Source organism: Lissotriton vulgaris, chromosome 2_1 (genome assembly GCF_964263255.1).
Source record: "Lissotriton vulgaris chromosome 2_1, aLisVul1.2, whole genome shotgun sequence".
Taxonomy (NCBI): domain Eukaryota; kingdom Metazoa; phylum Chordata; class Amphibia; order Caudata; family Salamandridae; genus Lissotriton; species Lissotriton vulgaris.
Window position 1 is genome coordinate 65277866 of NC_141687.1, and position 60948 is coordinate 65338813.

Sequence of the window (60948 nt, forward strand, 5' to 3'; positions counted from 1 at the left end):
ATTTTCCCTTAGAGACCTCCTTTGTAAGCTTAGGAGGACAGCATGCCTTTCTGTTGGCACCTTTCTTATAAAGCTTTTTATATAATTTCCAATACACCTCCAATTTTTCACAGTAAGCAATACTGGCTGCAAATTAATTTCTAATGCTCCAATTGCCAGCCAATCATATCTCTTGCGAGACTCAAAAACCTACTGAAGTGATTTACACCAAATCAATCCCATAAGAACAATCTGTGGACCAAGCTCTAGCTTCATACTGAATTTGGTGCAATTCCGTTCAGAAGTTCTTGCTCAAATCTGTCTTTAAAAAGTCAGTGGAAAATGCATGTAGATTTTATGTTTCAGGACCCATCCTTTTTCTAGGTCCTTGTTGGAAGGATCACCCAGAAACTTTCCATAAAGGATCTGAGGTAGATGAATTGTTGGAACATTTTGTGGAGAGTCGTCAAACAGGGCAAAAGTTATCAGCAAACCAAATAAAAACCAGTCTGTAGAAAAGCAGATCTAAGTTTAACTACCTACTGATGAGCGCTAGTAGGTAATGTATATATATTACCCAGAGGCGGTCGCCACTAGGTAGTGATAGTTATGTAGCTATTCCATAGAAACACAGTTTTTTGTTTTGCTAGTAAATGTGGCACAGTTTGAAGAATTGCCCCAAAACTTTTTAGAAAGGTGCTGCTTTTTCACTGTTGTATACATGGAATGTTTCAGGGTGATCTGTCAAGCGGGCACCGAGAAAAAAGGGGGGGCCCAAAACACAAAATCCCCATGCATTTTCAAGGAACTTCTTAAAGATGGGCGACAGCAAAAAATGCTTAATGAAATTACACCAAAATTGCCAGAAAGCTAGATCTTGGTCAGCAGATTGTGTTTTTTTGTGATTTGGTGTAAATCTGTTCATTAGATTTTGAGAAATTAAGATTCAAAAATGTATATCCGGATGGTTGGTGCCCTGATATGCTCTGATTGGCCAACTCAAAGGGTACTAGTCAATCCTGGTTGGTTGGTTTCAACCTGAACAAAATGTTTGGGCAGCCATTACAAGACTTTGTTCTGTAAATGTATTAAAAAACAAATGAAAGGGGGCAGAGTGAGGCTATGCAGAGCCCAAAAAGTCAAGTGGGGGGTTGCCAATGGGGCTCACCCATTATTGGTTGTTCACAACCTGTATAACATGCTGGCACAGCCGTTACAGGACTGTGGGGCATGGCCCCCATTGAAATGCAATGTAGTAAATGGCATGTTTTAATGGCCACAAAACGGAGCACGTATAAAGGGTGATAACAGATTTTAGTTACAATATAAATCATCTGTTTGTGGCACCATACTAATTTTAGCAATTGTGACGTGTTCTAAGGTGGTTTTGCCCTCTGAAAAATGCTGACCTTCTGCTGTGATTTCATGAATCATGTTTGAGAGAAAATTGTTTTCTCAAGATTTTCTCATAGAGGTTATGGAAGGTGCTCCAGAGCTAAATGTGAGCATAATTTCTGTAAATTTGCACTGTCTTTCTTAGCCATGTGAGAATAAAGTCTGACATTCTCATTAAAACGTATTTCCATCAGGACTAACCTGTCAGTTGATTCCCTGCGTTCTACTGCCAGTGTTGCCATATTTTGAGACCTATCCCAAGCCCAAAGCAGTGCAAGTTCAAGCCCAAATTCAGCCCAATGTAGGCTAATATCAGCCCAAAAACAAGCCCTAAGTTCCAACTCTCAAAAAATGCAATAGCAATCTTCAGGAAACACTGTAACCAGTATTCTAATTTCAGTTCAATATGTGTATAATGGTAGGAGTTTCAATGGGCTCCTATACATTTCGGCAATCATGTCCCAATTCTACTAATAATTGCTAATTTTAAAGATTACTCCTTTATATGACCTAATTGGCTCTTCTATCACAAATCTGAACCTGAACCTGGCACTGATGAATGAACTTTACAGGAGCAGACTACAACCCATCTTAATTAGGCCCAAGTGTGGGAATGGCACAACAAGTACTGTGGCTCCTAAAACATTATATTTAAACCATATGTTTAAAGGATCTCACAGGATTACCACCACACAATCACACACATATAAAGAAACCACCATGTGGTGAAAGAAATTCTAGTACATCTGTTTTGGCAAGCTGGAAGGGTCATGACAGTATGACAAGAGGCCGCTCATTTGAGTTAAAATGTAAGAAGGCCAGAAAGGAGATAGTCACCTACTCTTATGAGCCCCCTGCCCTCCACTCCAAAGTCCTTCACCATGACATATCACACTTGCACTAAATGTAATACAGGACCATTGTCGGTGCCTTTGTATTGCAGCACAGACTAGACTAAAGCTCCCAGTGGTGGAAAGAAGCAGGTGGGTTTGTTTGGGGACCAAATGAAAGCAAGGCATTTGGAGCAGAAAGGAAAAAGACTCCTTTTCCAAAACCTTTAGAGATACCCTCCCCAACATCTCTAAACTAACGCTCCCCCAAGTTTACTGACACCAACATCACTCTAATTGCCCCTTTCCATTCTATACCCATTCATCATTAGTACTGTCCCACTCACATTTTACCACTGACCTGAGCGGTCTCATTAGGCTGCACAGATCCCTTACACCTATTACCCACTCTAGGCTTTAAGTGGGACAGGTCCTAAAACACATTTTGAAATGTGTCCCTAAGGGGGCGTATGTTCATATCCTTAAATTTGAAGGCAAAGTCATGGATTTATTTTTCAGTAACACATGTAAAAAACCATAAGGAAATTCATTTCAGTGAAGCAGCCCCTGTATACACTTTGCCTTCATTTTCAATACATCCTACATTTCCTAAGAGTATTTGCTTTTATTTTTTTAGATGTGTATCTGTAGTTTTATTTTCATGCAACATATGACTCTTGTATAGTGCACATTATGAACTCAGTCACCTCCAGATGTCTAGGTGAGTTCAGATTGTGGGTCGGTATTTATGACGGGGCACGACTTAGTCCTGCAACTACATGCAGTAAATAAGAAACAAGTATCAGTGGAATTAAATCAGAAAAATGGTACTCAATGGAGTATGTCTAAAACAGACAAAGACAGACAGTCATATAAGGGTGAAATGAAAAGTTACAACACTGCAATAAAGAATGCAAAAAAGACCTACTTCTCCAATCGAGTGGTTATGAATATAGGCTCGTCCAAAGAATTATTTAAAATTGTGAAAAAGCTTTGCAATCCAGCCAGTATGTCGCAAACCCCGACTCCGTCGCATGAGGGCTGCGAGGCGAATTAGTAGGTTTTTTGTGGACAAGATTGAGGGGATGTATACCTCATTCTATGATAAGCAGCCACGGGATGATTTAAAACAGGAGGTTTTCAATTCCAAACCAAACACACTGGTCCACCTTGATAGTTTCGGTCCATTTACCGAGCAAGAGGTGGAAAAAAACATGATGGAAGTTAAATCAGGATCCCCATTAGACCCCTGTCCCCATTATATTTTCTCTCGGATTGCCCCAATTATTTGCCCCCTTGTTACCCAAGTCCTCAATGAATCATTGTGTACTGCTGTATTTCCAGAGATCTGGAAGAATGCTACAGTAATTCCCTTGTTGGAAAAGGCAGGTACCGACGTCCATAATCCAGGTAGCTACCGTCCCATATCTCAACTGTCTAAAGTAATGGAGAAATTAGTGAACAGACAGTTGACGCAGTATCTTGAAGCCAATGAACTTCTGGATATTTCCCAGACAGGCTTCAGAACTGATAGCAGAATTGAGACAACACTCCTAGCAGTATTGGACAACATAAGATGTGTGGCAGATCAGGGCAAAGCTGTTGCACTGATACTATTGGACCTGTACGCAGCGTTCGGTACTGTTTCACACAATCTTCTGCTAAAAACACTATTCACCAAGGGCATATATTCCAAAGCTCTACATATGGCTCCAAAGAAACCCAGTTTAGAAAACAGCTAAAAACATGGATTTTCAGCCTCCCAGATGAATATGTTATGCCCGCCATCTAATTCCGCCTCACTAATTACATCTGATTTCTCACTTTCCAGCTTGCGCCAGGATGCTCCTTTCGGAGCGATAGTTGCGCTCTCCAAATACCCAATACCAATACCAATACCAATTAATTTCTGACCAACCGAACGCAAACCATACAGCTGGGGTCTTTCCCTTCCACTTCATTTACCATCAAATATGGTGTACAACAGGGTGCGTTGCTGAGCCCCACTCTTTTCAGTATTTATGTGTCTTCTTTGGCAGGGGTATGTGGAAAGTGGGGCATCAGTATATGCTCTTATGCAGATGATATCCAGCTGATGGTTGCTTTATATGGACAACATGACACTAGGACCAGGCTTACCAGCTGCCTTACAAAAATGGCAGTATGGATGTCGGACCACTCTCTGAAATTAAATGCAGACAAGTTGGAAATGTTATTGTTTGGGGGTGCTCATCAAGTTTGGAACACAACTTGGTGGCCCTCTACCCTGGGTAAACCTCCGTCTCCCAAACAGGTGGCAAAAAATGTGTGGATAGTGCGCTCACCATGCAGAATCATGTACATGCACAAGTTTTACTATCCTAAAAATGCTAAAGAGAGCATTCCAGTGGATTCCGCTGGAGTGTAGAAAGACCCTGGTGCAGACACTGCTTATTAGCAGGCTGGATTATGGGAATTCTCTTTTTGTCAGTAGGAAGATGAACCCCAATAATTGGGTTCGAAACGCCGTCGACCACCCCACAACATGAACCCCTCATAACATGTATAAATCTTCTATGGAGTTCTATTGTATTGTTGTCAATGCGATGTCTTTTTAAAAATTCACTAATACTATTTCACGCCACGCTTTCCTTCACTTATTATGTGAGCACCCCAAAATAGTTTTTTTTTCAAATAAGACTCTGTCATCTCTTGACCTACATGACCCTTTACAGACTCTGCTCCTTGCTCCTGTTTGAATTAATTTCATTTATAAAAAACAGTGCCCCTCTCTGGGTCACCCCTTTTTGCTTTTGGACCTTTCAGGCCACACTTGAACCATTGTTCTTTAAATATTCCTTACCACCCCAGGTTCACATATCAGGGTAGCCTTGTCTCCCAAAACCCCTTTTTGGCGGTATGGCGGACTACCTGCTTTCCCGACTCCAGTTAGTCCAGAATGCGGCTGCTAAGGCAGTATGCAATGTGAAGCGGTATAGCTCAGCCTCGGAATGCACGAATACCCTACACTGGCTACCTATGAGACAGAGGGCCATGTTTAAATTACTGTGTCATGCACATAAGGTCCTGCATCATGCCGGACCGAAAATTCTCCAGGGCAGAGTCAAGTTCTATCTTCCCAATTGGAATTTGCGATCATGCCATCAGGCCAGGGCAACCACTAAGCGCATTAAAAAGTCTAGACTAGGGGGCTGCTCTTTTTCCTATTTGGCGGCAAAATCTTGGAACGAACTTCCATCTGAGCTTCGACTTATCATTTGCCACCTGTTATTCAGGAAAAAACTGAAAATAGACCTATTTCCCAAAGCTTGATAAGTTATAGAATTCCCCTCAATACTGTATTTCGCACCTGTAAAGGACTGTCCGTCAGCGCCGTGATATCCATCCGGATGAATGTTGTGCTTTATAAATAAATACAATAAAATAAATAAATAAAGCAGTATGAGTTCTTCACAGTACCTGCTAGGGTGCCATTGAGGGGTTTAGACTACATCCAACCTCTTCCCTCTCTGCAAAGCACACAGTAACATGTAGATTGCACCAGTTAAAAAGTACTGAAGAGGCCAGAAAAGAGATTCACTTATTCTGAGCATTTCCCTTCCCTGCCCTCCACTCCAAAGTTATTCAGCAGGGTCACATAAAGGTTATACAGCACCTGTGTCGTTTCCTTCATGTTGTGACACAAACTATACTAAAGCTCCTATGCTTGGCAAGAGGCCGATGGGTTTGTTCTGGGTCTAAATGAAGGAAAGGCTTGTGGAGCAGAAAGGAAAAGATACATCTTCTCAGAACCTTCTCCCCAACTTTTCAACTTTGACGCTCCCTCAACTAACACTGTCATCCCTCCTCTTGTCCCATCCCACTTCATCATTAGCACCGTCCCACCATCGCTGACCTGGGCAATTTCACGAGGCTGTGCAGCTACTTTATGGACTTTAAGGGTGAGAGGTCCTAAAACTGCCTTTGAAATGGATCCACATATTCATGTTCTTAACTTTAAAGGCAAAGCATTGATTGATTTCTCATCGAAGACTGAAAAAACCCTAAAATAATCCTTGTCAGCAAAGCAGTCCCTGTTTACATTTCACATGCTTTACTCCACCGCTATGAATATTCGTTTTTCCAGATGTATATCTGTTTTTTTTCATGCAAAATGTGAGTTGTATAGGTTATATTAAGAACTGAGTCACCCTTTGGTGTCTGGTTGATTTCAGATTATGGGTGGACATTATGATATGCACGGATAAGAGCCCGAAGGCTGAAGGCACAGTGAGTTTCTCACTGTGCATGCTAGTGGGTCTTTAAGGTGGTCAGACTAAATGAACATGCAATCACAGGCCTCTCTTCCGAGGGCACAGAGTGATGGTCACATATATGCCAATTGCAAATGAAAGAAGTACTGCACGTGTGCATCAGGAAGCTGGGTCATGGCCAGTTTCACATGCCCATCTGGGTGACGTGAGGCCAGGGCTCTAGACCCTTTTATTGCTACATCTTTCTGAAATCATCTATTTGCATCTATTTTCCAGTTTTCACTCTCTCCTTATGCCCATATTCACTTTAATCAGTGCAGGAATGAGGAGAATCAGGCATATTTTTGATTAAACTGGATCAGGGCCAGCATCAGTGCAATACCTTGAATTTATACCTGGATAACTTGTCTGCTTCACTTTCATAGCAGCAATCTGTAGAGTGTTAGCAGGGTTCTATGTCTGTGTGAGTAATTACACTACTAATGTGAATACACATACCAATTTACTTTATTATTTAATTTCTTTTACAGCGCTATTTCTCCTATTGTAGGGTGTCAGAGCGCTTTATATTACACAAACATATTATCCAGATACAATGAATCAAGCAAGTGTGTAAATCGATGTATAAGGTTTTTTTAGAAAAGGCAATGAGGGGTAGGATGTTTAGGAGTCACAATTCATCCATAACTGATAGCAGTTAAATGTGACGAGCACCTGGTCTGGAGAAACAAAGTCGGGAACAAAAACATAAAACAGTGGTTGCCTGTGCTAATAAGACTTATATATCAAGCAAAATTGCATTCGCAAACGCAAAAATTCAAAGAATTTCGGCGTTTGCGAATGTAATTTTGCCAAATGTTATGTATTAAGGCAAAATAAGGAATCGCAAAATTTGCGATTTCTTATTTTGCTATTGCATTTAAGGAATCGCAAATTTTGTGATTCTTTAAATGCAATGTAAGAAGCACCAAAAAGTGCAATTTAGTCTTAAGGAATCGCAAATTACCACCAATTTCAAGTTTGTAGTAATTTGCGATTTCTTCCACAAATGCACTTTTTGGCATTTGTAAAGGTGTCATGTGGCGCACATATGCGCACACATGTAAATTTCAGGGGTGCATCAGGGTGTCCTTATGACACCCTTGCACCCTTGAAATTATTCTCAATTTGCGATTGTCAAATTGTGAATCGCAAATTGAGAATAACTTCCCATTCATTCCTATAGGCCTCCTGGCCCATCGAAATTAATGGGAAAGTATTCCTTAATTGCGATTCCCAATTTGCTAATCGCAATTAAGGAATATTAAGAAATCGCAAAAAAATTGCAATTTTTACATACATCACTTTTTGCAATTCTCAAATAGCGATTTCTAAAAAATCGCTATTTGAGAATCGCAAATCAGGATGTTGATACATATGGACCCTAGTTGCTACCCAAAACAACTCTTTGACACAAGCAGCAACTAGCTTTAGTGATCTACGAACAGTACAAATCTGCATGTACCAAGTAGGGTTGCCGCCTGGTCTGATTTTTACGACATGACCAGTATTTTAAGTTTGCAGCCAATATGCGATTGCCAAAAGCCAGAATATTTTCCCGTCATCTATGCATACTTTAAACAATAAATATTACAAATAAGCACTTTAAAATGTGTTGCAGAGCTGCCTTAACGCTTTGCTACTGATAATTAGTATATATAAATATGGAAAAGCCATGTTGAAAATGAGTACAGTGGATTTTATGTAAAGTTCTAGTTAACTGTCGCGCCTGGGCCCTACAGATTCTTAAAACATGAAAATATTTTATTGGGAAAAGTGGCAACTCTAGAAGTTGTGTATTGCGCCAGCCACATTAACCTTCTGTGCTACTTTATTGCAGGTAAACCTGTGACTAGAGAAACATTGATCTCTCGAGTAAGATGATTACCCATCAGTTATATTACTTTTGTTTTTGGCCCCTGGACAATACTGGTCAGACACAGGCTCCCAGGCTCAGCAGAGCAGACAGCCAATGCACAATGCCAGACCACAGGCCAGACCTAGCAAAAATAAATGATAACAGAGCTGTCCCTCTTCACCACATGGGTCCAGACACTCCAGCAGCATGAAGCAGGGCCATCACAGATACAACTGTTGCGCTATAAATGATCGATTCCAGTGGCAAAATGCATACAGGGGCCCCTGATGATTGTTTTTTCTGGTGTTGGCACCGCATCCAACAAGTTTGCACACAAACAGGCAAATAAAGCCCAAAGTTTTGAAAACTGCCAGAAGAGAGTTTTCATGCACAAATGGGAAAAATATCACTCATTCCTGAGAGAAATAGCCCAATCTGGCAACAGTGTCTACGGCAGCCTCTGAGAGTATTCTAAAGAATAACTAGAGCACTAACAGTCTTACTTGTGACAAAACTGTGGCACACCTAGAGCCATCTTGAGTGAATCAAACTGGGTTCATTTTGTCATAGAAATGATGGTTAATGCTGTAGAAAGCAAAATTAGGACATGTTGTAAATGAGTTCTCAAATATCTTCCTCTTCTATTTCATTGCAACATTCTGACATGCAGATGGTAACCTGCACTTTCAACACCAGCAGCAGATTGGCAGTAAAATCCCTGGTGATCAGCAGTTTTACCACAGTGTCCTAAGGAGCAATTAGATTAACATTCAAAATTTATGTCAAAAGTCTGTCACACCTGAACGGCATCTTGGTGGAACAGAAGTGGGAAACTGAAAGCATTTCCTACTGAGGATACTGCAGTAAATGAGGAAATAGGAGAGCTTCATAACAAAAATGTTTCCCAAGATGACCATCAGAGACATAAGTGTTGAAATCTAGCACAATATCAGCCCAATGACAGAAGTAAGCAAAACACAATTTATTTGTTGTTGTTGCAGTTTTACATAGCACGGACATGACCTGAAGGTATTGAAGAGTTTACATGAGCATCCGTTGCAATACACAAGGGCACGTTCACTTTGGTTGTAGGCATGGGAGAATAATCGATTTGCCAAGAATCACAGGACGTTGAGATGGAGCCGAAACATGATCCTGGTTCATCAGTTGGAAAGTCAGCAGCTATGTCCATGAAGCCACTTCCTCTCTCCTAAGGGCAACACATAGTTAAGTGGTCAACTGGATAAAAGAGCATAAATATAGCAAATAATTTAAAAGTGCTTTATCACTATTAGGGCACTCAGAAAATCTGTCCTCATGTTTGTTTTTAGAACACCAACCATAATTTCTATAGGAAAAAGACCTCCTCAATATTTATAATTTCTAAACGAACTGCCTTAGGAAATACAGTTTGATTACATCAAGATGACTTCAGGCGTTCTACACTTTTGTAATAAATATAGAATCTTAACAATCTAGTTGTTCTTTAGAACACTATGGGGATCAGAGGTCAGGGGAATGGACTTGGACAATTGAGGGGAGGCAGGAAGGAGCAGAAGCACAACGGACCGTGGAGGGGAGGAAAAAGAGGCGAACAAACCAACCCTGCAGGACAGGCAATAGAGGCTGTTACAATACAACAGACCATTAAAGGCAGAAGGGAGAAGCAGTGGCAGTACAACCATATAATACAATGCAAGGCATGTGTGAGGGTTAGTGGCAGCACAAAGGCCATGGTAGGCAAGAGAGCGGGGCAGGACTATGCACAAAGAACCATTGGGGGCTGAAGGGAGTGGTATCGGCTGGACACAGACAAGAGAGTGCAGAGGAAGTAGGCAGGGGTTTCAGAACAGACCACATCAGTTGGGCAAGAGGAGATGCTGCAGCACAACAGAGCTTGGAGGGCAGTAGGGGGTAGCTCCAGAATAGACCCTGGAGAAAAGGAGGGAGGGAATATGGGCAGGTTGGAAGGGACAGGGATCAGTGACAGCCCTCTGACCATGCTGGGCAAGCAGGAAGGTTAGTGGTAGCTCAACAGAACACTCATAGTAGAAAGGAGGAATAGAGGCAGGTCCATGGAACATGGTGGACAAAAGGTAGGGAGCAGGGGCATGCACAATTACATCGGAGGGCAGGGGAAAGGAGGGGAAGGACAAGCTCAACACGGAGACTAAGCAAGGTCAATGATAGGGGCATAAACTCTTGCAACGGAGGGCAGGAGGAGTGGGCAGGGACATCAAGCTAACTGGTGGGCTGTGGCGGCACATCAGACCAGGCAGGGCAGGAGGGAGGGGACTGGTGCATGGACTCTGGCAATAGAGGGTAGGGAGGAGGTGTATGGGGCAGCAAGCTAACTGTGCAGGGCAGGTGGAAAGAGCAGAACAACGGCCTCAAAGGGCTGGACAAGGGGGAAGGGGTGTGGACTTGGACAAGAAAGGGCAAGAGGAGGGGGATGCAATCTTGGACAGGGTCAGCACAACAGAAAATGCCATGGCTGACCCTGCATTCAGCCCACCGCCATGCATTACAGTGGACATCTTACTTTATGTCTTTAAAAATCTAGAAATTCTCTGAAAAAACGAAAGGTTAATGTGACGTTATAGTTAGTAGTTGTAAGAATATCTAACTTTACATTAAAAAACTTTTGAAATTCACTGAAAAAACAAAGGTTAAAGGGATGTTATAGTTAGGTGAAAATGCCACAAAAAACATATAATTTGAAACTAACAAAACCACAGACATTCACATTTATAGTTACACACTCATGCACCACTCACAGATGTACTCAGACACTCTCACAGCCACTCAAAGATCAATTCAAACACTCATGCACCCTCTCACAGACTCACTCAAGCACATACACCCACTCGCAGACCTACTCAGACTCTTATGCACCCACTTACAGGACCACTCATACTCTCACACACCCACTGACAGACCCAGTCAGACACTCATGCACCCACTCATACACCAGATGAAACACATATGCAGCCACTCCCAGACCTACTCACATACCGATCCAGACACTCACACACTCACTCACACACCCACTGAGACACTTACGAACTCACTCGCCAATCACTCTTAAAAGTTACAGCTAGGAAATAAAATTAAAAAACCTTAGAAATTCACTGAAAAAACAAGGTGAAAGGGATGTTATAGTTAGGAAATCACATTAAAAAACAGTAGACTTTCACTAAAAAATAAAGGTTACAGTGATATTGTAGTTAGAAAATACATTAAAAAACCTTTGAAATTCACAGAAAAAAACAAAGGTTACAGGAACGTTGTAGTTAGGCTCATAATTCACTCATACAAAACTGGTGACTTTCAGCAGTTATAGTTACCTGAGCTAATTATAACTTATGCCCCAGCAATGCACTGCTTATGACCTCACATATTACATTATATATATATATATATATATACACACACACACACACATATATATATATATATTACCTACTGGCGATAGCCAGTAGGTATATATAGTTAGGATTTTTTCTCTATGGAACTTTTGAAAATTCTATGCCTAATAACTTTGGCGTTTGTGGACGGAATTGGCTGACATTTTCAGGAAAATGGCACATTTTGTTTCTGAGCAGCTCCTGGAAATTTGGGGGGGGGTTCGTCAAGGGGGGCCGAGAAAAAAGAGGGGTCCCAAAACGCGTTTTTCCCATGTTAATTTCCATAGGGCGGTTGGCCTTACTTTTAGCCCGAACGGCTGAATGGATTTCCACGAAACTTGGCAAAATTGTAGGGACTGTTAGCCCGATGTGCCTTTGCTAGGTCTCAATATATGTGCTTCAGTGAATTTCGAGAAATTAACGTTTAAAACAAGATATATATCTGTAACAGCGCTCCGGGCAGCTCTCCGGTTCGCGAACTTTTCGCGTATCGGAACTTTGGGAAGCGAAGCTGATTGGCTCTCCGGTGTCTGTCAACATTCTAAACAGTCCGGAGCGCCCGCCATCTTGTCTCTCGGTAGGATCGAGAGACAAGAGGAGGCCAAAACAAAGGGGGAAATGAAGGAAAGGGGGCAAGGTAGACCCCTTCTGACCCCCTAGGATTGATGAGGGGGATATTATAGAGCCACGCCGGGCCCCAAAAAAAATAAAAAATATTCCGATTTTTTCGCCGTAGAGACGTGTCTTGGAACGCGAACCGGGCAGCTAACCGGGCAGCTAACCGGGAAGCTAACCGGCAGTGTAACGGGAGTCTGAGGAGTAGCTGATTGGCTGTCAACATTGTAAACAGTCCGGAGCGGCCGCCATCTTGTCTCTCGGTAGGATCGAGAGACAAGAGGAGGCCAAAACAAAGGGGGAAATGAAGGAAAGAGGGCAAGGTAGACCCCTTCTGACCCCCTAGGATTGATGAGGGGGATATTATAAAGCCACGCAGGGCCAAAAAAAAAAAAAAATCCGATTTTTTCGCCGTAGAGACGCGTCTTGGTACGCGAACCGGGCAGCTAACCGGGCAGCTAACCGGGAAGCTAACCGGCAGTGTAACGGGAGTCTGAGGAGAAGCTGATTGGCTGTTATCATTGTAAACAGTCTGGAGCGGCCGCCATCTTGTCTCTCTGTGGGATCGAGAGACAAGAGGTGGAAAAAAAAAAGGTGTAAATGAATGAAAGGGGTAAGGCAGACCCCTCCTGAACCCCTAGGATTGATGAGGGGGCTATTAAAGTTCCCTGGGGGGTGAAAAAAAAAATTGTGATTTTTCGCGGTAAAGGTGCTTCCTGGTACGTTAACCGGGCAGCTAACCGACAGCGTAACGGGAGTCCGACATATTGTGTTTTTTTAACGTTTGTGATATGTGCACGTGTGGATTTTGTCTAATTAAGGTTAAAAAAATATATATATATCTTTAAGCGTGTTCTGGCGCGCTTACGTTTTGGGTTTGGTTTGCGCTGCAGAGACGATACGTCACGGTTATGCGATGCATCATGAGGCGTCTCACGGGCTACGTGATACGTCACTTAATAAAGAATATATTTTACAGCTATAGATATTAGCTTTTAAAAAACCAATGAAATTCTCAGAAAAAGCCATAGGTTATAGACCATATATAGTTAGGAATTTGCATTTACAAAACCTTGAAAATTCACTGAAAAAACCATAGGTTATAGACCATATATAGTTAGGGATTAGCATTTAAAAAACCTTATTTTATTTGCACAAAACCATTGAAATTCCATATATAGTTAGTTGCACTAACTATATATCGCGGACCCGCAATCCACTGCTAATGATGTCACATATTACATCATTCATGACATGGTCAGTGACATCACTGATGACATCACTGATGACATGACAAAAAAGGGGACTCAGTTGTTCCTGAGGGAAGAGTTAAAAGTTAAAGTAAAATGGTCAAGGAGGGAAGAAGATGGGTGGTGCTCAGTGGAGTGCTACCCTGGGCATCCCATTAGTTGGAATGAGTGGCCTCACACACTCTTGCAAGTGTCATGCTTCATCATTGGCCGTTGCTCCTCGTTGGACAGGCGGTGCAATGTCCAACGGGCTCACCTCTAGGAGGGGCTCTTTATCGGAGATCTTTTTTCCAACAGCCTATGGGTGAAGTGCAAGTGAGGGGCCAAGTAAGAAGTGAATAGTGTAGGTGGGTGAGTTAAAATATAGCAAGGGATACCGGAGAGCAATTTATTCTGGTGGTTCCCGTACTATAAATAAAATCAGTGGGTGGCCTATGATCGCCAGAAGTTAGGTTCTGTATCACGATCTAGGGCTACACAACGTTCAGTGGGGTCAACATGTTTCTCGCTTCTGCAATTATGCTGCGATTCTTCAGGACCTTATATACATCTATCACAAGGAAAGACCTAAAAGTGTCAACCTATAAACATCAAATTTACTATTACTGTTGTACTACCTGATTGTAACCGCTCTTGCCTACAGGTCAAGGAGTACAGGTGTCAACAGTACCCGGTAGGTGTGACATCAAGGGAGAGAGGGAGAGAGCCAATAGGGGTTTAATGGTTCTCAGAGCCTTGGTCAGAGCTCTTGCGCCTACCCATCGCTACCGGGATCCGGTTACAATCAGGCGATCATAGGCCACCCACTGATTTTATTTATAGTACGGGAACCACCAGAATAAATTGCTCTCCGGTATCCCTTGCTATATTTTAACTCACCCACCTACACTATTCACTTCTTACTTGGCCCCTCACTTGCACTTCACCCATAGGCTGTTGGAAAAAAGATCTCCGATAAAGAGCCCCTCCTAGAGGTGAGCCCGTTGGACATTGCACCGCCTGTCCAACGAGGAGCAACGGCCAATGATGAAGCATGACACTTGCAAGAGTGTGTGAGGCCACTCATTCCAACTAATGGGATGCCCAGGGTAGCACTCCACTGAGCACCACCCATCTTCTTCCCTCCTTGACCATTTTACTTTAACTTTTAACTCTTCCCTCAGGAACAACTGAGTCCCCTTTTTTGTCAATCATTGCTATTTGGGGCTCTGACTCATGTTGGACCTTCCATTCTTCTTCTCTCTTGGAATGGTAAATTGAGCCTAAGGATCAACACTTGATCCAATTCTGCTACCCCTTCTTTGTTACATCACTGATGACATCTCAAATGACATCACTGATGACATCACTGACATCTCATTTGACATTACTGATTACATCACTGATGATATCATTTATGTGATACTACATCTTCAGACTCTAATATAACCTTAGATACACTCAGTGTAAACAGGCACTCACAAACTGTCACACATCCATGGAGTTACTCACACACCTAGTCAGTCATCCAAAGAATCAATCACACCTCCATTTCCTCAACTATACAGTTATACACACCTTACTTATTCAAACATATACTAACACATATTTACTCTCTTATACAATCCTTGATACAAGTTCACAATGATTCATACAGCCACTCTCACATTCACTGGCTCTTATGTTCAGTTATTTATATATGTCAACTCTCACATGGAGTGTGTTTTACATATGTACTTACTTTGACATGTAGAACTGAGATATCCAGTCACTCACCAATATACTCATGCACACAGTCAACTGTCCATACAGCTGTTTCTACATGCACTTTTGAACCCATACACCTAGGGAATCAACTGCTCACACATCTATGCACAGAGTTATACACCTCCCAGCCACCCACACACATACTCAGTCTCCCATACAAATACTTGGGCAACCATTCAATAACCCATATAGTTACTGATATAGCTACTGATTTAAACATGCAGCAGTTTACAGAAGAACATAAATAATGATTGCCAAATTAAGACACTTTAATCACTAACCCATGCACTCAGTGAGACACATTTAATCATTCTCTCATACAGTCAGTCATGCACCTACTAAATCCTTCATCCAGACACTTATACATCCACTCATTCTTCAATATGTAAGACATATTTTAACTTTACAGAAACATACAGTCACTGGGTGTTGTCATCAGTGATGTCATCAGTGATGTCATTTGAGATGTCATCAGTGATGTCATCAGTGATGTCACTGACCATGTCATGAATGATGTAATATGTGACATCATTAGCAGTGGATTGCGGGTCCGCGATATATAGTTAGTGCAACTAACTATATAGGAATTTCAATGGTTTTGTGCAAATAAAATAAGGTTTTTTAAATGCTAATCCCTAACTATATATGGTCTATAACCTATGGTTTTTTCAGTGAATATATATATATATATATATATATATATATATATATATATATATATATATATATATATATATATATATATATATATATATATATATATATATATATATATATATATATATATATATATATATTACCTACTGTCAGTCAGCAGTAGGTAGTTAAAGTTAGGACCTATTATCCTTAGAAATTCGTAACATTCTTTTCCCACTAACTTTGACGCTGGTTGCCGAATCTTCGCACAATTTTCAAAACTCGTGAGGCGCTCATGTTCGCTCCTATTTTGAAAATGTGGGGGTGATTCAGCAAGCGGGGGCTGAGAAAAATGGGGGGTCCAAAACGTGTTTTCTCCATGTTAATTCCCATAAGAAAATGTTGACACGGCTACAGCCTGAACTGCTGAACGGAATTACACCACGTTTTGCAAAAAGGTACCCCTTGTTTCAGAAAGAACTCTTTTTGTTAAATGGTGTAAATCTGTTCTGTAGTTCCTGGGAAATTAAAGAAAAAGAGGTGAAAAAATGCTTTTCCCATAGGAAACTTTAGACACAGATACAGCTGGAACTTCTAAACAGAATTGCACCAGATTTGGTAGAAAGGTAGTGATTGGTTCAGAAAGCACTCTTTTTCTTAAATGGTGTAAATCCGTTCAGTAGTTGCTGTGAAAATCAAAAATAAAAAGTTTCGGAAGATCTGCGGACCCCCCCGACCATGAGCTGCATTTTAATTGGCTGTCAACACTTCAAACCAGGAAGTGTTGGCAGCCATTTTGTGCCTCGGTAGAACGGAGGCCCAAGAAAAGAGAAAAACAAAGGCGCAAAACAAGAAAAGGGGGCAGGGTAGCAACACCCTGACCCTCTAGGCCTGCTCAAGGGGTCCCACAAGGACCCCCATGGCCAAAAAAAGCATTTATTTTTTAAATCGGCTGAATTCACGCATGGTGGGTGAATCTGGCTGCAAAAATAAAAAACGAAGGGCGGACTCCTGCGCTTCGTTTAATTTAAGCCCCCGGGTGGGCCAGGTCTGGAGGGCAGTGAAAAACATGTGTGGGGGGTCCCAATCCCCCCACACTGCCCCAGGGATGCCACCTCCGAGGGCTTTATAGAAATATTTGTGGGGGTACACTGCCCCCCAGCAGCCCCAGGACTGCCACTCCCCGGGGCTTGTTTTTTATAGTTTGGGGGCCTCTAAGGCCCCCCAAGCCTGGGGGACCACCACCCCCAGGGCTCTCATTAATTAAATATGCTGGGGGAACACTGCCCCCGCCCCAGCCTAGGGGACCGCCACCCCTGAGGCTTTTTTTGTTTAAAAAAATGACCTGTGTGGGTAGCCCCCCCACACGCCCCGGGGACCACCACCTCCCGGGGCACTAATTATGTAAATTCAGGGGTCTGTTACGCAGCTCTGTGGCACTTACTGGAGATACCTGGTGGACTAGCTGGACCCAAGGGACCCTCAGGAAGTTAGGGGACTTTATCCCCCAACTGAAAATGGCCACAGAGCATGTTTGCACACATGTCACCTCAGCCCCCCTCCCTTCACCCGTGTGCAAATGTGCCTCATGGCGCGTTTTAAGAGGTTGTTTTAATCCCCCTGCCCTATAATGTACTAGGGTCTTATAGAGGAAGTCATGCTAATCACATGGGTACCCCAATGCATAGTGTTCCCCAGTGTATGTAGGTGTTTTCACTGTTTTCTAAGTGTCTTTTAGCATACCACTGGCTCTAGGCCTGGTTGGTCAGAGTCAGTTACCACCAGTACCCGTCTGAAAAAGTTGTGGACAAAGGATGATTTTGTAACAAGGCCTCTTTCTGCTCCTCTGTTGGTTCTTTCTGCACATGTCCTGCTTCTTCCTGCACTTTTCTTTGTCTTTGATGACTTCTGTTGCTTCTTTCTGCATTTCTTTTTTGGCTTCTTTCTGTGCGTTTTTTCTTCTTTCCTCACATGTCCTAGCTCTGTGTGCATAGTTAGAAACTAGCATTTCAAATCCCTAGAAGTTCCCTGAAAAAACCATAGGTTTCAGGCACATTATAGTTAGAAATTAGCATTTAAAAACCTTCGAAATTCACTGAAAAAACTATAGGTTTCAGGCACGTTATAGTTGAAATTAGCATTTAAAAAACCTTAGTAATTCACAGAAAGAAACATAGATTTAAGTGGTGTTATAGTTAGTTGGACATCTCACTCGTTCAAAACCTTAGAAATTCCCCCGTTATAGTTAGTTTAGCTAACTATAACTCACGCGCCCGCAATGCACTGCTGATGACGTCACATATTACATAACTCATGACATGGTCAGTGACATCACTCATGACATCACTGATGACATCTCAAATGACATCACTGATGACATTATCCGTGTGATAGAGTGGCAAACCTCCTCTCACCCTAATATAACCTTTGATACACACACTCAAAAATACAAACTAACATTTTCAAAACAATGGACACACCAATACCAGTTACAATACACCTATTCAGTAATTCCAAGATCTACACACACATCCACTCATTCACCAACATGCCAACAGTCCTATACAGTCACTCATACATGTATTCACTCATCATATGTACACATACACCTATACATCCTGTTACATACCGTCATTCATCCATAGAGTTACTCACACACATAGTCACACATGCAAACATCCATTTAGTCTGTTGGTAACAAGGACCCCCTGATACGGATCAATATCCTGGGACAGGGTAAACAATGTATGAAAAATAACACTCCCAGGCATACACTTAAAGCAATTACACAATAGATTAAACAAACAAACTAGTTCAGTTTAGAGAAAATACATTTTTTAATTTGATTAAAAGGAAATATTAAAATTCAGTGCATTGATCAAAATTGATAAAATAACAATATAATGATACATATGTATTCACAAAAAAGGTTAAAAAGAGGTTAGATGGCATCCGGTCGACGCGTTTCGACATAAAGAATATGCCTTCATCAGGACTTTTACCATCAAAATTCTAAAGTCGTACTCTTGTCCTTGGACACTACTATTATTCTCATATACTGAGGCTGTAAAATGGCTGTATCCGGGCTGTGTTGTCCAGCTTCGAATTTGATTTATTATTTATGGTTTTCTTGCACACATCTTAATATAATCGTTTATTGTTTCCTGTAATGTATTTATACAGTGGGGTTATTTGGGTCCAGAGTGTTGTCACGTCCCCTCAAAGGATTTCTGATACGCTTTTCATCTGGGGTCTATTTGTCGGTAGGGCAACACCACAGAACAATAGTATATTAGACGGAATCCTAAATAGAAAGGAAGCGTTGTTTGCTGGTAGTGTTAGTCCTTTCTCGTGATGAGTTTTAAAATTAGAAGCGTATGCGGCGTGGGCGTTATGATTCAGTTATATTTCACCGCCGTTCACAAAAAGGCTCCTTAATCTTACAGAGCACTTTTTGCAAGTGGTGACGTATTCACCTCGTAGTCGGGTTTGCGAGTCTAAGGCGGCGGCGTCTTGATATCGAAGAATATTCTGAAAGCCGTGCGCACGTTACTCCGGGAGCGCTACGAGGGAACAGCTGCATCCGGATACTCTGCCAGCGGGTCAGGTTTCACAAAAGAGCAACCTTTTGTGAAACCTGACCCGCTGGTAGAGTAGTGTCCAAGGACAAGAGTACGACTTTAGAATTTTGATGGTAAAAGTCCTGATGAAGGCATATTCTTTATGTCGAAACGCGTCGACCGGATGCCATCTAACCTGTTTTTAACCTTTTTTGTGAATACATATGTATCATTATATTGTTATTTTATCAATTTTGATCAATGCACTGAATTTTAATATTTCCTTTTAATCAAATTAAAAAATGTATTTTCTCTACACTGAACTAGTTTGTTTGTTTAATCTATTGTGTAATTGCTTTAAGTGTATGCCTGGGAGTGTTATTTTTCATACAACATCCATTTAGTTGCATATGCAGTTATACACACACCACCACACTTACTTCTACAGAAACTTACACATACTTACTCTCTTAAACCATCACTTATAAAAACACATACTCATTTATACAGGAACTCTTCCAATCTCTCACTCTTACATATACTTACTTATATACACAAATACTGACATATACTAATTTAACACCATCCCTGCTGATGATATCCTTCTCCTGTGCTGGGCCATAATGAAAACGGGCGCGGTCATGACGAGCTCAGCTCGTCATGAGCACACGAGCAGTGTACCTCATGACGAGCTGAGCTCGTCATGAGCATCGAAGGGGTTAAAACATATGTAGTTACTCATAAAGACACTATTGAGACAGTAATTCATTCACTAACACACCCATACACACACTCATCCACCCATACAGTCCTGCACACATAGTGTCTTCAACACATACAAACAGTGAATCACTTATTCATGCATCTATGCACGAAGTAATACCCCCCACCGTACCATACAGAAACTCAGACAGTCCTACTGATACTCCAAAAACCAACTAATAACCCATATGGACACTCATGTATCTACTCACCAACCCATGCAGCCACTTATACCCAAAGTGAGAGACTGATACAGATATTTACATATTTAAACATTACTCACTAACCCATGTACTCACTAAGATACACTTAATCACTCAGTTAATACAATCAATTTTACAAAAACAAAATCATCCATTCAAACACTTATATACTCATTTATTCTTCCATCGACCTTGAGATATACATATATAAAACATATTTAATTTTCAGAAAACACACATTTACTGGATGATGTAATCAGTGATGTCATCAGTGATGTCATTTGAGATGTCATCAGTGATGTCACTGACCATGTCATGAGTGATGTAATATGTGACGTCATCAGCAGTGCATTGTGGGCGTGCGAGTTATAGTTAGCTGAACTAACTATAACGGGGGAATTTGTATGGTTTTGTATGAGTGAAATGTCCAACTAACCTGAAACCTATGTTTTTTTCAGTGAATTCCTAAGGTTTTTTAAATGCTAATTTCTAACTATAACGTGCCTGAAACCTATGTTTTTTTCAGTGAATATATGTATATATATATATATATATATATATCTATACTACTATAATAAAGGAAGAACTTTCAGCCTTTGAGGCGGGTAAACTCTGGAACCACAGCACCAATCCACACACCCGATACACCGTTGGAATTGTCAGGGTGTGTAGATGGTTATAGGCTATATAAATAAATAAATAAAATGTTATTTAAAAAATTTACAGTAAAAAAAAAGTAGTCCCTCCGAAGTAGCGCCGGCCGCGACGTGCGTGCTCACGTTAAGGAGCGCGGGGAGGAGCGGCATCCAGGAGCGCGACGAGGAGTGGCGGACATGGCGCGGGGGAGGAGCGGTGACGTGAGGAGCAGCAGACAGGCCAGCGGCGGTGCGAGCAGCGGACAGGCTGGAGGAGCGGCGGCTGAGGTAAGGGAGCGGCGGACATGGCGCGGGGAGGAGGAGCGGTGACGTGAGGAGCAGCGTACAGGCCAACGGCGGTGCGAGCAGCGGACAGGCTTGAGGAGCGGCGGCTGAGGTAAGGGGACCCATGTCGGGGCAGGCGGAGGACGGGCTGGGTGGGGGACGAGCTGGGTGGGGGCCTGGGCTGCAGGAGAAAAGAGAATGATCCCGTGTTTTTATGGTGAAACAGCAATCATTAACACACCTCTAGGCCAAAAAGATTAGCTATGATGTAAGCTTTCCCAGCCAATGTACACTCTGTAGAACGATTGGTCAGCTGTACACCTCTGCAAAGAAGAACAGACATATTTAAAGCAGTATATCAGCAGCGGACAGGCGGGAGGAGCAGCGGCTGAGGTAAGAGAACCCATGTCGGGGCAGGCGGGGGACAGGCCGGGCGGGGGCCTGGGCTGCTGGACAATGTCGGGGCGGGCGGGGGTCGGGAAGCTTGTTGCTCCTGGACAAGGTCGGGACGGGCTGCTAGTATATATATATATGTATATATGTATATATGTATATATGTATATATGTATATATATATATATATATATATATATATATATATATATATATATATATATATATATATATATATATATATATATATATATATATATATATTATTTCCTTAATGACTCTATTTTCGTCGGGGCTTGGTGCCTCTTTTAGCGGTGCGTAATCCACGGCGGAGCCCAGCCGTACAATATTCTTCTGCTCTCCAAAGAAGAAAGGATTCGCACTCACGGGTACTTTTCCAAGTATTTTGCTTTTTATTTCAAAATAAACTTGCACAACCAACGCGTTTCAGTGACTGCTGCCACCTTGATCACGGTCGGAGGTGGCAGCAGTCACTGAAACGCGTTGGTTGTGCAAGTTTCTTTTGAAATAAAAAGCAAAATACTTGGAAAAGTACCAGTGAGTGCGAATCCTTTCTTCTTTGGAGAGCAGAAGAATAAATATATATGTGGGAGGAGGCAGCAATAAAACCGATCAAACTGGCGGCTCCAATACAGTAGAGACTCAAATACGTGCTGCGTTAAAAAGACTTGAGAAATGCATGTATTCGGAAATGTCCAAATGGTGGGAGCATAAATCTTTGACCATGTATTTGGAGGAAAATAGAGTTCCCAGGGGTTTGCGCATCTTATTGGCACCAAGTTACGACAGACCTAACCCTAATATGCTTAAAGAATGGGGTCAAACCAATCTGGAATCGTCTGCGAAATTGTTGCAAATTTTGGTTAAATATGCAGTAATAGATCGTGAACAGCTCATGAAAGAGATCTCAGAAATCAATGAGGAGCTAGGTAAATTTGAACCACATGATCTAATAACCAAATCGAGAAAGGAAATCGATGAGCGCATTGCCAAGCAAGAGGAAAAAATCAAAGCCCGCAAGATTTTTAAGTTTGCGCGTGATAAGGAAGACTACGCGCAGGGGAGAATATTCACATTCACGCGCAAATTTGACAATGTGAAGCGCTCTAAATTTGCACAACAAACACAGCAGGCTAAACAGGGAAAACCGGATGGACAGACATCTACCTCTGTACAAGCGCAGGGTACTGCAATAGCTGGAACAAGCCAAATACATAGTGACAACGAGTCATTGACAAGTGCCCCCACCTCGGATGACGATGCAAGTAGCACTTGGGAGGCAAGCTCGGTCATTCTTGATTTAGGTGAGGAAGTGGATTTTTTATCCAACGAAAGACTACAGTCACTAAGGCCCCGGAACAAACAGCAGACAAAGGGGCAGCAGCAGCAGCAAAGCGTGCCAGGAACAACAGAAGACGGGGCCAGCGCCGGAAAAAACACAAAAGTGCCCAAAAAACCAAAGCGGCAATACTGGCGCAAAAACAAGTGAGTGATAATACTGTAGTAAATCTTTCTTCTGTTGACCTTACCAAGGCTGAGCAACAACTTTTAAGCCTTGGTCTCTCATATTGCCCAGCTACTGATTTTAACTATGCTAAGACCCGCATAGATGTCTACATGTATATAAGAAAATGGAAGCTTAAGAAATTCTTTGAAATCAAGGAAGGTCTAAATAATAAAACAACACAAGGAATTGGAACGACCATTAATGTTCTTCCTAATATGCCCATGCTTCCAGCCAGTGACACTCGAACAGCACTTACTGTACTAAATCTTTTGGGCAATGTCGCCCTCACTGATGAATTCACATCCACACAGGATGAATTAAGGGCAGCTGACATTCTCCAAATTGGAGCCAACACCAGTCCTTTTAAACCAACGTCTAAATTTAATCCTACCATGCCCAGAGACTCTATTGATGTGTTTCAGGACGTGGTAGTAGAAGATCTGAAGCGACTACATCATCAGATAAAGCATAAAAAGCGATATAGAAGCAAACAAGAAACGGACTATCATGCTTTGGTCAAAAAACTAAGCAGTGATCACAATATCATAGTGACCATGGCCGACAAGGGGGGCAATGTGGTCATCTGGCCCCAAGAGGAATACATTAAGGAAGCAAAGCGACAGCTTGGTGATGATACTTGCTACTCGATCACCAACATGAAACACTTTGAAACTTCAAGGGAATCACTCAAGAAATTACTTTTCAAATATAAAAGGGAAGGTATGATTTCCTCACAAGAATTCGAATTCCTCCACGTCGAATTTCCTGTATTGCCCAAACTTTACTTACTCCCTAAGATACACAAACTATCAAGACCAGTGCCAGGCCGACCCATCATTTCGGCTATTGCAGGAGTGGCTGAACATGTCACTGAATACATCGATTACTTCCTGCAAAACCTGGTCCAAGAACTACCGACATATGTTAGAGACACTGGCGATTTCCTGGCCAAAATTCAAAACATCCAGTGGACTGAACAAATGCTCATGATCACTTTGGACATAGAATCGCTCTATACGAGCATAGAGCATGTGTGTGGTATCAAAGCTCTAGAGTTTTTTCTTTGTAAAAGGCCCATAAATTGTTACCAGCACAACAAAGTATTGATCGAGCTAACATCATGGTGTCTCAATAACAATTTCTTTCTTTTTGGGAGTGATCTATATCTGCAGAGGCGTGGGGTCGCGATGGGGGCATGTTTCTCTCCCAGCTACGCGTGCTTGCACGTGGGCTGGTGGGAGGAACATGTCCTCAGACGGCAACATACTCAAATCTATTCTGATCATGTTTTACTTTGGCTCCGTTATATTGATGACGTTTTTTTGTTATGGCAGGGTGACAAACACAGTGCACAACTGTTCATTGATTCTATCAATGTCAATACTGAAAATCTGAAATTCACTAGTTCTATCAGTGAATGTGAGGCAGAATTCTTGGATGTTAAAATCCAGATCCACAATGGCCAGTTTACTACTAAATTACATCGAAAAAGCACTGCTGGCAACAGTATTTTGCACGCCAGCAGTGCACATCCGCGCCATGTGGTAGACAACATTCCCCTAGGTGAACTCTTAAGAATTAAGAGAATCTGCAGTACAGACTCTGATTTGGTATCTTGCACCAATGAAGCTTTGGCTAGGTTTCGTGCTAGGGGGTACCGTGAATCAGTCCTTATAACAGCTATGGCCAAAGCCAAGACTAGATCCCGTGCTTCCTTACTTGAAACCAACAGAAGTGCTAATACATCTTGCACTTCAGATGGGGATACCACGAACCCTAGGTTCCTCACACCATACAGCAGACAGGCCAGGCAAATAAAATCTATTCTATCTAAAAGATGGCCAGTCCTTGCTACAGACCCTGTACTCAAACCTCAATTAGCAGAAGTTCCCATTGTCACCTTTAGGAAGGGTCCCTCTCTCAGATCCCACGTCTGCCATGATTTTCCTGAACTAAGAAAAAAGCAGGAATGGTTGAAAACTAGATCTGGTTTTATACGCTGCACCTCCTGCAGGGCTTGTAAATTCGGCAAAAGTACTCGGCAATACAACACGCCATTCAGTCCAGACCCTATTCAAATCAAGGGCCAATACAACTGCAAGACTGAATTTGCCATTTATGTTTTAACCTGCACATGTGCACTCAGATATGTCGGTAGTACACGACTACCAGTACACGTTAGGATCCTCCAGCATCTACGTGCCATTGTCAATAACGACCCAGCCTACCCTGTAGCCAGGCACTTCAAGGCAATACATAATAATAATTTGGAGTGCCTTTCTTATTTTGTTATCTCCGCAATAGACAAACCCAGAAGAGGCGGGGATAGGGTAAAGATGCTGAGAAGAATGGAATCTCATTTCATTCTTGAATTAGACAGTAGATCCCCGAATGGTCTTAACAATACGGAAGACCTACATGTGTTTCTGTAACTCAAGCCCTGTTTTGTCCACTTCGCTCTGCATTACTTTGGGTGGTGGGGTTCAGTTGGTTTACGGCCCCCCCTCCCCTCTCCACGTGTCCAACAATTTGTCTCCTTGTTGGGTTGTTGCACGTATTATTTACATATATTTTCACGGTGATTTATCATTTAGGTATTTGCATTTATCCTTTTGGGTACACTCATTCGAGGACATAGACATAAGTTTTTCTCTGTTATTCATGTGGAAACATGTTTTTGCAACAGTTCGTTTTTGTGACTATGATATTCCCATGATCAGATGCCAAATAGCCCATGCCTTATAACTATGCTGCTACAGTCATATGTTTACTTACTATGCTGTTTTGCACTTTGATAGATACAGATGTAACATTATATTGTTTACACTTAAGCATATTTTGCACATAACCAATAGTATTATTGCTGGTTTTTAATTGCATCTGTTATAACAACAACTATTATTTTTAAATGCACTTTGCACTTTAATATGCTATTTTGCACTATCAACATCAAATACAGGCGAGGGCTATCTGTATGTATAAATATTTGTTATATACAATTCTTTGGTATTTGCATTTTATGCTTTGTATAGAAAAAAGGTTTCTAAATCTTTTTAACTTTTATATCATGGGTTCTTATCTTTGTCTATTTATCATACGGATTTAAACCTGTTAATTAATTTTTCGAACTGTTGCCATTTCGAAACTGTTTGGAAAACAGACTAGGCTATCTATTACTAGTAGTTTGTCCTCGCTGTCTATTATCACGAGGTGTATGTTGAAAAAAAGAGAGAAACAAAATTCACTTTTTTCACTGCTCAGTGGTTACTATTTAAAACGCATGCATTACCAATTCTGACTGTCTGTGAGCAAGGGCGGATGCCCGAAACGCGTCAGATTGCTTGGTTCAGCTTTTAAATAAAAAACTGTGCTTACAATTGCTGGATCCGCGTGATTTCCTGGGTCGCTGTGGGTCGCTGTGGTCGGAGCTCAGGAGATTGCATTTGTTTGATATATATATATATATATATATACTAGCAGCCCGTCCCGACCTTGTCCGGGTGCTTTCAGGCTTCCCCCTACATTGCCCAGTGGCTCCGCCCGCCCCGTCCCCCGCCTGCCCCGACCCTCGCCTGGTGTTGTTAGTCCCCGTCCCCCGCCTGCTCCGACCCCCGCCTAATCCTCCTCCTTCCAGACTGACCTCGTTTTTTTTCTTCTTTTGGTCAAGAAGTAAACTTTATTACATAAGTGTTGATTCACACACAGTCCTTTCATCCTGCTCAGCAGGAATAATGAGCAGGGCCAGAAAGAGTTCCCCGCTCTTGCTGCCCCCACCCCAAGTGCCACTCGGACGTCGATCTTGCATGTCGCCCCAGTGCTGTTCCTCCTGGAAACCTCCACTCGCGTCACTCATCCCACAGCGCCCGTGCTTCTCCCCTAGCCTCACTCTAGCTCTCAATAGATTGTCCACTCGGGCCCTCTCTGGTCTGGGTAGCAGGTACCTCCTCCTTCTTGAGGTAGAGCCAGTAGATATTCCGGATGAGGGCCACTTCTTGCTCCGGTGGCTGTTGCCATTCGTACCAGGGGTACCATGCTGCCCCTGTCTGCAGGGCGGGTGCGGGGGGAGTCTTTAGGTTTTCCTTGTCTTCTGGGGCGGGATCCCTCCCTTGTGGTTCCTGCGGTAGTCGGCATATGTCCTCAGACCCCTGCTCCTGTACCTGTCGTTCCAGCCTGCTGCCCCACGTAACTTAACGTTTGCTTTAGTAATTTTTCAATTGTAATTGTTTCCTCTTGTGTCATTACTGGTCCTATTGTGAAGCGCACTGACACCTTCGGGTAAAGTCCGCGCTATATAAAAACGCATAAATAAATAAACCCTGGACATACCTCCTCTTTACACTCCTGGACTCACCTTCCCTGCCCCCCTCCTTGGACTGGCCTCTCCTCCACTGCTCCCCTCTGTACACTGCTCCCCTCGGTACACTGCTCCCCTTTGTACACTGCTGCCCTCTGTGACTCACGAACAGATCCACCTCCGGGTGACTGGAGGCAGCGGCCGCACTGAGCGGAGGTTTTTTTTATTAAAGCATGCTTGTTTTCGAAGAGTGACGTTGCCCTGTCAAATGTCTGCTTACAGGTCAATCGTGGCAGAGTCAGCACAACAGCGAGGGCCGGAGGGAGCATCCCGCGTCGGCCGGCGCTACTTTGGGGGGACTACTTTTTTTATTTAATTAATTTTTTAAATAAGGTTCTTTTTTTAAGTTTGCATTGCTTATAACCATCTACACACCCTGACGATTTGTACGGTGTATCGGGTGTGTAGATTGGCGCAGTGGTTCCTGCGTTTACCCGCCTCAAAGCCTGCAAGTTTCTCCTTTATTATAGTAGTATAGATATAGATATAGATGATGCATGAAGCGGCAAAGGATGAATTAATACAATTGAACCTGAAACAAAGCGTCCATGTCATATAAAAGTCTAGATAATGCTATAAATAGTTATGTTACATTTTCATATTGTACAGTACACCATTATTTTTAAAATGGATGCTGTTTCTTGAGGTCTGTTCAACTCGCTCCTGCTCATGCCTCCTCCCAATCAGTGTCCTGCTGCAAAGCCATCTCACTTCTTGTTTCGCGGATTCTCAAGCAAAGGAGGTCAAAGAATCAGCACTGTGCAATATATTGTTAGAAAGTGTGTATTGTGAATGAGGCTTTAATGATGTACCTATAGTATCGTTTTCAAGGACTTCTGCTGAAGACGTGTGAGTTGCATGAGCCATTGTTCAAGACTTGTTTCCCTTGTTTTATACATTTCCGTAGTGCAGTCGCTGAAGTTTTATCTTACCTTAAAAAATGGGTTAATGCTCAAATAATTGCATGATTTTAATTATCACATTGTTCTGTCACGTTGCCGTGTGACACTAATCATATTCATGCTATGCTGAATTTTCAGAATCTATAAATAGATTGTGTGGTTTTGCTATCAAATCTCCTGAAATCCTGTATATTGCGGGAGATGATTATTATTTTTGCCTGTGTGCTTTTTGTGGCTTCATTTTCAAATAAGGGGATACTTTGTCATTTTCCGATGCCAGTGCTCTTTATGAGTTTGACATTTGCTGCCCCTGTCTGCAGGGCGGGTGCGGGGGGAGTCTTTAGGTTTTCCTAGTCTTCTGGGGCGGGATCCCTCCCTTGTGGTTCCTGCGGTAGTCGGCATATGTGCTCAGACCCCTGCTCCTGTTCCTGTCGTTCCAGCCTGCTGCCCCACGTAACTTAACGTTTGCTTTAGTAATTTTTCAATTGTAATTGTTTCCTCTTGTGTCATTACTGGTCCTATTATGAAGCGCACTGACACCTTCGGGTAAAGTCCGCGCTATATAAAAACGCATAAATAAATAAACCCTGGACATACCTCCTCTTTACACTCCTGGACTCACCTTCCCTGTCCCCCTCCTTGGACTCGCCTCTCCTCCACTGCTCCCCTCTGTACACTGCTCCCCTCGGTACACTGCTCCCCTTTGTACACTGCTGCCCTCTGTGACTCACGAACAGATCCACTTCCGGGTGACTGGAGGCAGCGGCCGCACTGAGCGGAGGTTTTTTTTATTAAAGCATGCTTGTTTTTGAAGAGTGACGTTGCCCTGTCAAATGTCTGCTTACAGGTCAATCGTGGCAGAGTCAGCACAACAGCGAGGGCCGGAGGGAGCATCCCCCCGTCGGCCGGCGCTACTTTGGGGAGACTACTTTTTTTATTTAATAAATTTTTTAAATAAGGTTCTTTTTTTAAGTTTACATAGCCTATAACCATCTACACACCCTGATGATTTGTACGGTGTATCGGGTGTGTAGATTGGCGCAGTGGTTCCCGCGTTTACCCGCCTCAAAGCCTGCAAGTTTCTCCTTTATTATAGTAGTATAGATATATATATATATCTGATATCTGATCTGATATGATGTGATCAAGGTTACCAGTTAACCGAAACGCGTCATGCCTGAAATACCATTTCGTATGAGCAAATAAATCTTCCCACTTAAAATTCATCTGCCGCTTTGGGGTCCTCCTTTCTGTTTGGTGTAAAACGCCGTGGTGAACAGAGATTGCAAGGATATATATATAGATATATATATATATATAGTTATATATATATATATATATCTATATATATATATATATATTTTTTATATATATATATATATATATATATATATTCACAGAAAAAAACATAGGTTTTACACACGTTATAGTTAGGAAGTAGCATTTAAAAAACCTATGAAATTCACTGAAAAAACCATAGGTTTGACACATGTTATAGTTAGCTGGAAATTTTACCGACATAAAACCAATGAAATTCCACGTTATAGTTAGTTGGACTCACTATAACTTGCGCGTGCAATGCACTGCTGATGACGTCACATATTACATCACTCATGACATGGTCAGTGACATCACTCATGACATAACTGATGACACCATCCTTGTGACATAGTGACAGACCTCCTTTCACTGTAATGTAACCCTTGAAACACATATTCAAAAATAGAAACTGAAATTTAAAAAAAATGGAGATACCCATATCAGTTACAACAAGTAATTCAGTAATTCCACCATCTATATACACATCCACTCATTCACCAACAGTTCTATATAGTCACTCATACATATACTCACTCATCATATAAAGTGATACACCTATACATCCTGTTACACACCGACAGTCATCGAAAAGTTACTCACACACATACTCACACGTGCAAATAAACTATTGAACATCCATTTATTTGAATATAGAGTTATACACACCTTACTTCTATTGAAAATTACACATATTTATTCTCTTAAACAATCACTTATAGAAACACATACTTATTTAAACAGGAACTCTTACAATCTCTTACTCTCACATATACTCACTTATATACATCAATATTCACATATACTAGATTAAAACATATGTCGTTACTGATAAAGACACTAGTGAGACAGTCAATCACTCACTAACAAACACATATACACACTCATCCACCCATACAGTCCTGCACATATGCTGTCTTCAAAACACATACAAACAGAGAGTCAGTCAATCATGCATCTATGTGCTAAGTAATACCCCCACCAAACCATATAGACACTCATACTGATACTAAGAGAAACATCTAATAACCCATATACATACGCATGTAGCTACTTACCAACACATGTAGCCACTTATACACAAAGTGAAACACTAATATATATATTTAAATATTTAAACATTACTCACTAATATTTATTTTTCAGAAAGACACATATTCACTGGATGGTGTCATCAGTGATGTCATGAGTGATGTCACTGACCATGTCATGAGTGATGTAATATGTGACGTCATCAGCAGTGCATTGCACGCGCAAGTTATAGTGAGTCCAACTAACTATAACGTGGAATTTCATTGGTTTTATGTCAGTAAAATTTCCAGCTAACTATATCATGTGTCAAACCTATGGTTTTTTCAGTGAATTTCATAGGTTTTTTAAATGCTACTTCCTAACTATAACGTGTGTAAAACCTATGGTTTTTTCTGTGAATTTCATTGGTTTTTAAAATGCTAATTCAGAAAAATGTCATGTATGCAACCTATACTTTTGGCAATAAAGTTCTAGCAATATTTTTTTCGAAAACAAGCCGTTTTCTTCACTGTTCAAGTTGCATAGAGACTCCTTGTAAAGCAATACAGAATTCGAAAGTCTGTACCTTGCCTTTTTTTAAACACATTAAAATTTGTCTGTAAATAAAAATAGCCTTACTAAACTTTCGTGCGCGACCCGGTGTCCGCACTCTCGGCAACAGTTGTCAATAAAATGGATATCGCATTTCCAGGCTTTCATGCGCGACCGAGTGCGCGCACCTGCCTATATATTTCGTAAAAACCTTGCGATTTGAACTTATTGAATTTCTTCATACACCCCTCAAAGAACTTATAGTACGTCAAAGAGACTGTACCTAGACTTCTTTTTTATTCTTATGAAACTTTTCAGTAAATGGAGCCGAATGTCTTTTTAAACTTTCGTGCGTTACCGGATGTACACGCCTTGGTATTTTTTTTAGAAATATAAAACGTTTCATACTTTAACAATTGTGTGCTTAAATCCAGCTCAGAAGATATACAAAATCAGGATGGTAGTTGGTTCAACCCGGACCGTTTATTAGAGGTAGATCGTCCGACTCCACCGGAGGACACCCCTAATAAAAAGGACATATATATAAAATGCGGACTAGCCGCTGTATCGTGCTAGCAAACTATAACATATAAATCGTTAGAAAAAACAAAAGGAATCGAGCAAAATCAGTAGGCCACTGATGAGATCTTTTTTTGACCTCGCTAAAATAGAAAAATTGGGAACAACCCCTCATGAGAAATATGAAACTAGTGAGAGGAACCGAGCTCGACGCCATGATGGCTGCAAGACAGCTCGGCTCCGCCGCCCACCCCACCCAAAATAACGACAAATATTATAAAGATACACAACACACCAGCAAAGTAACAGGGTAAAACGTTTTATTAAATAACTATTTACATGGCAGCCTGCTGCAACATGAAAACAACACTTCAATTGGTTCTTAATAGTTTCAATTCTGGAATTTACACGCTGCACTCCACCCACTTCCCTCACTATCTTTTCTACTCTCAAGAGAGAACAACGTCCTACATCTTTCGGAAGACTTTGGTGAAATGGCTACCGTATCTCATTCATCTTCCGAATCTGACCAAAATGATCGACTACCTTTAATAAGGAAAAATAAATCTTTCATCTGGCAATTTCTCACTTATCCTGAAGATCAAAAGAAAGTGAATGCACCAAAAGTAACCTGCACGATATGTGACTTGGTTCTCTCAAGAAGAAATCCAGCAAAAAAATATTCCTTTTCCATACATACCATGGTGCGGCATGTCAAACAAGTGCACCCTCTGCAATTTGCAGAGGCAACGACAAGAGCCCTGGCCACGCTATTACCATTAGAGGTGGCCAGCACATCTTCTGATCGACGACCTGTATCTCCATCGAGTGCAGAGATGGACTTCAGATATTTAACTATATATGGTCTATAACCTATGGTTTTTTCAGTGATTTTCTTTGGTTTTTTAATAGCAAATATCAAAAGCTTTTTTGTGGAAAATGACTAAAATTAGGTATACATAAGCGGCGTTCATTTATGTTCACCACAGCCATTGTTAAAAGTAAAGTGAAAGTCGCGAAACAGTGGCCACGCCATCTAGTCCCTTTTAGGCCCCATCATGCACGTAAGTAACAGCCATTTTCTGTGTCATGGCCTCTCTGCCCACTGCCAATAGCCTATGATTGTTCGAAATTGGTTCTCTTTGGGTCATTCTCTGTTCACAAATAAGCATAAAGTCGCAATACTCTGTTTAGTTTTTGCAGATAGTGAAGGATAGGTAGTGCACACTTTTGTCCCCTTTGTAACCCGTCATGCCTATCTCTGCCCCGTTTGTTGGTAGTTGGTTCAACCCGGACCGTTTATTAGAGGTAGATCGTCCGACTCCACCGGAGGACCCCCCTAATAAAAAGGACATATATATAAAATGCGGACTATCCGCTGTATCGTGCTAGCAAACTATAACATATAAATCGTTAGAAAAAACATGAAACTAGAGAGAGGAACCGAGCTCGACGCCATGATGGCTGCAAGACAGCTCGGCTCCGCCGCCCACCCCGCCCAAAATAACGACAAACACTATGCAAATATTATAAATATATACAACACACCAGCAAAGTAACAGGATAAAACGTTTTATTAAATAACTATTTACATGGCAGCCTACTGCAACATGAAAACAACACTTCTAATTGCTTCTTAGTAGTTTCAATTCTGAAATTGAACACCCAGTACATCCAGAGGTCATGTCCGACAAGTTGTGTGGGGGGATGCCTTGCTAATGCCGCCACCCCCACCACCTTCTGTAGGAAGGACTCTGGATATGCTTGGTCCCTGAGAGGCTTCGATGTCCCTGCCTTGCACAAATGTCATAAGTTCTGGATGTTGAGTGCCATACTTCAGGGTCCGACAAGTTGTGTGGGGGGATGCCTTGCTAATGCCGCCACCCCACCACCTTCTGTAGGAAGGACTCTGGATATACTTGGTCCCTGAGAGGCTTCGATGTCCCTGCCTTGCACAAATGTCATAAGTTCTGGATGTTGAGTGCCATACTTCAGGGTCCAAGAAACGCGGACTCGCAGGGGGCGCTTGGCTCCTGCCCCCTCCCCAAGTCTTGTTCCCCTGGTATGGCCTGAGATCGCCCCCGACATAGGCGGCCGGCTGCCGGGGTCAGGTGGAACTTCTTGCCTTTTGATGCCTCTTCCATTCTGGACCTTGTCCCACAATCCGTTTGACCTGAAGACACGTCCTGCGGTGCCCTGGTCCGACCATCACATATACCTGCGCCAGGAGACGGCGTGGGGTGCACTGGAAGGGAGAGGCGGCGCGAACGAGCCTCTCCCACCTCACCAGGTGGAGGTTTCTTAGCTACACCCCAGCGCTTCACTCGGCCAGCTGAGTTCCGCCTGCTCCTGCGGCACAGTGCCTCGCTCGGCCAGCTGAATTACGCCTGCTCTTGCTATTACACCGTCTCACCCGCCATCCGGCTGAATTGCACCCACTCTTCCGATACAGCGACAGGCGGCTGCCACGGAGCTCAGGAAATGGCGGTCGGCTCCACAGACTTGGGCCTGGCCTGCAAGGATGGCTCTGGGCAACCCTGGAACTCGGACGCTTGACTGCTAGGGCATGAGCCCCATTCCCAAAAGCGTCCCCTCAGCCTTGAAGATTCTACAAGAGTCACCGAGGCCCCCGACTCCTGCAGACTTCCGGTGGGGAGCGACTGCCATGATTGCTCGCGGAATGGCCACGACATAGCCACGGAGTGCTCTCATGCTGACGCCAGCTTCAGTCTGAAACATCCAGAAACACTGTAGACTACCAATTCGATCAGTTCCGGTGGAGCCCCAACGACGTATCGCGTTGTTGCGTAATCCGTCATATGACGCGCCGCGTTAGCGCACCCGGAAGTGCTCCGGTGCGCGAGGCGCGAAGCGCAGCTTCCCGGAAGCAATCCGGGGCGCGGCGCGGAGCGCGTAACGTAAGCATTTACATTTCAGTTGGTTCTCCCTCACAATATTTTCAATGTCACATAAAAGTCACCCATCACCCACTGCCATCTCTGGCTGTTTCCATGGTAACACCTCATTCTGCACCTGGCTGAAGGCACAGGTCAAAAGTTCATATCTCAACATTCTAAAGCAAAGTAACAACACTGTTTTCCCTCCAGAAATACCTGCCAATCCACAGCTCTGTTACATGTCTTTTTTTTCACACCCAATAGTACTTTTCGTTTAACATAAACATTAACATGCAACGTACTGTTCAATCTCCACTTCTTACAATCAACCAATCATTTTTATTTTTTAAACCACACCCAGCCTCTTCCTTTTTCTTTATTTAGAATTTCAACTTCTAACTACCATTCCACTTCCAGAACCGATGGGAGGACGACTACAAATCCCTTGAAAATGAAGGTCTGGCTAATAGGACACAGTTATATTCACTGGAGTGAAAAATATGCAGTAAGCAGACGAATTTGCAACCTCGGCTTACCAAATGTACACATAACATGGATTGGCAAAAGAGGATTGAAATGTCACCAATTGATTCCATTGGTGAAAACTTTTATGCATCTTCCAGAACCAGACCTTATAATTGTGCACTGTGGTGGGAACGATCTAGGCACAATCACTGGGGTAGGTCTGGAAATGCTTCTAAAAGACACCTTTCGACAATTGATGACACTTTTTCCTCGATCTGCCTTGGTATATTCCAATATATGCCAAAGACAGAAATGGAATTGGTCCAATCAACATTGTGCACAATTTGAGAAAGCAAGGAGACATGTAAATAAATCTGTTTCTGCTTTCCTCAGAGATTATAGCATGGGTTCTATTTACCACAACAACTTGCGATACCACATGCAAGACGTCTATAGGAGAGACGGTGTTCATTTCACGAATGAGGGAAACAGAATCTTCCTCTGCAACATCAGGCTCTGCATCGGTACTTACTTATAAATGCAGAAAACACTCAATTAACACAATGGCTCTTTTCAGAGCCACCTTATATCTAAGCACTCAAACTTCTGATTTATCTCCATTTTCACACTCTTGTAAAAAAGTGTGCGCGACCGAGTGCGCGCACCACGCAACTTTAAAAAAAATATATATGTATATTTTCGCCTTTAAGGGCCTTACTGCACACCCTGAGAAAACCTACGCAGCAAAACAATCTCTACCTTCTCCCCTTTCCATATTCCAACGCTTTGAAATCAACAATATATTTACTCGCAATGACAAAATGGCGGTCAACACTTCCTGATTTCCTTCGAATCGAACGTTAACAGACGTCACGCAGCAAAATTCCGCTCGCGCGCGCAGCCGTTTGGGTGCGCGCACGTGTGCGCGCGTATAGATATATAATTGACTTTAACTTTAATTTCCTCAGCAACTACTGAACGGATTTACACCATTCCAAAAAAAGCGTAATCTGCGAGCCGGACTGTACAGTTTTGCCAAATTTCTTATAAATCCATTCACCCGTTCGACCTGTAGCCGAGTCTAAAGGTCCTATGGAAAATAACATGGAGAAAACACGTTTTGGGACCCCCCTTTTATCTCAGCCCCCACTTGACCAATCCCCCCCCAAACTTTTAGGGAAGGAGCGCAGCGGACCGAGCCATCTTCTTTGAGAAATTCGCTAAGATTCTTCAACCAGGGCCAAAGTTATTCCAAATAGAATGTTGAGGATTTCCTATGGAAACTAGGTCCTAACTATAACTACCTACTGGCGACCGCCAGTATGTAATATATATATATCTATACTACTATAATAAAGGTATATAGATATATATATATATATATATATATATTTATATATATATATATATATATATATATATATATATATATATATATATATATATATATATATATATATATATATATATATATATATATATATATATATATATATATATATATATATCCTTTCCACGAGTGCTTGTAGTGGAGAAGCACTGTCAGCGGGCGGTCCGAGCTGGGCACCAGCGGTCCCGATAAATTCTTTCCACGAATCACCTCAATAAGAAATGATAGCCCGGACACCTCTTCTGTGCAATAAATGATAGATTTAATGGCAATAGCAACGCGTTTCGGCGATTAAGCCTTGATCACGCCTACAATCTCGCCAACAAACATCAGTTTTTAAATCTCAAAACAAGTGCAAACAAAATAGAAAAGAGACTGTTTTGCAGGTATACACAACTTGATGGTAACTGTGTCGGCCATCTTGGTATGTCAAACGTTTAAATAATAACACTCTGACAAATCCAGATGCAATTGCACTTGTTTTGAGATTTAAAAACTGATGTTTGTTGGCGAGATTGTAGGCGTGATCAAGGCTTAATCGCCGAAACGCGTTGCTATTGCCATTAAATCTATCATTTATTGCACAGAAGAGGTGTCCGGGCTATCATTTCTTATTGAGGTGATTCGTGGAAAGAATATATATATATATATATATATATATATATATATATATATATATATATATATATATATATATATATATATATATATATACTACTATAATAAAGGAGAAACTTGCAGGCTTAGAGGCAGGTAAACGCGGGAACCACTGCGCCAATCTACACACCCGATACACCGTACAAATCATCAGGGTGTGTAGATGGTTATAGGCTATGTAAACTTAAAAAAAGAACCTTATTTAAAAAATGTATTAAATAAAAAAAGTAGTCCCCCCAAAGTAGCGCCGGCCAACGGGGGGATGCTCCCTCCGGCACTCGCTGTTGTGCTGACTCTGCCACGATTGACCTGTAAGCAGACATTTGACAGGGCAACGTCACTCTTCGAAAACAAGCATGCTTTAATAAAAAAAACCTCCGCTCAGTGCGGCCGCTGCCTCCAGTCACCCGGAAGTGGATCTGTTCGTGAGTCACAGAGGGCAGCAGTGTACAAAGGGGAGCAGTGTACCGAGGGGAGCAGTGTACAGAGGGGAGCAGTGGAGGAGAGGCGAGTCCAAGGAGGGGGGCAGGGAAGGTGAGTCCAGGAGTGTAAAGAGGAGGTATGTCCAGGGTTTATTTATTTATGCGTTTTTATATAGCGCGGACTATACCCGAAGGTGTCAGTGCGCTTCATAATAGGACCAGTAATGACACAAGAGGAAACAATTACAATTGAAAAATTACTAAAGCAAACGTTAAGTTGCGTGGGGCAGCAGGCTGGAACGACAGGAACAGGAGCAGGGGTCTGAGGACATATGCCGACTACCGCAGGAACGACAAGGGAGGGATTCCGCCCCAGAAGACTAGGAAAACCTAAAGACTCTCCCCGCACCCGCCCTGCAGACAGGGGCAGCAAATGTCAAACTCATAAAGAGCACTGGCATCGGAAAATGACAAAGTATCCCCTTATTTGAAAAGGAAGCCACAAAAAGCACACAGGCAAAAATAATAATCATCTCCCGCAATATACAGGATTTCAGGAGGTTTGATAGCAAAACCACACAATCTATTTATAGATTCTGAAAATTCAGCATAGCATGAATATGATTAGTGTCACATGGCAACGTGACAGAACAATGTGATAATTAAAATCATGCAATTATTTGAGCATTAACCCATTTTTTAAGGTAAGATAAAACTTCAGCGACTGCACTACGGAAATGTATAACACAAGGGAAACAAGTCTTGAACAATGGCTCATGCAACTCACACGTCTTCAGCGGAAGTCCTTGAAAACGATACTATAGGTACATCATTAAAGCCTCATTCACAATACACACTTTCTAACAATATATTGCACAGTGCTGATTCTTTGACCTCCTTTGCTTGAGAATCCGCGAAACAAGAAGTGAGATGGCTTTGCAGCAGGACACTGATTGGGAGGAGGCATGAGCAGGAGCGAGTTGAACAGACCTCAAGAAACAGCATCCATTTTAAAAATAATGGTGTACTGTACAATATGAAAATGTAACATAACTATTTATAGCATTATCTAGACTTTTATATGACATGGACGCTTTGTTTCAGGTTCAATTGTATTAATTCATCCTTTGCCGCTTCATGCATCATCTATATCTATATCTATACTACTATAATAAAGGAGAAACTTGCAGGCTCTGAGGCGGGTAAACGCGGGAACCACTGCGCCAATCTACACACCCGATACACCGTACAAATCGTCAGGGTGTGTAGATGGTTATAAGCTATGTAAACTTAAAAAAAGAACCTTATTTAAAAAATTAATTAAATAAAAAAAGTAGTCCCCCCAAAGTAGCGCCGGCCGACGCGGGGATGCTCCCTCCGGCCCTCGCTGTTGTGCTGACTCTGCCACGATTGACCTGTAAGCAGACATTTGACAGGGCAACGTCACTCTTCGAAAACAAGCATGCTTTAATAAAAAAAACCTCCGCTCAGTGCGGCCGCTGCCTCCAGTCACCCGGAAGTGGATCTGTTCGTGAGTCACAGAGGGCAGCAGTGTACAAAGGGGAGCAGTGTACCGAGGGGAGCAGTGTACAGAGGGGAGCAGTGGAGGAGAGGCGAGTCCAAGGAGGGGGGCAGGGAAGGTGAGTCCAGGAGTGTAAAGAGGAGATATGTCCAGGGTTTATTTATTTATGCGTTTTTATATAGCGCGGACTTTACCCGAAGGTGTCAGTGCGCTTCACAATAGGACCAGTAATGACACAAGAGGAAACAATTACAATTGAAAAATTACTAAAGCAAACGTTAAGTTACGTGGGGCAGCAGGCTGGAACGACAGGAACAGGAGCAGGGGTCTGAGGACATATGCCGACTACCGCAGGAACCACAAGGGAGGGATCCCGCCCCAGAAGACGAGGAAAACCTAAAGACTCCCCCCGCACCCGCCCTGCAGACAGGGGCAGCATGGTACCCCTGGTACGAATGGCAACAGCCACCGGAGCAAGAAGTGGCCCTCATCCGGAATATCTACTGGCGCTACCTCAAGAAGGAGGAGGTACCTGCTACCCAGACCAGAGAGGGCCCGAGTGGACAATCTATTGAGAGCTAGAGTGAGGCTAGGGGAGAAGCACGGGCGCTGTGGGATGAGTGACGCGAATGGAGGTTTCCAGGAGGAACAGCACTGGGGCGACATGCAAGATCGACGTCCGAGTGGCACTTGGGGTGGGGGCAGCAAGAGCGGGGAACTCTTTCTGGCCCTGCTCATTATTCCTGCTGAGCAGGATGAAAGGACTGTGTGTGAATCAACACTTATGTAATAAAGTTTACTTCTTGACCAAAAGAAGAAGAAAAACGAGGTCAGTCTGGAAGGAGGAGGATTAGGCGGGGGTCGGAGCAGGCGGGGGACGGGGACTAACAACACCAGGCGAGGGTCGGGGCAGGCGGGGGACGGGGCGGGCGGAGCCACTGGGCAATGTAGGGGGAAGCCTGAAAGCACCCGGACAAGGTCGGGACGGGCTGCTAGTATATATATATTTATACACAAACACATTTACTTAAATACATACATGTGTATGGTATCTTGCTTGTCAGGTTGCCCAGTGATGTTATGGAATATCACAGTTATTAGAGTTTCCTGGAGGGCGGTTGAGCCAGATAGAACTGGGCTTTGCATCTAACTATTAATGATGGGGTAATTTATGTATCCATTCCACTTACATTAAACCCTCTCCTAATCTACTGACCTTGTCTGCATATTTCTACATGCCAACCTGCATCACAACAGTGGCGACGAGCTTCAAATGGTCCTAGAGGTGTAAAAGATAACTGTTCTACTTGGAAGTTATTGGCAAGGTGATTGTGTATATACTTTTGACCCAACCAGTTCCATTTTACCTGGCAGCCCTGTGAAAACTTAGCAGCACTTTTTAAGAACAATGGCTAACCAAGAACCTGTGGTTTCAGGATGCACCTTGCATAATGGACTATTTCCTCAATATTCTGGAGGCTTTGTAACTGCCAAATTTTCAAGTTGGTGACGGTTTAATAGACAGTTGCTGATAAAGCCTGGTGTGCCTAAAATCAAATGCATGTCTTAAGAAACTTCCTAGATTCACTCTCTATTATCGAAGTTCACAAAAAACCTTCATGGACTTGGCTGCCTGGAATGTAAATAATAGCTTGTCAAACTGATCAACCGTGGAGGCAACTGGTACTGGCAGTCTCTTCAGATGGACATTTGCCCATAAAAAACATGTTTTGTACTTTTACATGCAATGCAGAAGCGGAAATGAAGAGTGAAGGAGAGGTGGGGGGTGCACACTGGTGGTACCCCCCAGCATTTGCATGCATGAAGCAGGAGGCACCAAGCAGTGCCTGCCGCTTCGTGTATGCAAATGCATACATGCATTTTTAGCATTGTGGCGGGTGGTGCAGAGAGCACCGCCCGCCACAATGTTAAAAATGAGGGATGCGCCCGCCACTGTGGCGGGCGCATCCTAATCCCCACCACGGGACCCCTGCCCTTATGGCAGGAGGTCTCAACCCCCGTGAGGATGGCAGGTGGGCAAAGTCCGCCCACCATCCTTATGACCTCCTTAGAGTGCCTCCACAGGCAGCACCTTCTTGGTTGTCGTTTCCTAGAAGTGCCAGAGCATGCTAGCCTAGTCCAGGCATCAGAATTCCCAGGTTCCTGATTTTTTTTTTAATCCACAAGCCTCCTCCCACAAGCGCCGCAGAGCAAGGCGTATACCTCGAGCCTGAGTATCTCTCTAGGTTTCTAACTCATATTTGCTTGCTTTCTATTTGTTTACTGGCTTTATTTGTTTTAGGCTGACCAGCTTGAGTTTGTCCCTTCCTTTGCCAAAATCCTAATTACTGTATTCATCAACAAGTACTGAATTTCTGTAAACAGACCTTTAAATCTTGTTCTTATCTTGTCACATTGGCAATGCATTCAAAAACAGATCTCAACTGTCAGGCTCTGTCTTCCAGGGAGCTTGGTGTTTACTTTTTTTCCCTGTCTTCAAAGTGAGAAGATTTATTCATTCATGCTGGCTACTCAGGGTGTGCTGTACAATGTTATTTTTTTCCTAGGAAAATAACCCACAATGCAAATGTCTGTATTTGAACTGTGCAAATATTTCAGAATATGCTTAGCACAAAAGTAAGCACATTATTTGGTATTTCTAAAGTCTGGTGGTAACATAACATATTTTAATATGATCAAAATAAATCAATACACTAGGTGATGACATTTCCATACATTATCATTGTATACTTTTTTTTAAAACTGTATGTATGTGCACATGTAATGGTAATTTCAATTGAAGATGTGTTATCTATAATGGCAGTGCGCTGCCACACCATGCATACTTCATTTTACCACGCTCCACCGTACTGAGCACTCCTCCACAACACTGCACTATACTCTGCATCATTCCATACCATGCCACTCCACACTGTGTCACTGCACTCTACTCTGCACCACTCCACTCTACAGCACTTCACTCAACACCTCTCTACTCTACACTACTGTACTCTATGTCAATGTACTCTACCACACACTACTCTACTATGCTCCACTGCACTCTTCACCACTGCACCCTATGCCACTCTACTCTACGCCACTAAACTCAATGCCACTTAACTCCACTCTGAAAAAAAACTACTCTACACCACTATATTACAGGCTGAACCATTCTATTCTATGCCACTTCACTGTGCCACTGCAATCTACCCCGTGCCACTCCACTCCACTCTACTTCACTCTACTCTGTGCCACTACCCTCTATGCCACTGCTCTCTATGCCAATGCACTCTGTGCCAATGCACTCTACTCCAATTTACTCAAAACCAATATACTCTTGACCACTGCACTCTATGCGAATCTAGTTTGCACCACTGTACTGTACTTCACTATACTCCACTCTGCAACACTCTAGTCTACAGTACTTCACTCTATGCCACTATACTGTACACCATTGCACTCTACTTCAACTTACTCTGCACCACTCTACACCACTACTCACTACAGCAATGCACTCTGTGCCACTCTAATCTACACTATGGACTCTCAACACTCTACTCTGCAACGCTGCCCTCTCTGCCACTAAACTCTATGCCACTCTAATCTGCACCACTCTACTCTGCACTACTGTACTCGATGCCACTGTACTCTACTCTGCACCACTCCACTCTATGCCACTCTACTACACTCTACACCAGTACACTGTACGTAAATTCACTCTAAGCCACTCTACTCTATGCCACACTAATCTACTGTGCTCCATTGCACTTTATGCCACTTCACTATATGTCTCTCTACTCTACTCTGCAGCATTCTACTCTATGCTAATGCACTGTACCCTACTCTACTATGCACCTCTGACTCTTTGACACTACACGACTGCACTGTGCACCACACTACTCTATGCTAATGCACTCTATGCCACCGCACTCTACGACACTGCATTCTATGACACTCTACTCTGCAAGACTGCACTCTCTGCCACTGAACTCAATGCCACTCTACTCTAGACCACTGCACTCTACTCTGCATCACTCAGCTTGACGCCACTCTGCTGCACTTTACGCCAATGCACTCTATGCCACACTACTTTGCACCACCCCACTATACACCACTCTAATCTATTCTTCACCACTGCACTCCACTCCACTGCACTCTACACCACTCTACTCTATGTAACTGCACTCTATGCCACTCTACACTTCTGCACTCTACCCCGCACCATTTGGCTCTACGTTACTTCACTCTTCACTGAACCAATCTACTCTGTGGCACCACTCTTCACCACTGCAATCCACTCTGTACCACTCTACTCTACGTCACTGCACTCTATGCCAATGGACTCTACACCACTTTACCCAAAGCCAATGCATTCTACTCCAATCTACTTTGCACCACTACACTTTACGTCACTTCATTCTAGTACACATTTCTCCACTCTACGACACTCCACTCCACACTACTCTACTCTATGATGCTCTACTCCATTAAACTCTACTCCACACTATGACATTCTACTTCGTCCTTTGTCACTCTACGACACTACTCCACTCAGCAATGTTCCACCAAACTCCCCCTACACCAGCCCATGCCACTATACTCCACACTATTCTATGACACACTACTCCACTCCATTACACTCCTTCACCCTATGCCACTCCACTCCATGCCGCTTCACTCTGACCATCTGTGCCACTCCTCTCTACTCTACGCCACTCAACTTTACAACACTCTACTCCACCCTATGCCACTCCACTCTACAACAGTTTACTCAGCTTTATGTCACTCTACCCTATAACACTCTACTCCACTCTGGCACTCTACGCCCTTCCACTCTATGACACTCTACTCCCTCCCTCCACATCACTCTACACCACTCTACTCTATTCCACTCCATAACACTCCACACCACACCACACCACACCACACCACACCACTCAACTCTACTCTACACCACTCAATGCTACTCTATGCCATGCCATGCCATGCCATGCCACACCACACCTCGACTGCCTACGCCTCTCCATAACACTCTGTTCTACTCCACTCTACCACACTCCACTCTCCTTTACCCCACTAAATTTTAGTCATGCTGAGCAGCAGGAGAGGCTGGTGTACAGCATGGCTAAAACATATTGGCAAAGCCAATAGCTCTTGCATAGGTGAGACCTATTTGGCTTTGCTAATGCTTGTGCCATTATATCACCACAGAACAGCTAGGTGATACTGCCTCGTGAAAGGTACTTTTTTCAGGCAGTTTATGTTGGTGTAATTTCACCATAATTCTGCTTTTTTTGCTTGTAATTGTGATGTCACATGTTGACGATTAAACCACTACTTGGTTTAAATTAGATGTGGGACATATTCGCAAGTCTATCTTCCTGAGACCATGGCTGCAGTTCGTGGTATTCAACTTCAGAATTTTCAAGTTTTGGTAGCATTATGAAACAGTCACATACACCAGCATTTGCTATGCAGTTTACTAATCACAGTATTTCAAAGTATATGTGGTTGCTTGATGTGGTAAATTAGTGAATATTTTTCTTGTACTGTGGATTTGTGCATAATGCATCTACATTTCACTTGTCTTCTATTCAGATTTGCCTGGGGTCTCTTCCCTATTTCAAATTGGATGTTAGTACATGTATTGTGGTGTGCCCTATATTCTGTTTGTTCTCAGGGTGTGAAAATACTGTGAACGAGTACCTGTTAACCAGCATTGTTTTGTTTCGCATGATTCTCCCTCGGTGGCAGGGAACCCATTGCTAGAACACAAGACGCCCTTTTGTCGGATGCGTGCGTGGAGAAAAGGATCCCATTGGTAAAACATAAGACACTCTTTTTTGGGATGAGTGTGAGGAATAAAAGATATATGTTGCGAAAACACCAGCCGCCCTTACATGGGATAAGATCGTGGGTTGAAAGACACGTGTTACTAACACACTGCGGTGCAGATTTACAAGCCCTTGCGACACATTTACGTTGTGTCACTTCTATGATCCAGCAGCGGCGTAAACCATGTGCCACGTTCCACCTTATTTACAACGTGACGCATCTAGGGAGATGCGTAATGTTGTAAAGCCCTGTGCCACATGAAACTTGCGTTAGTTTTTATGTGGGCCCCTGTGCATTGCTGGAATTGCGACACGCTCGCGATGCAAGTCCAGCAAATTTGCCGCCCTTACGCCACAAGATACCACATGCATCCGCCTAAACTTGCTCCACAGTGCGCCGCATTGTAAATGTGACGCATCCGTGGTGGCGCAAGGGGAGACTTGTGTGTCGCATCTGTTCTGGCGCATCCATGCTGATTTGCAGAGATGCACCAGACATTGTAAATACGTCCCTAACTGTCCTCACAGGGGATGAGTTTGTGGGGTGAAAGATACCCACTGCTTAGTCACAAGATGCTCTTTTGATTCCTGGGTGTGGGGGTTGGGATATATCTATTGCAAGTAAACATTGTATGAATATTGAAAAAACAGTTTTTATGATTTTTCCTTGGATTTGTGTGTGTGTTTGTGTCAGTGTTTGTTGGTGTGTTGTGGTACTTAATTGTTTTGGTATTCTGTGTTCTTATGATGCTGTGAAATGTTGCATTGCCTGGTAGTTTTGTGGTTTAGGTTTCAATTGCATTTCTCAAGGTGGGGGGCATTTCCTTTTTGTTTCAAAAGAGGGAGATGTGTGGTATCCTGCATGTCTGGTTACCCAACGATGTCATAGAATGTCCGGGTTATGAGGCTTCACTGGAGCGCGATTGAGCCAGATAGACCAGCGCTGAATATCTAACCACATCTACTTCTGGTGGAGTCATTTATGTATCTATTTAAATTCCAATAAATCCTCTCTTAATCTACTGGCATTGTCTGGTATATCTACATGCCAACGCACATCACAGCAGCAGTTTTTACATGTAAAATATATAAACATTTATATATACACAATATATACCTGAGCTAACTAGAATGTCAGCCACCACAATACACTGCTTATGACCTCACATATTACTTCCCTCATGACATGATCAGTGACATCACTTATGGCATCCAAATGACATCACGGATGACATCATTCACAGAACCACTCACACACCCATAGAACATCTCATACACTCACTCCCACACACGCGCACACAACCCCATTCACAGACCCATACAAGCACTCACATACCCACTCGCTGATCCATAGAGCCACTCACATATACACACACCCATACAGCCACTCACAAAACTACTAAGTCCCCCATACAGCTGCTCATGGACCCACTCACTCACGAATATAACTACTCACACATCCAGTCATACAGACATACAGACACTTACACACCCACTCATACACCCATACAGACACTTACACACCTAGTCAATCACCATACAGTCACTCACACAGCCTCTAACGCACCCATATAGTTACTCACATGCCCACTAAATACATATACCAACACATGTACTCATTTGCCTATACAGTCACTGACACAAGCACACACACACCCATACAGTCCCTCTCTCATTTACTCACTCACTCATACATCACTGACACACCCACTTAGTCACCCACTCCCTCACACACACCCTCACACACCAAGAAAGCCACTCACTTACCCATACAACCACTTACTCAGGCACCTACTCACACATGGATACACACAGTCACTCACATAATATGTATTGCAACTAATATCAGTCATTAGTAGTACACAAAGTTTACTAATTTAACAGTTGTACTATCTTACCATACCTTTAACACTCACAAATGTTTAGAAAACATTCACAGTCACAGGATAATGTATTCTGTGATGTTGTTTGAGATGTCCTCAGTGATGTTACTGACCATGTCATGAGTGATGTAATATGTTAGGTCATAAGTAGTGCATTGCAGGAACATAAGTTATAGTTAGCTCAGGTAACTATCACTGCTTATTGTCTATGGTTTCATACGAGTGAAATTGATGGAGCAAGGATTCGCACGTAAAGCGACTTGCTCTCATTCATGAACCTCGTCTAATGTATAATCATATTAATCCAACTGTCCGTCATTTATTTAGCATTTTCCCCAACACGCGGGTGTCCCCACGAGGCTTGCCTGTGTGTCTTTTCATACTAACAAAGCTTGCACTAGAAGAAATGGCTGCTTCGCTGAAATTCAGTCTGCGCATGCGTCGGTCATACCCATGTGATGTGACGCACTCGCATTCTGGAGGGAATCTGTGCTCATGCGCACTGTTGCAAACATGGCCGCTTGTCTCTCACCACGCACTCTGCCTGCTACTGCTGCTTTCGCCTATCTGTCTTTTCGCACTAAACTTTAATGCTATAGAAGTTATAAAGTAAGGGGTTTGTTAAAATTTTAGCATGGTATACAGTGTGATCATTTTATATGTGATTCTAATTTGTTCTCGCTTACTTTTCATGTATCGCGTCTCTGGGGCTGGGAAAATCGGGAGTGGAGCCATACTTGAGGCTCTGCTGGGCACCGTCATGTGACCGGGGAGAAACTCTACTGCGCAGAAGCTGAAATAAGCCAGCTGGCTCCTGAAGCCCAATGCGCCTGAGAACCCAGCACAAGATGATGAAACTCACCTTGAAACCCAGAGACTTTGTTGCTATGCCTTGTACACTCGTATTTTCTATTGTATTCCTATGGATGGGAACGTGAACCCAAGGGGCGGATAAGCAAAATTCAAATTTATGATGGGAACGTTGAATTATAGGAGGTGACAATGTCCGAGCCACCTCTCTTGACCAATCATAATGTGAGAAACTGTCACTTGCAACATTGGTGGGTGGTCTAAGGGTCCCCAAACTGTATAATTACCCTAGTATAGCTTAGGAAAATTGTCCGACTTGTCCGAGTAGCAGACCTGTCACTGACCCTACGAACTCTATAGGTGCTCAATCTAGAGTGCTGCGGAGCACTCTGTCCATACTTTCCACAAACTCCTAGGGGTGGAAATAGTCTTAAGTGCTGGCGAAGCACTTTGCTGGGAAATTCGAAAACCCAATCGGGGTTACTGGCGGATTACTTGCAGAGAGGGGTAACGCAGGCGTTGCTTCCGAAGCTGTGGGTGTTGGTCGTACCTTGGTGAGCCCAGTCCTGAACCAAATCCTGAGGGGTATCCTGTCCTGAGTTTCCGTGAGCTGTACCTGCTCACATTCTGGTATTTCATTCCCTGAGGGTCCTTGTCCCCGTCTTCCCAACTGACCCGTGGCCAGGGTTGGTCTTCATTCTGAATTAGGTAATTATTAGACTGTGGGTTTGCGACGCGTCTCTCTCTCTCTCTCACTACTTTCCTAATAAAGCACTCTTGCCTGTGATATTGCTCTATCACCTTTGAAATACCAAGTATATGCGCTCGTTTCTTAGCTTTGTTCCTTTTCTCTCCCCTCTTATAGGATATCATTGATTTATCATACGTAATAGTGTGTTCCCAATTTTCCCTTTCCTTTAGTATGGTTGCCGTGAACTTAGCAGGATAGTATAATAGCCTAGATAAATGTTTTAGGTCCCGTTCACATCCCATGTCCTAGTATAAACTTGCAGTGACTAGTTGGTTCTTAATATTCTTACCCATAGTGTTCACGTATACTCAAATGGTTCTTGCCTTAATACATAGTTACCTTTTGGTTGTGATCTTAATGCTTGATGTGTTATTTTGTATTTTGCTAATTCTGACATATTCACTTTGAAAATTCCTATATAAACTCTCAAACTTATCAGGTGTCTGTGGTCATTTTTCGGATCATAGTGTGGACAAATGTATTTTGGGTTATAAAGTGTATTTTCTTCTAGGACCCCTGTCACCTTTTCCCTGCTAGCTCCTGATCCGTCTGGAGTAATGTGCCTGTGGTAAGTCAGGTACATGATCAGCAGTGGTGAGAAGTCAACCCCGGATTACTCATAGTAGCGTGTATAAACTCACCCGGTTCACGCCAAACGCAAGTCATTGGTTTGAAGGTGCACGCCAGGGCCCAGTGCGTGTGAGAATCGGGAAACCCAGTGACCCGGGTGAACTGCGCGCTCTATCAAAATCTGAGCCTGAGTATAACATCACAGTAACATTTTGTTTTTTAGTGAATTCTTTTTTTGATGTATTTCATAACTTTAACCTGTAAACTTTGAGAATGAGTGTGTGAGTGGCTGTATAAATGTAAATGTATGTAGAGGTACTTGTATAGCGCACAACTCCCCTGAGGCATCTCGGCGCTTGTACGGATACCGCTGAGCAACCCTTCCTGGCCTTTCCCAGTGAAGTGCCCACTCCTGGGCACCCCCAATGGTGAAGCCAGGCATCCAAGCGTTGTTGGGGCCGTTGTGGAGATTAAGCAAGCTATTGCCCATAGTTGCAGAGTGGGACTCCATGATTAGAATAGGCACCGAGGCGAGAATTATCATGTCCGAGGAAGTAGAGCCCAAGACCCGCTGAGGCGGGAATTGAACCCTGGTCCCGGGCTAGACCACTGCATCAGGGTCTGCCGCTCTAACCATTGAGCCACACTTCTTCAATATAGGTTAATGAGAGGTGTATGAGTGCATCTGTGAGTGGGTGTATGAGTGATTGGGTCTGGGACTGGATGTCTGAGTGTCTGCCAGTGGGTATGTGAGCTTCTGTGTGCGTCTGTGACTGGAACTGTGGTTCTGTGAGTGGGTGGGTGAGCGGCTGTCTGGGTATGTGAGTGGGTGCCTCTGTACGGCTGTCAGTAGGTGTGTGAGTGGTGCTATGGGTGTGTGAGTGGGTGTGTGAGTGCCTGTGTGTGTCTGTGAGTGGGTGTAGGAGTGAATCACTGACAGAATATCGACTTCGAAAATATCAACGTCAAAAATATCGGAGGTGTAATATCGGCATCAAAAATATCGAAGTCCTATCTACATTAATGTAAGTACAAAAATATAGAGAAAAAAATATAGTTGGAAAAAATATTGTTTTAATATTTAAAAATATTATAAAATTAAATAAATAGTACATATAATTAAAATAAACGTAGTTAAAAATATATTTAGAGTAATACATATAATGTAAAAAAATAAACATATACATATGAAATATAATATATATACTTATTAATATTTATAATTAATTACTCAAATAACTTATACATTGTTAAAAAAATTATTTATAAATTATAAATACATACATACACATACAAATAAATAAGACACTACATTAACTAAAACAATAATTATTGGATAGCGTAGGGGTAGACATTACTATTTCAGCTCCAGAGGGTGCAACAGTAGGGAATGTGTTGGATAGCGTAGGGATTAAAATTACTATTACAACTCCAAAGGGTGCAACAGTAGGGAAAGTGTTGGATAGTATATAGATTAAAATTACTATTCCAACTCCAGAGGGTACAACAGTAGGGAAAGTGTTGTACAGCGTAGGAGTAAAAATTACTTTTCCAACTCCAGAGGGTGCAACAGTAGGGAAAGTGTTGGATAGTGTAGGGGTTAAAATTACTATTACAACTCCAGAGGGTGCAACAGTACGGAAAGTGTTGGATAGTGTAGGGGTAAAAAATGACTATTCCAACTCCAGAGGGTGCAACAGTAGGGAAAGTGTTGGATAGCATAGGGGTCAAAACAACTTACTAATAATTAAAATATTAATAAAAAAAATAACTATTTAATTATTAAATTACAACAAATTAATTAACAATATCAATAAATAAGTATTTAAAAATAATTACCAATTAATAATTAATTAACAATTAAAATAAATAAGATTAAATAATAATTATACATTTTTTTAACAAAAAATAAAACAACATGAAAAACCAAAAGCCAATAATTATAAAAATAATTTAGCAATTAATAATTTATTAACAATACATTATTGCTAGATACCAAAACATTATAAAAAATAAAATGTAATTACCAACTAATAATTAATAAACAATTATTTAACCAATGTAATAATTATTAAAAATGTATTACCAATTAATACTTGATTAACAATAATTTTATTACCAATACTCAACACTAAAACAAATATTTTCTTAATTACAATTAAATTACTTCCCACAGTATTACCCTGTAACCTCACAACACACTTAACATAATTACCAATTAATACAGTGATAAAAATTAATTACCAGTGAATGCAAATTAATTACCAATGAATAATTAATTAACATAAACATGTTATTAATACCAATAAATAAAAATTACATATTTACTTAATTACAATTAAATTACTTCCCACCCTATTACCATGTAACCTCACAACACACTTCAATAATAAATTAATACACTTAACATAATTACCAATTAATACATTGATAAAAAATAATTACCAATGAATAAAACTTAATTACCAATGAATAATTAATTAACATAAAAATATTTATCAATACCAATAAATACAAATTACATATTTACCTAATTACAATTAAATTACTTCCCACCCTATTGCCTATAAACCCACAACCTGCTACAGAACTAAACGCAAAATGTATTTAAAAGTATTTAAAAATAATTCCTAAAAAATATTTAATAATTTACTATAATTAAATTACTTCCCACCCTATTCCCCTATAAACCCACAGCCTGCTACAGTACTAAAACGCAAAATGTACTTAATATATTATTACTAACTTCAAAAATGTAATACATATATTTTAAAACTAGTTCAATAATTAACAAAAATTATAAAAATAAACATATAAAATAAAATACATAACACTAATATTAATATCGATATTAGTAACATCAATTTTTTTGCTATCGATATTACTAACTTCGATATTAACAAAAACGATATTTCTTACCTTCATGCCGATATTCCGGTCGTCGATATTCTTGATTTCGATATTCTGTCCCTACGAAATTTTGGACTTGATATTATTACCTGTTGAAATAAATAAACTCGATATCTAGACTGTTTACCGTAGGAGTGCCTGTGTGGGTGTGAGAGTAGGTGTGCTTTAATTAATCTTGCTTAAATCAATGATGTTTCTTTTGAGATGTATGCCACAAGTGTGAATGATAAGTCTCAGTATGTAGAACTTGTCTTTGATAAGTTTACTCTCTAATTCTCTTAATCATTACAATAATGGATATTCATTGAGGGACGTGTTAAATGCTAATGGCAGAGGGATCACAAATAACATTATTGGGCCCAAGTCATGAAAAAACATAAACACAGGGGGTGGAAAGTTACATCTTCACCTGAACATCCGTCCTCAATACACAAACATTCCCAGTTGTATGCTGGGCGCAAGTTTCAAGACTTACTCCTGGGGGTGTTGTGTGACTTTTCCACTGGGGCCTAATGCCCTGTGCAAAAATCTCCATAGCACTGAACTACGCACCGAGTGATAGAGCCTCCTCTGCAAACATGTCTTTTTCTTCTAAAAATTTAGAATTTTAAAATATTTATAAAGCGCTCGACTACCAAGCGGATTCTTCTTTTCTCAATGGGATAACATTTCTCTCTTTAGAGAACCCCCCTACCCGAACATACACGAAAATATGGGAATGATCCTTTCACTTTTCCATTTTGGAAGAGGAATTACTTCAGCTCTTGGCTAAAGGAACTAGACAACTTTTTCCTGGGTGAGAAAGGCTCAGATTGGAGTATGGGAATTCATATGCTTGTTAGCATTCCCAAACTTCCAAGGCAAACCATGCTTTGGAACACCCCTTCCAATTACATGAGTGGGATTTATGACTGAAGGTTTCTGGATACTGGTGGTGGAGAAATCTGTAGTAGTCATTACATTCATCCCTTCCAGCAATTATTCTGAGGATTCCTAAAAGGGTATATAGATCATAAATGTATGTTTCGACTGAAAATACCATCCTTAATATGGCCCATTGTTTTGAGTTGTCTACTTGTGAATTCCTTTTTATAGCAGCCCCACCATACACGGGGATAACAGGTCGAAAGACTTACAACACATGATGTGTGTATAGTCAACCGGCTCTTCAGTGCACAAGACCCAGTCTGTCTTCACAGGAACTTCACCTCATAAACACACCGGGCCTCGAAAACAGCGATGCATCACTTTTCATTGCGCCCTCCTTACGACATGCTGTATGCGTCATATGTACAGTATGATGCATCATGTCGCAAGGATTTAAAGATACGTCAGTATTTCTGATGTATCTGTAGGTGCAAAAATGACGCATTGCTGGAGTGTGTCACGAAAGTGACGCAACTCCATCAATGGGTCATTTCACATGAGCAAGTCCCATTTCAAATGTGCCTGCGTCAATCTTACGCCTGCTGTGAGGCAGGCGTAAGATATTAACGTATTTGTGTCCTAGAAGTGATGCAGTGAAATCTCATCGATTTCACTGCATCACTTCTACGAGGCTTACTTGCGTCAAAACGCCCACCCTGCATACATCATACCTGGCGCAGGTATAATGTGGCACAGGGGTTTACAAAGTGACGCATCTACTTAGATGCGTCACTTTGTAAATATGATGCAATATGGCACATTTTTTACCCTGCTGGTGCGTCACAAAAAGTGACTCACCGGCAGCGCAAAAGGTCGCAAGGGCTCATAAATAACCCCCTCATTTTTTGGGCATTTAAAATTATTCAAAGTACATATAAACAAATCTGTATGATATATACGTATATCATTAATGCATTTCTGGCCCTCTATACTCAAACGTTCACACCTCATACACACTCATGTGCTGCCTTCTGTCGGCTGCGGAGACCCTGCTGAGTGCTTGGCCTTGTGTTACCATTAGTGTATGAACCACACTATCTCTGCATCTCATTGCTGATTCAATCTGGAAACCCCCCGTTTTTCCCTGAGGCTGGACTGAGCTAGCTAAGAGTCGAGGTCCAGTACACCCTTGTGTGTCCGTGTGCTCTATAAGCTAATCAGTCAATCGGTCATTATCAAGAGACACACACCTTCAGCTCTGCACTTACGCTAAGGGAAGGAGTTGTAAACCAGCTTCACTAGGCACATAACAAACATGAACACCTAAGGACCCGGCACTGTGTTCTGTTCCATCACAGATCAAAGACATTCCTTCCCCAGAGCTAGGGCTGGGCTGGTCCAGAGACGCACAACAAAAATCCTGTCAAGTTTTCCGGATATCCACAATAAACTTGCATGAGGCCAATTTTCAGATGTTGAATGTTAAGACTTAAAACAGACTTAAGTTAGGATTTTGTCTTAAGTCTGTCTTAAGACAAACTTAAGACAAAATCCTAACTTCTGTGAATACCAAAAGTAGTAAGTTTAGGATTTTGTTTTAAGTTAGTTCTGTGAATCGGGCCCGAGGATATCGTGTATTGTGAAATGCCATCTGTCACTCAAGTGCCTGGCAGACACACTGTATGGCCTTTCATTCACCACCATGGGCAGTGTGTAGATCAAACCATTAGGGGATATATTTGCAGGGGTGCCATAAGAGTGCCCCTCCTCTGACATGAACTTGGACAACATTACCTTCCTCCTTAATTAGATCAAACACCTCACATAATCCCAAATTTCAATAATGGAACATAAGTCATACAGATAGCCTTTAGTCCATACATGGATTTTAGACTAAACAGGCTTTTAAGAGGGTAGAGAGGGTTGGATTGCTGCAAGATGGTATTTTGTGCTATTACCCGGGTCTCCTGAGTCCAGTGAGGATGAGACGGCGTGTCACCTTGAGGGGTGGATGACCCAAGACCTGTAGGTAGTCAACAAACTTATGGCTCTGAAATGGCAGTCCACTGTAAGTTTTGAGTTGTCTCATGAAACTTGAGGTGGCTTTCGTTGGAAGCATTAGACCCTACAAGCTCTATTACTGGGTATTTAATATAGTTATTGATCAAGACAAGGGTGTAACATCTTTCAGGGAGGCACCCAAAGTCCATGCTGGTGACCTCTCAGTAGCCTCCACCATTTTATCCATCTGAGTCTACCACACCTTTGTCCTGGGCTGTTTTTGCTTTTAGCATGCTTTGATGAGCACGGTGTGTGAGCTGCACTGCTTGTTCTGTCAGGCTGTCAGGGAAAACCAGACGAGGTCCTCGTAGAAAACACCCACTTGGGCCAGTCAGTCATGAGTTAGTGATGCAAATTAAACAGCGTGTCAAGAGTCTTCTATGCTATGAGGGTTTGTGTGAAAGGTTTGCGATTGGTAGACCTGTAAATGTTGGCGAGCTGGTTTTACTTGTCATATGTTTGGCTTTTTCGGCCTCTCGCGGGACAGTCATTCGGCCTGTGAGATTGCCCTCCACAGTATCCACGTGCTCTTCGTGTCTCTATCTGTCTTCTCATTGGAGGCTTGCTACTGTATCACAGTTGAATTGTGTTGACTGGCTCTGTCTTGACTGCTCTGTGGAGAGCTGCTTCCATATGTGATGCACGAGCCTTTGATAACTCCTTTGATCTCGCTAGTGTCAGAATATCGCAAAGCAATTTTCCTGGCTCTTAGAGTAAGATTTGTCTCAATTTGGAAAATGCATTGCCCTGAATGATCTGGCCTCTGATCTCCTCTTGCTCATCATGGAGCCCAAAAGTGCTCACACGTTCTATGAGTCTACTGTAGAAAATGTCCAGTGCCAGTGACTCTACTGGTTCTTGGCAGGCTTGTCTGGAAATGAACCGTACATAGTTGCTGTCCGCTATTGGCGCAAAGTGCAAATTTAGGGCCGTGATGAGTGTGTGACATGACTTGGATATCGCCTCTGTGAGGGGTTTATATATTTCGTGAATCTCATTTCCTCACAGGTGTCGAAGAATGGTGCGGTGTCGTTCAACTCCTATTTCTGCGCCTTCATAATAGAAATGGATTGGAGGCGTTCCTGCCAAGCCCACCTCTTGGGCGCTTGTGACAAGGGCGTGCCTTCTATGATGAATGGCTCTATGGCAGGGACGGCGAGATGCTATTGAGATGTCAGTGGTGTCCATACATGAAATAGGCCCTCGTGGGAGTCGAAGTTGGAGCGGGGTATACTTTGCGGCATGAGCATTGCTCTTGTTGGAGAGGTGAGACAGCCACCTGCCTGAGTGACGGTGCGCAGTCTGTGTGCTTTTACAGTCTCCACCTGAATGCCTGTTCAGGAACTGTGGGGAGATGGTGTCTTCTTGGCATATATTGTAGGGCTCCCAGCCATACTACTGTTGAGTGTGTGGTGTCACTACTGCCTGTAGGGCACCCACATCGTGAGTGCAGTGTGATGGCCAAGCCTTTCCTTCCGGCCTGGAGACTGGTGAGGCCCTTTCATGCTGCACGTAGGGTGACCAACCATTTGTAATTTTCAAAGACTGCATGTAAATTAGCCATAACACCCAATGTACGTAATAGAGGTCTTAACGGATGGTATTTGTCTTTAATATTAGCCTTTCCATTACAGGACAAAAGTTAATTCCCACAATTGGGATTTCCCAGCTGAATTGGAAGATAGTGGGTCTCCTCTACTGCATTCTGGAGCGAGGTGCAGACGGGAAACAACCTTTACTACGCGGTCAAAACACCGCACTACCATCACAACGCAGATTTTACAACGCAAGTCATTACCACGACTTGCGCTGGAGGACGCTCTAGACTAAGGAATAGTGTGATTTACTATTCCAACGCCTTCTCTACTGTACAAATGCTGGAGTTGGAATAGTAAATTATACTATTCCTAAGTCCAGCACCCTACAGCGCAAGTCGTGGTAACGACTTGCGTTGTAAAAGCTGCGTTGTGATGGTAGTGCGGTGTTTTGACCGCGTAGTAACGTCATACATCCGGTGCAGATACCTAGAAAGAAAGAAGTCTTCTTGCCAAAGTATCTGTTTCCCTAAGGAAATGAAAATATGGGCAGTCAGCAATTGTAAAGGCTGCTCTGGAGCCAGTGTAGCGTGACTTGATGGAATCACTTGAAGATTCCTGATAACAAGAGGTCTTATTTTTGAGAGGTACTGGGCAGGTGTGCCAAGCTGAGCTGTGGAGTGCGTGCATTTAATGCACAATTATAAAAAAAAAATTGCACTTGGTATAATCTACATATTACTAAACTCTATTATTTAGAAGCACTTTTTATCTTTAACCTAAATGTATATGTGCATGTAGTGGTAGTCTCATATTATACAGTGTGTGATGCACAATTAAAATAGCTTAAACATTCACAGTGCTTTCAGCAAAATTTCAGTAGGGTGGCACACTATACTAAGTACATATTTTTAGCTTAATTGCTTTTAAGCCACAGCATTAATTGCATCAGTCACGCCCCTTTTAGAGATCCCTAAGTTATTCATCCCACCTAAAACCCTGGTCTACACGCGCGTCCGGGTTCTTGGCACACATAGCCTTTGTTGCCACACACAGAGAAACAAATTAGAGGGAACATTGGTCACAGGTGGCTTAAGAGTGGTCAGAGCTACCTGGCGGCTCCCTGGTCCCTTAATAAGATGTGGGACATGTCAAGGTGTCTTAAGAAGGAACCAGGGGGGAGCTGGTGAAGGTTTTCAAAATATTACAATAACTGGGGTACCACCACCATCTTCAATAGTGCCATGTGACTCATTACTGAAAGTTTAAGAGAAGATCAATAAGCACCTTGGGCTCTGCATTGAAAGGCAAATGATTCCCAGTTCATTCTGGCGTCTAATTCTATAGAAAGGGGAAAACACTTTCATATGTTAAAGAAACACTTCTTACAATATGGATGAGGAGAGGTGTGGTGCAGCGGCCAGGGCAGCTGACTTCGGAGCACAGGGTTCACGGTGTGATCCCCAGCTCCAGTTGCAGCTCAGCTCAGCACCATGTGACTCTGGGCAATAGCTCACTTAATTTCCACAACGGCCCCCAGTGCCTTGAGACCCGTAAGGGTGAGTAGTTTGCGCTTTACAAATACGGATTTACAATATAAAATCGTTCTCATGTTCTTACATTTTGCTTGTGTAACCCCTTCCCTGCTATGCGTCACGGTGGGCGTGTGCTGATGACGGCTGGGGGCCGTCATGACCATGCCCACGATCGGAATGTCCCGCACAGGCGGGGAATTCCAGCCGCGACGGAGGGGTTAATTTACATCCCAAATATTTTGAAGATTCTGCATGTACTTTGGCACTTAAGAATGTGTCAGATCATTGGTTGGGCTTTGGCTTGACTGCAGAACCATTTTAAGACATAGACAGAGTAGGCAATTTCCCACACAACCTTCAAAGGGGTCTGGCCCCTGCTCGCTCTTCACAAGCACAATCAGCTGCTAATTACACCACAAGGACGCCACCCGCAGACACCACCACCTCATCAGATTAGCCAAGAGATCCTCCTTCAAAGACCGCTTGGATAACAACGCACATGACAGCAAAGAGCTCTTCAGCATTGTCAAGGAACTCTCCAACCCCAGCGCCGACATCCCGCCCTCACAAGAACTGTGCGACTCACTAGCCATCTTCTTCCACCGCAAGATCGCTGACATCCACGACAGCTTCAATACCACGACCGCCCCGACTACGGCAGACTGCACCTCCCCTGTGAACACCACCAGCTCCAACCGCCTGACCTCCTGGTCCAACGTCAATGACGACGAGACACGCAAGGTCATGAACTCCATCCACTCAGGATCTCTGTCTGACCCGTGCCCACACCACGTATTCAACAAAGCAGCCATCGCACCCGAACTACGGAAGGTCATCAACATCTCCTTCGAAACAGAGACGTTCCCGGAAAGCTGGAATCACGCCGAAATCAACGCCCTCCTCAAGAAGCCCAAAGCGGAACCCAAGGACCTCAAGAACTTCCGGCCTATCTCCCTGCTCTTGTTCCCGGCAAAGGTCATCGAGAAAATCGTCAACATGCAACTGGCCCGCCACCTGGAAGACAACAACATCTTTGACCCGTCCCAGTCCGGATTCAGACGAAACCACAGCAGCGAGACAGCCCTCATCGCAGCCACAGACGACATCAGGCACCAGCTAGACAACGGCGAAACATCAGCCCTCATCCTCCTGGACCTGTGAGCCGCCTTCGACACGGTCTTCCATCACACTCTAAAGACACGCCTCCTAGAAGCCGCAATCCAAGAGAAGGCTCTTGACTGGACCACGTCCTTCCTCCCCGGCAGAACCCAGAGCGTCCGCCTCCCACCCTTCCGATCCGAAGCCACCTGCATCATCTGCGGCGTCCCCCAGGGGTCATCCCTCAGCCCGACGCTGTTCAACGTCTACATGGTCGCCCTCGCACAAGTGGCCTGCCATCACGACCTTAACATCATTTCCTATGCCGACGACACCCAGCTCATCCTCTCCCTCACCAAGGACCCACACACCACCAAAACCAACAGCCACGAGGGAATGAAGGCTGTCGCCGACTGGATGAGAAGCAGCCGTCTGAAGTTGAACTCGGACAAAACGGAGGTCCTCATCCTCGGACCCACCCCCTCAGCCTGGGACGACTCCTGGTGGCCGACCACACTGGGAGCAGCACCTACACCCACCGGCCATGCACACAATCTAGGATTCATCCTCGACTCCTCCCTCTCCATGTCTAAGCAGGTCAACGCCGTCTCCTCCTCCTGCTACAACAGCCTCCGCATGCTCCGCAGGATCTACAAGTGGATCCCGACCGAAACAAGAAGAACGGTGACACAGGCCCTCATCAGCAGCAGACTGGACTACGGCAAAGCGCTCTACGCAGGAATCCCAGTCAAACACCTACGACGACTACAACGCATCAAAAACACCTCCGCCCGACTGATCATCAACGTCCCCTGCCACAGCCACATCACCCCCCTCCTGAGAGACCTACACTGGCTCCCTGTCGACAAGAGGATCACCTTTAAGCTCCTCACCCACGCACACAAAGCACTCCACAACACTGGCCCAGCCTACCTGAACAGCAGACTCAGCTTCCACACCCCCACCCGCCAGCTCCGCTCCGCCAGCCTCGCCTTCGCCCTCGCCGCTGTCCCCCGCATCCAATGAACGACCTCCGGCGGCAGATCCTTCTCCTACCTCGCCGCCAAGACCTGGTACACCCTCCCTACCCACCTACGGCAGACCCAAGACCTACTCGCCTTCAGAAGACTCCTCAAGTAGCAGCACCCCCCCCCCCCCCCTCCCCTCTGCGCCTTGGGACCCTCACGGGTAAGTAGCGCGCTTTACAAGTGCTCTGATTGATTGATTGATTGATTGATTGATTGATTGATTGAATGATTGCACTAGCAGAGTTTGCCAGGGTGGGTGGGTGCTGCTTGTTCAACCTCTTGAAAGTGTTTCTCTTCTCTCTGCTGAGACAAATCCACAGGTACACAATACTTTCCGATACTCATGGCGGGCCCTCTTGTCTGACTTTAGGAATTGTCCCACCTTGTTCTTCTTTTCATTATCTGCCTGGCTCTTTGCAACAACCCTGTGAACCAGTGGTTGTGGATCTCCCATCTAATCTCATTTTCATCCTGCTCTTTAATTCTATATGTCTGGTATTCTGGGCTCCCAGTTCTCAATAAATGTAGAATCCCAAAAACACACGCTAGTGCTGTGAGACTACAGACAAGTTGTGGGTACCTCACATCCTGACATTAGGTGTGAGACTGTCGCCCACAACATCTACTCTGCCTAATAAAATTTTTGTTTTAGGTTTAACCTTGACTGGAGGTTGAGGTGAGGCA

General features: G+C 42.9%; 1 protein-coding gene across 1 annotated transcript; it reads right to left on the reverse strand.

Annotated features, from left to right (window-relative positions):
* Nucleotides 1-27261: 27261 nt before the first annotated feature.
* Nucleotides 27262-48953, reverse strand: LOC147729585 (small ribosomal subunit protein mS40-like). Its single transcript, XM_086954013.1, has 3 exons — nucleotides 48950-48953; nucleotides 28978-29071; nucleotides 27262-27544 (listed from the first exon to the last, which is right to left on the reverse strand). Exons 1-3 carry the CDS (start codon nucleotides 48951-48953, stop codon nucleotides 27262-27264), a joined length of 381 nt encoding a protein of 126 aa, XP_086810139.1.
* Between the last annotated feature and the right edge of the window lie 11995 nt (nucleotides 48954-60948).

Coding starts and splice junctions, on each gene's coding strand:
- LOC147729585 (XM_086954013.1), bottom strand. Junction 27,545..28,977: donor CCGCCCCAGAAGACTAGGAA/AACCTAAAGACT, acceptor GTGGGGCAGCAG/GCTGGAACGACAGGTACAGG.